The 72089-nt window shown below is 35.3% G+C and overlaps 2 protein-coding genes and 3 pseudogenes across 2 annotated transcripts; 4 read left to right on the top strand and 1 right to left on the bottom strand.

Annotated features, from left to right (window-relative positions):
* LOC141489353 (matrix metalloproteinase-26-like) overlaps positions 1 to 734 on the bottom strand; it is a 4810-nt pseudogene extending 4076 nt beyond the window's left edge.
* A 10801-nt stretch (positions 735 to 11535) lies between these two features.
* LOC141489344 (mpv17-like protein pseudogene) lies at positions 11536 to 12127 on the top strand (annotated as a pseudogene).
* Positions 12128 to 32115: 19988 nt separating this feature from the next.
* LOC141489333 (olfactory receptor 51A7-like) lies at positions 32116 to 33057 on the top strand. The gene has a single exon (XM_074190028.1). It carries the CDS (start codon positions 32116 to 32118, stop codon positions 33055 to 33057), a length of 942 nt encoding a protein of 313 aa, XP_074046129.1.
* Positions 33058 to 48768: 15711 nt separating this feature from the next.
* On the top strand, positions 48769 to 49113 carry LOC141489325 (small nuclear ribonucleoprotein Sm D2 pseudogene; annotated as a pseudogene).
* An 11470-nt stretch (positions 49114 to 60583) lies between these two features.
* Positions 60584 to 61525, top strand: LOC141489314 (olfactory receptor 51A7-like). The gene has a single exon (XM_074190025.1). It carries the CDS (start codon positions 60584 to 60586, stop codon positions 61523 to 61525), a length of 942 nt encoding a protein of 313 aa, XP_074046126.1.
* Positions 61526 to 72089: the final 10564 nt, after the last annotated feature.

Raw genomic sequence — 72089 nt, 5'->3', positions numbered from 1 at the left:
TTTCACTGCTTTGGATGTTGGTTTTTACTAATTTGAGAAGATCAATTCTTTAAGGAATTTCTTAGTTTTGTATGTACTCCATCTTGCCAGGAAAGGAAAATGACAGGAGTTCAAGTTCTAACTCAGATAAAACTTAATTTTGCGACCCTGACACAAAGTCATTGGAATTCTGTGAGAATCAACTGGAAAAATATGTAAAATATTTTCAAACCATAGCATACCATATAAATCTTAGAGCTTAGATCCCACAGCTAGGAGGTACAGTGAATAGGATGTTGGACCTGGAGTCAGAAAACTTCTTCCTGTGTTCAAATGTGGCCTCAGACACCTATCAGCTATGTGATACTTATTAGTTGCCTATCTCAGTCATTCATCTGTAAAATAAATTGGAGATAGAAATGGTAAACCTTTACAGTATGTCTGTCAAAAAAGCACCAGAAGGATCATGAAGAGTCTGACAACTGCAAAATGACTAAACAATGATTGCATATGGCTCAAAGTTGGGGGAGAGGGAAATTTAAATCTTTTTCCCTGAGGACACAGATATTTATCTTAAATAGAAGTGCTTAGAACTCAAGAGTCTTGGCCATGCTGCCTAAGATCTCTACAGCACCAAGGAAGAGCATTAAAAAAAAACTTACCTTAAAGAAGTTAAAATCATCAAGGACATCTCTAGGGACAACTGGAATGGACAAACAACAGGGCAGGAAAAAGGCAAAGAGGAGAAAAGTAGACAAAATGATTAGTTATAGATCTCCTGTAGGCTGTGATCCCTTCTGGCTCCTTGGGAGAATTTATAAGGAGACTCAGGTTCTAGTGACTCATATCAGATGGGGCTTCTTTTCCTGGGTCAGTGGATGCTAACTTCCTAGGAGGAGAGTAACAGTAATGTCAAAGTGATAAGATTAGTTATTAGATATTAATCTCCTCTATTATTCATTCATTGCCTCCTCCATACCCCTTATACTCCACTCAGGCCCTAGGGCTATTGTTATAAAATAGAGGTAATTCTAAGTCTCTGAGTTCTCCATATATTTTTAATCTTACATCCCTATCAGTAGTTCCGTTTTCCTCAATCCTATCCCAAGCTTGTAGGGGAGAATTTTCCCAATGCCATTTGAACTGTTCTTTGTATGAATTCTTCAGGTAGCAATAGGTCCTTAACTACTTGAAGGCTTAACCATTATGAGTATCTTTCCTTCATGGCCACCAAAGGTCAGGACCTTGTAGAGGGAACAAAATTGGAGAAATGACAAGCTGGAATCAGAGAAGGCAAGATAAGATTGTGTTAGACACAAACCTGTAGATGGACATTGGGTGAGTAGGGGAGAGGGTGCAATATTTCTCATCCTTTGTTAGTTTATCACATTCTTTGGGTTAATGCCCCAACATCCCAGGTGACCCTCAGTCCCACTATCAAGATCTCAAGGTCACTCGTTTATTCTGGAATATAACATGAACAATGATGAACATAACCAAGAGTATTCTTGTTTGTTTCTATATTGAGCAAACCCTTTCCCCTAGAGTCATAGGAAAAGCAAAAGCAAGGAACAAATAGAGAGACAGAAAGAGAGGCAGAGAGAAAAAGGAGAAAAAAAGGGGAAAGGAAGATGATAAGGCAGGGGCAGTAACAAGGGCAGCCCAAGAGAGAAAAGGAGAGACAGATAGAGATAGAGACAAAAAGACAAAGACAGATAGAAATATACACATGGGCAAAGGGGTTCAAAGAAACAGAATATGATAACTAAACTTTATTTGATCTTGAGACTTGAAAAAAATTACACTGTATAACACAAAATATGTATATGTATATATTTATATATATGTATGTATAAGATATGTCTCTGTATATTCTCACATACTGCATATATTTGTTTATATATCATATATATATATATATATATATATATTTACATATTATAAATAGGAGTAAATGTGAGTTGGCCTCTTGTAGAAGATGAGATTTGAATTGATCCTTGAAGAAAGACAAGAAAGCCATGAGACATAGTTGAGGATGAAGTTAAGCATAGGTACAGCCTGTGAAACAGGAGCATAGAGATGATGAGTGATAGGTGAGGAACAAAAAGAGGGACAGTGTTACTAGATCATAGGACACATGAAAAGGGAATAAACTTTTGTTTCTGAGGTAATATTTGTGCCCAAGTTTTATTGCATCTAAGTCTAAAATTCTATCCACTTCTATACATCCAGTTTCAGAATCTTTTTGCATATCATTAAAGCAGCATAACAAACATAAATGGAAGGGAGAAATCATTATTCTTGAAAGTAAGAATGAATGGTCTCAAATAAGGATGGAAAAACAAACACAAAATAAGATGTATTTGATATGAATGAGGCCTTACAATCTAGTTCTATAGGCATTCAAAAATAAATTGGATGTGTTCTCCCTGAATATAAGTCCACCATCTTAATCAGGACTAGACCCTATTGTACAGAGGGCTTGATAAGCCTCATTCTTTTTTTTTTTAGAAAAAAATTACTTATTTTGAGTTTTAAAATTTCCCCCATTATTGCTTCCCTCCCCCCATCCCTGAAATTTCGTCTTTGCATTGTTTCCATGGTATATATTGATCTCAGTTGAATGTGATGAGAGAGAAATCAGATCCTTAAGGAAGAAAAATAAAATATAAGAGATAGCAAAATTACATAATAAGATAACTTTTTTTTTCTAAATTGAAGGTAATAGTCTTTGGTCTTTGTTCAAACTCCACAATTCTTTCTCTGGATACAGATGATATTCTCCATTGCAGATAGTCTAAAATTGTCCTTGGTTGTTGCACTGATGGAATGATCAAGTCCATCAAGGTTGATAATCACCCCCATGTTGCTGTTAGGGTGTACAATTGCAATGTTTTTCTGGTTCTGCTCATTGTCCTTCTTGAGAAATCTGTGACATCAGGGAGTTGATGCTATGACAAACACATTGTATTTGAATGAGGGGGTTGCTATGTTAGGTCACCAACCTCCAGAGCCATCTGGGTTTAATAGCCAGATATGAATAAGGTTGATTGGGGATGGCTCTGGATGCAAGACAATCAGGGTTAAGTGACTTGCCCAGGGACACTTAGTATCAGTTGTCTGAGTTTAGATTTGAATTCTGATCCTCCTGAGTCCAAGACCTGGGCTCTATCCAATGAATCACTTAGCTGCCCTAGTGAGCGTTTTTAGCAACAGAAGGGTAGGCGATGGAATAAGTCAGAAGATGGTTCAATCCCAGAATTGCTCCTTCGGCCCCTATGATGATCCAGCCACATATCTTGTTCACTGACTGTGGATGGGGGAAAGAGGTTCTGGAGAGGGGAATAAAGAGGAACGAAGTGAAAAAAAGGTGATGCACATTGATCTGAAGTTTGAAAATTAATTGTTTTCCTTTCCTTCTAAATATAGATATCCATTTCTTTGACCATGTAATTCTTCCCATTCCATCAGTCTCTGACTTCTCTCCTCACCTATAAGAGAATGAATACCTTCTTGTCTTCATTTCTTTTTCTTTTTTCTTTTTTTAATTTATTTTTCTATTCTCATTTTTTACAAATATTTTTTTACATTAATAAAATATTCTTGTTTACAAGTAAACAAAATACCCCTCCCCCCATGAATATAGATAGACTTGCTTGGGCGAAAAAAGTAAAGGGGAGAGAAAAAAAATTAAAATTAAAAAAATAATAGTAATAATTATAGGTATGGTCAGGTGGTGTAATGGATGAAGCACCAGCCCTGGAGTCATGAGCATCCGAGTCCATATCCAGCCTCGTAAACCCAATAATCACCCAGCCATGTGACATGCAAGCCACCTGATCCCCACTGCCCTGCAAAAACCAAAAAGAAGAAAAAAAAAGACCCAAAATAAAATAAAATAGTAATAATAGTTGGGGTGGCTGGGTGGCCGACAGAGCATTGGCCCTTGAGCCAGGAGCACCTGGGTCCAAATCTGGCCCCAGATACCCAAAGATCACCCTGCTATGTGGCCCCAGGCAGGCCACCCAGCTCCACTTACCCTGCACCCTCCCCCAAATAATAATAACAAGAACTGTGCTTCAGTCTTTGTTCCAACATCACCAACTCTGTTATGGGTGGATCACATTCTTTATGCTAAGTCCATCACAAATGTTACTTCCATATTTTTCCAACCTTGCCATGGCTGATCGCAACTCCCTCCTTTCTTATTTCTCCACTAACATGTACTTTATTTTCTCTCTCCTTTCACTCTGATTCTGCTGTAGGGTCACTGAGTGGTGCAGCAGATGGATCCCTGCTTCTGGGGCCAAGAAACCCTGAGCCCCCATACCACCCCTTAGGCCCAGCATCCACCTGGCCCTATGGTCCTGGACAGGCATTCCAATCCCAGCCCCTTGCAAGAAATAAAAAAGAAAATGTGTTATATCTGACCACTGTCCCCCCATGGTCCATCTTCTCCTCCTTTATTCACATCCCCACCCCTTCCCCCTGCTCCCCCCTCCTTCTTACTCCAGATGTCTATACCCCATTGATTATATTTGCTGTTTCCTCTCATAGCCATCTCTGATGAGAGCAAAGGTTCCCTCATTCCCCCTTGCCTCACCCCTTCCATATCATTGCAATAGCTCATTGTAATAAAAAAAAATCTTATTATGTGAAACATCTTGGACTATTCCCCCTCTCCTTTTTCTTTCTCACATTGCATTTCCCTTTTTTCTATTGACTCCATTTTTACACGATATTTTATCTTCGAATTCAGCTTTTTCCTGTGCTTCAACTATAAAAGCTCCCTCTACCTGCTCTATTAACTGAGAAGGTTCATATGAGTATTATCAGTGTCATTTTTCTGTGCAGGAATACATGCAGTTCATCCTCATCAAGTCTCTCATATTTCCCCCCTCTCCTCCCATCTCCATGCTTCACCTGAGTCCTGTATCTAAAGATCAAACCTTCTGTTCAGCTCTGGCCATTCCAAAAGGAACATTTGAAATTCCCCTGGTTCATTGAAAGTCCATCTTTTTCCCCTGGAAGAGGACATTCAGCCTTGCTGGGTAGTTCATTCTTAGCTGCATTCTAAACTCTTTTGCCTTCTGGTATATTGTATTCCAAGCCCTACGAGCTTCCAATGTAGTTGCCGCTAAGTCCTGTGTGATCCTGACTGTAGCTCCACGGTATTTGAACTGTGTCTTTCTGGCTGCTTGTAATATTTTCTCTTTGACTTGGGAGTTCTGGAACTTGGCTATAATATTCCTAGGGGTTGGTTTTTTGGGATTTCTTTCTCGGGGGGATCGGTGGATTCTCTCCATTTCTATTTTGCCCTCTGGTTCTAGAATATCAGGGCAATTTTCCTGTAGTAATTCTTTGAAAATGATGTCAAGGATCTTTTCCTGATCATGACTTGCAGGTATTCCAATAATTTTTAAATTATCTTTCCTAAGTCTGTTTTCAATATCAGTTGTTTTTTCAATGAGATATTTCACATTTTCTTCTAATTTTTCAATTTTGGTTTTGAAGTATTGATTCTTGATTTCTGGTAAATTCATCAATCTCCCTGAATTCTATTCTTTGTCTGAAGGATTTGTTCTCCTCAGAGAGTTTTCTTATCTCTTTTTCCATCTGGCCAATTTTGCTTTTTAAAGCATTCTTCTCCTCAATAACTTTTTGAATTGTTTTATCCATTTGATCTAAGCTGGGTTTTAGCCTGCTATTTTCTTCAGCATTTTTTTGGATTTCCTTGACTAAGCTGCTGACTTCATTTTCATGTTTTCCCCTGCATCTTTCTCCTTTCTTTTCCCAGTTTTTCTTCCAACTCCCTCATTTGATTTTCAAAGTCTTTTTTGAGCTCTGTCATACCTGAGCCCAATTTCTGTTTTTTCTTGGAGTTTTTAGATGCAGGAGATTGTGCTTCCTCATCTTCAGACAGAGAGTTTTGATCCTTCTTGGGCTCATTTGCAAAATATTTCTCAGTAGTCTTCCTCTTTTTTCTCTGCTTGCTCATTTTCCCAGCCTGGGCCTGGTTTTGGGGTGTTTCCTGAGCTTTTGGGACACTCCAACAAGGGTCTCAGTGTGTGAGGCTCTGTCCTCCCTCCTGGTCTTTGAATGGCCATAAGCTCCCCCCTCTGTCACGGGGCTGGGGTGGAGGGGGTCCTGCTGTTCTATGGTGGGGCCTAGACTGCCATCAGGATCTGAATGTGGTCAGAGGCCCAGAGTCCTGTTCCAGGGGCAGAGGACAGAGCTCAGCAGTCTCTCTTCACTCCCCTCCCCCAGCTCAATGGGCTCATGCCCTGGGGGCTCCTGCTTACTGGCTCCACCTGCTTCTGTTTCTGGGTCTGGGCTGCTGAAAGACCATGCTGCTAGCTGTGTGCCCTGAGGGCTGGGCTCCAAGTGCTCGCTCTGGCAGAGGTCCCCCACTGTTCCCCAACTTTGTGCCTGGTGCTCCCCGGGGTGCAGCTCAGGAGAGTCCCGCTGCTGTTAGCCCCAGCTCCCAGCACCCTGGGGCTACCTCCGGGAGGCTGAAGTTCTTTTGCTCTGGCACACCACCCCTCCAGCGGGCTGCCCCTCTGACCCCGGAGAGCAGAGCCTTTCTGCTCTTTTCTGGGTTACCTTGAGTAGGAGAACTGCCTCACTGGGTCTCTTTGTGGGTTCTGTCTCTAAAGTCTAATTAGAGTCCTTAGCTGATGAGTTTTATCAGAGAGCTCCTAAGACTAGATCCCTTCTTGTTGCCATCTTGGCTCCGCCCCCTGTTTTCATTTCTTTAAGTGGAAGCTAGGTGAAATAACCATGAGGGATTCTAGGCAGAATAGAGTAATGGCTCTGATATCAAGAAGACCTAGGTTCAAACCTGGCCTTAGACTCTTCCTCACTATGATGCTGTTGCTGAGTAATTTCATTTTTAGTAATACTGAGCTCTTCATGATCTCATTTTAAGGTTTTGGTTTTTTTTTTTGGCAAAGATACTGGAGTGTTTTGCCATTTTTTTCTCCAACTCATTTAATAGATGAGGAAAGTGAGGCAAACAGGGTAAAGTGACATACTCAGAATCACATAGCTGTTAAGTATGTGAGGCCTTGAAGTCATAAAGATTATTTTCCTTCATGCTATATATTGCTCCTTACCCTAAGGAATGTTTTGTTTACATCTTGGAATTCCCAGCACTTTATACAATGTATGATATTAATTAATTAATTAATGCTTGTTGAATTGATTTTATACTCTATTCAAAAACCTACTAAAAGCCTGCCTAAAAAATGCTTTTCTTCTCCTGAATATAAATCCCAAATTTTCCAGAGTATTAGGGACTAAGGAAAGTCTATTGTCTGGTCTGACAGTGGAAACTGTGTGAAACTGATAAACTAGAAAGAGGTGACAAAGGGAGCCTTTGAGGACCACCCTTAGGGACTTAAAAAGACAATGCATAGGGGGGAATGTGGGACTACTGGGACACTAATTCATTGTTGGTGGAGTTGGGAACTGATCTAACCTTTCTGGAGAGCAATTTACAGTTATGTCCAAAGGCTAATAAAATTACATAATCTTTGATCCAGTGATACCACCACTAGGTCTGCATCACAAAGAAATCACAAAATAGGGTAAAAAAAATCTACCTGTACAAAAATATTTATGGCAACTCTTTTCATAATGGCAAAGAATTGAAAATTGAGGCAATGCCCACCAGTTGGGGAATGGCTGAGCAAATTGTGGAATATAAAGGTGCTGGAACACTATTGTATTATAAGAACTCATGATGAATGGTACTTCAGAGTAGCCTGAAAGCCTTGTATGAATTGATGCAGAGTGAGTGAGCAGAACCAGAAGAACATTATACATATTAGCAACAACATTGGGGAATGATCAACTCTGATGGACTTGTACAATTCAGCATATAATATATATATATGCAAAGTCAGGTCTAAAAGACTTGTGATGTAAAATACCACTCATTTCCAGAGAAGGAATATGGAATTAAAATGTAGATCAAATCCTACTTCAATTTTTAAAAGTTTTCTTACATATCATGTCTTTTTTTCTAATGTTTTTTTATTTGGATTTGACTTGTCTTTCATAGCATGATTAATATATATCAAGTTTGTATGGTTATACATGTATAGCTTATATTACATTGCTTTCTGTCAGTGGGAGGCAAAAGGGGAGGGAGGGAGAAAAATGTAAAATTCAAAACCTTTCAAAAATTTATTTTTGAAAATTACCTTGAATGTAGTTGGAAAATAAATAAATAAAAATTTTTTAAAAAGATAATTCAAGACTAAACCCAATTGAGTTCAGCTGGAGGTCATTCAACTTGGAATTTAAGACCAGTTTAAAAGATTACACAATTTCACCAAATCTCAAAGCTAGAAAGGAATCCTAGAAGTCATCTAGATCATACCCTGCCCCAGGCTCTAATCCTTTCAACCTTATCATCTATCCTTTCCTTGAAAACCTCCAAGAAATGAAAGAAAAAACATAAACTGCAACACAACCTGCCATCAATAAAAGCTATATCAAAATCAAATGTGTGCTATCTTAGAAAGTAGTGAATTCTCAATTATTGGAATTCTTCATATAAGAAAGCAACACAATGTCTTTGAAGGAAATTTTGTAAAATAGATGTATCTTTCAGATAAGAGTTTGGCCTAGATGACCTTTACTCCCAACCCTAGCATCAATGAAGTGGGTTATTAATGACAAGCCACACTGCCTCTCAGAAATCTGTGTAACAGCAGAGGGAAGGAGTAAAATAGTGATATAAAAAATGTTAATTGACTGAACAATAGCACAAGTAACTTCTAAGCAACAAAAATTGTACCAGAATGGAATGTGCTATCTCAGAAAGTAGTGAGCTCCCCATTATTGGAATTCTTTAAATAGGAAAGTAGCACAGTCTCTTTGAGGGGAATTTTGTAGAGCAGATATATCTTTCAGATAGAATTTGGCCTAGATGAACTTTACTCCCAATCCTAGAATCAGTGAAGAAGGTTTTGAGTGACATGCCACATAGTCTTTCAGAATTCTGTGTAATAGAAGAAAAGGAAAGAGGAAAAATAGTGATATTAAAAAGTTAATTGACTGATCAAACTATTGACTGAAGGGAAATAAGAAACAAATGGCTGAATACAACAAAGCCTAAATTGCACACAGATGAATCAATAAGATTTTTTTTTTTAATTATAAGAGAAAAGAACATTATTCAGAAATCATTCAACAAAAAGACAAAAGACGATCTGGCATATAGGGGAAAAATGAAGGAGTGAAGAACCACAATTATTTGACTCTTGCTCCATCCCACTTATTATTAAATGTTTATTAGCTGTGACACCTTGAGCAAATCACCTAGTATCTATAAGTCTGTAAAATGGGAATAAGCATACTAACATGAAATCCAGACTCAAAAGGAAGTAATGAAGATCAAATAAAATCATATTTTGCCAACCTTAAAGCTAGTCATTATTCTTATTACCAAAAAATAAAGAGGAGAAAGAGTATATTTTAAGCACTGGAGAATATGTACATACAACTCTATAAAACTGAAATATTTAGAATGCCTATAAACATTACTAAAATCTAATTTTTTCCTAAATAAAGGATTTGATATATGTATATCTATCAATTGTATATCTATCTATCTATCTATCTATCTATCTATCTATCTATCTATCTATCTATCTGTTTATCCATCTATCACATCTATAAAGGCCTACTTTGGTGACATGCCACTCTCCCAGCCCCCCAAAATAATAAACACAAACTCTCCCTTGACAATAACATGGTTAAGTTGATCAGCAAATTCGTACTGATACTGTGTAAATATATGTTTTTAAAAACCACACTAGTCACATGTGTTGTGGTCAAAAGTGACTTTTTTTCTCCAATTCCCTAGAGGTGGTGAGGTATACCCCAGTTCCATTTACCTGACAACCTCATAGTATCCAATGGAATAAAATAGCAGGCACATCTTGACCGAATTCCTGTTTAGGTCAGCCAATGCACAGTCCCAATTCCCTAATTCCCCCAAAGTATCCCTTAGAATAGAATAGCAAGCACACTAACTCCCATATAGGACAGTCAATAAGGAAACAGTAATGCAGGGATGTAGAGCCAGAACCATGAACCTTAAATCACAGAGAGCAGCTCTTACACTGTACTTTCTTTGCTGTCCTTTGGATGCAGCTATGATGATTCAAATAAATTATAATATTATTATCATGTATTATTATAATTATATATCTATAATATATAATTAGTATCTCCCCAAAGCTACTTTGCCTCCTCTTTGAAATGACCCCCCCCACTACCTTTTGAAAACAATGCCTTCTGATTCTTTAAAAACCTTTTCCTTGCTTCACTAAGTTCCCATGTGAGGAGTCTAGTCCACTTATCATTAATACATGACGTTGCTTGGTGCCAGAAAAGACCTGAATTATCTAACCCTCATCAAAACCAAAGACAGTCCATTCTCCCAAATAGGAGTTTCTATCTTCTGAACACACCTTCCCTCTTGTATTGCTAGTAAATCATTTGTAGTTACTATCTCAAAGACTAGATTTTTATCCTCCTTACATTATCTAGACACAGTCACCTATTTCTTCCCTCCCATAATACACCTTATAATTGTTTGCTCTTTTTAAATTTTAAGTTAAAATAATTATTCTACTCTGTGTTTTTTAAAAACAGTGGAAGTCTCTCTCTCCCACAAGACTTTGCTGGATGTACAAACATGACTAAATGGAAGCAGTGGTTATGTTTCCTTCAACCCCTTCCCAATTCATATACTTTGTCTCAATAACATGTCAATTGTGGGGAAAAAATAAGTATTCCTCACTCTACTCCAATCCCTCACAGATAAAACACAGAGCTAGCTGTGGACCCATAAAGGTGGTATTTTGTATGCTCTGAGCTATATTTAGTGGGGAAATTTAGAAGAATGTTGAAGTATAGTAAGATAAGAGCATTAGAGAAGCATTTAGGGGTAGGGGATTCAGTAGATGAATGGAGGTCTAATTCTCTTACGTTTTGAAATACAAAGGTGCCTCTCCTGTCTCACTGAAAAAACACATGGATGAGCCTCTTTATTATTATTACATAAGGTTGGCACTTACTGGAGGAACACTAATCTTCAAAGCCGTCTTTCTTCTCCCAGCCATACATTCTGGGAACGTGGATGCTGATTCTATCATTGACCACGTCAATGAGAACTTGTTCAGACGACTTATGCAAAATAAATAGACAAAGGATATTTTCCTAACTCCCTTTGGAGGCAGAAGCTCCCAATACCCTCTTTGACTTAATTTTCTTGATGACCTTTACAATGACTTTTCACCGTTTTCTTCATGGCCTCAATTGAGACCAAAATTAGTATAATAATCATCTACGTTCCAGTTCTCAGAATTGATCAAATGTTACAATTAATTCTTAAATCATCCACAGGCGCCGGCGCGGGGGCTCCGGAGCGGCCGCAGCTGCGCCCGCGGTCCGGCCCCGCGGCCCGGCCCCCGGCCCCGCGGCCCGGCTCCGGCAGGGGCGCGCTGAGCCTCCGCCGGCCGGCCGGGGCGGGCCGCGATGTGGCGCTGGTGGCGGCTGGTGCCGCGGGCCCCCCGGCGCTACCCGTGGCCCAGCAACGTGCCGCTCCGCGCGGCTCTCTACTCCCCCGGGGACGCCGCGCAGCAGCTGCTCCGGGGCCGCGAGCCCGGCGGGCAGCAGACGGGCGCGTGGCCACCGTGGCCGTCGGCTTCCACGCCAACTTGAACTACGTGTGGATGCGGCCGCTGGAGCGCGCGCTGCCGGGCCGCTCGCCGCGTGCCGAGCTGGGCAAGGTGCTGTGTGACCAGCTGGTGGGCGGCCCGGCCCCATCGTGCTGAGCGCCTTCTACACGGGCTTGAGTGTACTTCGGGGGAAAGAAGACAGGTTTTTGGACCTGAGACAGGAATTCTGGAATACTTATAAGACTGGTCTCATGTACTGGTCTTTTGTGCAGCTTACCAGCTTCAGCTTTGTTCCCATTTACTTGAGAACAGCGTATGCGGGACTCTATGGCTTTCTCTGGGCTACCTTCCTTTGCTACTCAACAAAGTGGTGATGTGGTACAGTGTGAGCGGTTTTTGCTTGGCTTAAAGAAAAGACCAGTGAAGTAGAAGGGTCCCCAGAGAAATGACTGCTTTTAAACAAATTGTTCTCATGAAGGGGTCAAAATTTATTTCCTATAAGGCAGTGAGTTAAACCAAGGAAATATTATATTATTTAATAATTCTTATGTCTAAATTTAGCATGTTTAATTATGAACTATTACTGTACTATAGAGAAAATTTTGGGGGAATTAATAGTTTTGTATAATTTATTATCAAAATGTCTTTCATTTTTGTTTTAAAGGACAAAAGGGATAGTCTATTGACAATTTCATTTATCTAATAGTTAATATTATTTAAAAAATTATTGCTTAATATAGCAATTGCTATTGTCACTTTTTACTTTTATAATTTGATTAAAAACTACTTTGAAAATATAAGCATTAGATTTCAAAAACCATTGTTATAAGAAAAACAATAGTGGGGACCTAATTAGAAGACCTTGTATTTATATATACATATATATATATATATATATGTATATATATATACATATATATATATATATATGTATACACACACACACACATATGTATGTATGAAAACTCAGTATACTGAATTCTCACCCTACTCTTTTGGGTTCATTGCTCTCTGTGACAAGCTAAGAACTGTGCAAGCAGAAACCAAATAGCCAGAAAGATCAAATAACTGACATTTCCCCCCCAGAGTACCATAGATAATTGATAATTATGAGGAACCAAGGTACTATAAGATCTTAACTATCAAAAAAAAAGATTATAAAGTAACTTTATCAAATATAAAAAAAAATTCTTAAATCTTTGTGTTTTACTTAACATTTGTTTCTTCTCCTCTCTCTCTCTCTCCATTCTGCTTCTGGCATACAGGTAAACATAGTGGTGAGATTCTTTTATATCCCTTTTATAGACTTTATTGTATCCTATACCACAGTGATTCAAATCTTGTACATGAAGGATGCATTTAGAAGGCTAAAAAAAAATGTTCATTTGTTTTCATCAGAATATATTACTACTTTCTATTAAGCCTAGAATTTCTGGTTGTACACTTATTTATTTTCCTATTACATGTACATCTCAAATTGGTTTATTTAGGCATGAATTTGCACTTGAAAATCACATGGACAACCATTTTCAGGAGGACTTCATAGAAGTGGGTTTCAAAAGAGCAACATGGATAAGACCTATATTTCTGTTAGAGCTTTCAGAATGAAAAGGACAAGAGTCATAAAAATCCCATTCAGTTATCCTCAAATTCACTGTATTGGGTTTATCAATGTTCTTGGATTCACAGTATTAGGTCCAGGTTTTCTTGGTATATTCCCCCACCAAAATGTTTAATCAAGAAGTAAATAGTAGGGGGGGGGGTAAATCCAAGTTGACAGAGTGAAAGCAGGAAATCCCAGGAGTTCTCCCCATGACCATTACTAACACTTAAAATTTTTTTTTCAATTTTATTTATTTAAGGCAATGGGGTTAATGACTTGTCCAAGGTCACACAGCTAGGCAATTATTAAGTGTCTGAGTTCAGATTTCCTGACTCCAGGGCTGGTACTCTATCTACTGCACCACCTAGCTGCTCTTCCAAATACTTTTAAATAATGACTCTAATCAAATTCTAGAGTGGCAATATCCACAGAAAGACCAAATGAAACAATTTTTCAGCCCAAGACAACTTGAGGAAGATCTTTGGGAAAGGTCTATTAAACCAGGATTAGAAAGGGCCATAACAATCCTGGACCATTAGGCTTTGGAACACACAGACTCCAATCATCCAGCCCATGGGCTGAGTCTGTCAGTAGGGGTGGTTTCTAGATCTCTCAGCCCAGGGATTATCAAGGACAGCTTGGAAGGTCAGCTAGGAAAGTTCTGTTGCACCAGAATGAGCAGAACCTAGGTCAGCACGGGTTTCAGTGCAGACCCACCCCAGGAACCAGAAGTAAGTCTGTGGAGCCACCCTGTAGGAAGTCACTTGGCAGCTGCTTCTAGAGTGCTCAGTCCACATAAGGTAAGGGGTCCGGGAAGATTGCAGAGGTTTCTTTGTTATTTATCCCTGAGGCAAGACTTTGTGATTTTGTCCATTCTCAGATCCAGGTTGCAGTCTGGTGCCCCACATTGCCAAATTGGAGCAGGTAACCTCCTCACAGTTCCAGGGCAGAGGGGAGTGTTTGTGTTCATCTACAGATTAGAACACAGGCAGGAGGGCAGTCAGAGCCACTCATAAGACCTTGGGGGAATTGAGGTTCTGAGGGAATATCCCTCAAAAATCCTCAAAACTTGGAAAAATGGATCCTACATGCTGGAAGCAGAGCCCCACCTTACCAAAGGGTTAAAATAAAATCATAGGCAGGGGAAATGAGCAAGCAACAGAAGGAAAAAAATCTGACCATAGATAGTTATTTTGGTCCTATGGAAGATCAAAATACAGTCTCAGAAAGTGGACATTCAATTAAATAGGATATCTAGAACCTCAAGAAAAATACGAATTGGACTCAGACTGTGGAAGAGTTCAAAAAAGATTTTGAAAAACAAGTAAAGGAGGTAGAGGAAAAATTGGGAAGAGAAATGAATACAATGCAGGGAAAATCATGAAAACTAAGTCTGCAACTTGATGAAGGAATTGCCAAAAATACTGAAGAAAATAGCATCTTAAAAATCAGCTTGGGCCAAATGGAAAAAGCAATCCAAAAGGCCAATGAGGAGAAGAATGATTTAAAAGGCAGAATTGACCAGATGGAAAAGGAGATGCAAAAGCTCTCTGATGACAATATTTCCTTCAGATTTAGAATGGAGTTAAGGGAAGCTTATGACTTTGTGAGAAATCAAGAAACAATAAAACAAAACCAAAATAATGAAAAACTAACAGAAAATATGAAATATCTCATCGGAAAAAAAATAAGTACCTGGAAAACAGAACCAGAAGAGATAATTTAAAAATTATTGGGGTACCTGAATGTCATGCACAGGAAAAGATCCCAGATTTCATTTTTCAAGAAATTCTCTAGGAAAATTGCCTAAGTAACTTAGAAGCAGAAGGTATAATAGGGAATTCACCTATCACCTCCTGAAAGAGATTCCAAAATAAAAACTCCCAGGAATATTATAGCCAAATACCAAGTCAAGGAGAAAATATTAAAAGTAGTCAGAAAGAAATAATTCAAATATCATGGAGCTACAGTCAGGATAACACAAGATTTAACAGCTTCTACATTAAGGACTCATAGGGCTTGGAATATGATATTCTGGAAGGCAAAAGAATGTGAATTGCAAAACTGAACATCCTCTTTCAGGGGAAAAGATGGACATTCAATTAAATAGGGGACTTTCACATTTTCCTATTTAAATGATTTTCAAGTACAGGATTCAGATGAAGTATAGAGTGATTGGACCAGAAGGGCAAATTATGAGGGATTTAAGGATGTGGAACTGTTGGATTCCTGCATGGGAAGATGATACTGATAACTCATATGAATCTTCTCATTTATTAGGGCACTTTGAAGGAGCATATATAAACAAGGCATAGGAGGGAACTGAATATGAAGATATAATATATTAAAGATGGAGACAATAGGCAAGAAAGGAATGTATGGGGCAAAAGGAAAGGAGATGTAGAATGGGCTAAGTTATTTCAAATAAAAGAGGCAAGAAAAAGCTTTTGAAAAGGAGTAGAAGATGGGAAAGCAAGGGGGGAGGGATGAGTGAGTCTTTATTCTCATCAGAAATGTCTCAGTGAAGAAATAACATACACACTCAACTGGGTAGAGAAATCTACCTTACTCCAAAGGAAAAGAGGAGAGAAAAGGGCTGGGAAAAAGAGAACAAGGGAGGGGAAGGGGGTGTAAGTGAGAGTTAAGAGGGTAGTCAGATTCAATATACTTTTGAAGAGGAACAGGGAGAAAGAAGAGAGAGAGAGTATAATAAATGTGAGTAGGGAAGAATAGGATGGAGGGAAATACAGCTAACAACTGTGGGAAAAATATTGAAACAATTTCTCTGATGTATAAAGAATGCTTTCTATCTCAAAGACAGAGCTAATCATATCTGAATAAAGACTGAAGCACACTGTTTTTTCCCTCTCACTTTATTTTTCTTAAGATTTCTCTTTCTTTGTGGGGGGGGAGTTTGTTTACTTTTACTTTTTACAACATGACTATTATAGTAATGTGAAAAATAAAATGAAAATGCTTTAACAAAAAATGGTAAAGAATATTTTTTTTCTTTAAGTTCAAAGACATCTACTTTATATTCTTGTTTGTGAGAAATGACTGAGATGCCATGCTAGAAGCTTTCCATGGTCTAGAAGTATGTATGGACAAGAAGGAGAGCGTCAAGATGCTCAAAAAGATGCTGGATGACTTCTTTAGTTGGTAATAACTGGCACAGAAGATAGAACATTAAACCTGAATGAGAAAGCCCTGAGTTTAAATCCTACCTGGTACACTTAAAAGCTGAATGACCCTGAGCAAGTCACTTGATCTCTGTTTGTCTCAGTTTCCTCATCTGTAAAATGAGGATAATGATATAACTTTGCTCCAAGAGTTTTTGGGAGGATCAAATGAAATAACAATTGTCTGGGATATAATAAAAAAGAAAGAGAATCAGAGAACAGAAATAGAGAGATAGAGACTGAGAAAGAGAGAATTCTTTTTTTGTTGTTGTTGAGATCAGGATACAATGACTAAGCATTTCAAAAATTCAAAAAATTAAAAATGTTAAAAGAAAAACAGGAATTAGGTATTAATTTGGGTTGTAAATTAGATCTTTCAATGTGCAAAAATAGTAACACAAATAGTAGAACAGGAAAAAATAAAGAAACAATAGAGTAGGGATTCTTACTCCAAGGTCTGTGTACTTGGTAGCTTTATTAAAATTTTGATAAATATATTTCAATATATTTTTAACCCTATGATTTTGATTTTATTCATTTAAAAACAGACCTCCCTTTTTAAACTTACTATTACAATTTCTCCAGCAGCCCTTACAAATCTTTTTATTCTTCTTCATCTCTTATTTCTCAGGAGTTCTGTCACTTTATCTTCTTTCATCTATTTGACCTGGTGGAGAGATTTTACTCCTTACTAAGATTACCTCTGCTTATTCAAACCATCTCTTTCCATCTTTTTCCTTTCAAAAGCTTGACACTGGTGGCTAGGTGTTACAGTGGATATAGCACTGACACTGGGGTCAGGAGTACATGAGTTCAAATCCAGCCTCAGACACTTAATAATTCTTAGCTATGTGGCCTTGGGCAAACCACTTAACTCCATTTGCCTTGCAAAAACCTAAAAAAAAAAGATCCACACTTCTATAATCTCCATTCTTTCCCTTATTTTCAATCTCTTCCTGTTTTCTGGTTCATTCCCAGATGATTACAAACATTCTAATAAAACATTCCCTAAAAATCCTTCATGCAATTCTTCAATCCTTCTATAGTCCTATATCTTTTCTGACCTTGATGAATAAAATTCTGCTTCTTCCTTTTTTTTTTTAACAAGGCAATGAGGTTAAGTGACTTGCCCAAGGTTACACAGGTAGGTAATTATTAAGTGTCTGAGGGCGAATTTGAACTCAGCTCCTCCTGACTCCAGGGCATAACTAAATTTCATTTTGATGTCATCTACACTAGATGGTTCCACATTCTCTCTTCTCACTCTCTTCTTAACCCCTACCAATTAGGATTCTAATTTTATCATTCTACTATTTTTTTCCTACAAAGATATTATTTTCTTAGGATCTTTTTAGTTGCCAAATCCAATGATCTTTGCTCAGTCCTTATGCTTTACATCTTCCTTTTTCTTTACAGCTTCTTTTGTCTTTGATACTTTTGATTAGTTGTTATCCTTCATCCTTAAAGAGGATGGTAACACTGTGTTGGTGTCAAGTTATGATATTATTGACTGTAGTTGATCAGACAAATGCAGTCTCAGAAGGCTCTATCACAGATCTGGCACAAATAGTTCATATGAACATTTAGAGTGGAGATGTTTCTAAATTTGCAAATCTTACCTTTTTTTGAGATATAATTCTACTTTGTTCACAGAGCACAGCATCTTGCTTATTGCAGGCACATTGTGTTGGTCCTATGCTACTGTCTCTTCTGTCTCACAAATGATTAGTTTTATGACCCTGGGCAAGTTACTTAACCCTGTTTTCTTCAGTTCTGCTCATGTAAAAACGAGCTGGAGAAGTAAATGATGAATCATATCTAATATCTTTGCTAAACAAACCCAAAACAGTGTCATGAAGAATTAGAAATGATTAAACAATAGTTTTAATTAAAATGATGCTGTTTTAAAGCATTTTTAGTAAGGTCAAATAAACTTGAACATTGTTTGATTCTACATCAACATCTACAATATCTCTGGAGTCATTCAAATCAATTTTGTTTTGAAATCTTTCACTTAAATGATGTGATTTTTTTCAACAGCTTTACATATAAAGTTAGTTGTTTATTTGATCAAATAGATAATTCTAATAAATCAAAATACTTAGCAGTGCTTACATTACTTTTTCTAAGAAATGTCATGAGTTCACATGTTGAAGCAAATTTCATCAAAGTATTTCTAGGAAGAGATATTTATTCTTATAATATGTAGAATATCTTAAAATATATCTTCCATAATCAAAACGTCAACATAAGAGTCATACTTGCTGCTCATAATCTTAACGTTTTTCATGCTTTGATATCAGGGTCAATGTTATTTATGAGTTTTTCTTTAATCTTCTAGGCTTGCTAGATTTATCAATCATTTCTGTGTTCTCATACTGATCCTGAAGAGAGTTTTGTGCATTGCATCTTATCAAGAATGATTAAACACCCTCAGTACTTGCATTTTCCTATATCTGAGCTGTGCTCATTTTCTGTGTGTCTATGGTCACTCTGTCTACTATTCACTATTTTGCCAAACATAGCTCCCCATTTATAGGATACTTATTACTGATTTTTTTTTTAATTCCTCCACTGATGAACCTTATGGTGTACTATGTGAAGACTCATTCAATCTGGGAGAAGATAATGAGGAAACTGTGTCTGAAGAAGACCATGAGAAGTAAAAGCAGCAATTTTTTGTTTGTAGTTTTTTTTTTTTTTATTAACTTGTTCAAATAACTTAAAGAAAATGAGTTTGCCTTCCCCCAAGAGGTCCAGGAAGGACAAGCATTTGAATAAATCTAAGGTCTAGAATGAAATGTAGAATATATTCTAGTGGACCATGAATTTTCCTCAGAATTTTGAATTATTTGTTGGCACACAATGTTTTTACTCTCTCCTAACTTTCTTCTATTTTTCAGTTGTTGTGGATTCTCCCTGTCCCTTTTCCTGGAATTTCTGATGTCTTTGTTTATTTCTCTTGCTATAACTATGATCCTTGCTTTAGGATTCCTTTCCATTTCTAACTCACTGCTTTCAATATCTCCACATATACACATATTTGCATATGTGTGTGTCATATATCATATACATGCATTTAAATTTGCAAGTATTTATTTTTCCTTTCCCCATGATACCATACTAAAAATATAAATAAAAGCAAAACTTTTGTAAAAAATATGCAGGGCAGCTAGGTTGCACAGTGGATAGAACACACTGGCCCTGGAGCCAGTAGTACCTGAGTTCCAATCCAGTCTCAGACACTTAATAATTACCTATGTGGCCTTGGGCAAGTCACTTAATCCCATTTGCCTTGCAAAAACCTAAAAAAAATGCATTGACAATTGAAACAAATTGCTATATTGATCGCAAACAAAATATGTATTTCTGCATTTTGTATTTAAGAAGATGAGTACATGCCTCATCATTGCCACTCTGAAGTTAGGACTGTCACTACATAGTTCAGTTTTTTTTCAAAATTGTCATTATAATAGTGTTATAACGTAAATTGATCTTCTGCTTTACTTTTTATTTTTATTTTATTTTTGTTTTTTTTTTTATGAGGCAATGGGATTTAGTGACTTGCCCAAGGTCACACAGCTCAGTAATTATTAAATGTCTGAAATCAAATTTAAACTGCTGCTACCTATCCATTGTGACACCTAGCTGCCCCTATTGTTTTACTTTTTTGCTTTTTGCTATCAGTTTACAAAAATCTCATTTTTCTTTGAAACAATTCCTTGTCATTTTTTATTTATGTAGTCTATGTTTTGTCCTTCCTTAATTGACAATCCTACATTTTTCATTTGTTTGTGGCTACAAATGACCCTTTTTCTCTTTGGTATCTTTTGGATTTAGGTCTATTAATGACACTGCATCAAACATATTCAAAATTTAGTAACTTTGAGGGTATATTTCCTATGTTATTTATAGATTGTCTGAACTTATCCACATTTCCATCAAAAGTACATAAATAAATGGTTTATAGTAATCTTTCTGACATTTTTTATGTCTAATTTTTGCTGTCTTTGACAATTTGATGGGAATGAAGTTGGTCCTTAAGAGTTACTTCAATTTAAATTCTCTAGATTTTAGTCATTTGGTATAGTTTTAATGGTTACTGATAGAATAGATTTCTTCCATATATACCCGCCTCTTCATACATATAAGACTTTTATCAATTGGGCATTGCTCCAATTATTATAAATCTAAATAATTTTTATGTATATTTGAAATGTGATCTTTATCTGTGTAAATTGCTACACATCTTCTCTACTCCCACAATTAACTGTATCCACTCTGATTTTTATCTCCATTGATTTTTTTTGGTTAAAGTTCTATAATTGTTTTAACAATAAATGCTGTCCATTCTATGTTCTATGATTGTTGCTATTACTTTTGTGGTCATAGATCTTTCCCTCTAAACAGATATATCAAAGAAAATATTTTCCTTATCCTCTAATTTGTTTATGATATGACCATTTATATGTAAGGAATGAAGCCTTAGCATGGGATAACTTTTCATTCTTTTTCTTTTACTTTTTTTTATTTAAGGCAATGGGATTAAGCGATTTACCCAAAGTCACACAGCTAGGCAATTATTTAATGTTTGAGGCCGCATTTGAACTCAGGTACTCCTAACTCCTGGGCTGGTGCTCTATCTACTGAGCCACCTAGCCAACCCCTGCATAGTATACTTTTTAACCTAAATATATCTGCCATACTAATTCCTCAATTTCCCAACAATTTTTGCTGAATTTTGAATCCTTTAGAGATGGGTCCTTTTAATTAGTTCATATGAACATTTATAGTCACAATGTTTCTAAATTTGTGTATCTCATTTTACTTTCTAGATAATGCAATTCTACCTTGCTCACACAGCATGGTACATTCTTTAATGGAGGCACATTATATTGATCCTGTGCAACTGTCTTTTCTTTCTCACAACTGATTCTGAAGTTCTTCAGGGAAACCTTGAGAGCATCCTTGAATTACTTCTTTTGACCTCCACATAGTATTTGCTTTTTGTAAGTTCCCTTTAAAATAATTTGTTTGGGCAAACATACATCTGACATTTGAACAACAGTAGCTAGGTGGCATAGTGAAGAAAGCCTTGGGTTTAAAATATGGAAGACTCATATTCCTGAATTCAAATTCATCATAAGACACTTACTAGTTGTATGACCCTGGACAAGTCACTTAACCTGGTTGGCTTCAATTCCTCATCTGTAAAATTGAACTGGAAAAGAAAATGGACAATCACGCCTAATATCTTTCCCAGGAAAATTCCAAAGAGGGTCATGAAGAATTGGACTTGATTAAACAACAACAAAAGCTTTGATTACAATGGTGATAATTTTAAAGCTTTTTTAAAAAGGACTTTTTGTAAAGTTTTTAAAAATTAAAACATTATTTGATTCTACAACCATCTATAAGATTTCTAGAATTATTTAAATCAAATTAATTTTGATAACATTCACTTAAATGATACAATTTTTCACCAACTTTGAATGGGACAGTTAATTTTTTCAAAATGCCAATAGAGAAGTCTAATAATCAAAATATTTATAATTGTTTTTTATATTTTTGTCTGATAAATAGTATGAATTCACATGTTAAATTATATTTCCTAGTAACATGTCTATGAAGATTATTCCATTTTTATTACATAGACTATCTTAAAATGTAACTTCCATAATCAAAATTTCAACTTGAGATTCATGTTTTCCTATAGTAATCTTTACATTTTTGAAAGTTCCTAAGATACATTTGATTATTTTTTGTGCTTTCTAAATGTTAGTTGATCTAAACTATAATTTGAAAGTTTAAAATATTGAACAATTCTTCAAAATTGTCAGTAGTGTATCAAAAATATACTCTACTGGGATTAAAATAATTCTTTTAAAGAAATAAGATTACCAGTAAAGAAGCTGAATGAACTCTGTTCTAGTCATTTATCCACTGACTTGCAAAATTCCTGAAAAATAATAATCAGTTCTCAAATTTGTACGAGCTAGGCTCAACAAAAATCTGTTCCTAAGCTACCACATTCAGGCATTCTAAAATTCACTTTTCTTTCCCTAAAAATTCACTACTTACTATCAAGTATATTGGCACATTTCCAAATTGTTCATTATCAAATATGTATAATTATTCTTCAATCCTTGGCAATCTGACTTTTTGAATCTAATAGAAATGACCTCTCTGGTATCAGCAAGGATGACTTTTTAACAAATTTGATGACATTTATTGATTCATTATTAATGCATAATTTTGTAAAGTTCAAAAAGAGATATAAGTCCTCAGAAATAAGCTAACTCATGATGTTCATTTTTTGGACATAAGGAAAGTGGAGAAAGGTTAGTGACTTTTAAAAATGTAATTCAAAATGTTTTGTACAAATAAAACAAATGTAGCTAAGATTAGAAAGAAAGCTGAAAATTTGGGGGAATTTGTAGACATTTTCTCAGATAAAGGTATTATATCTAAAATATACAAAGACCTTTCCAACAACTCCAAAATCATATGAGTTCATGGAGGTCCAGATTTTTTCTATCACTCCAAATTGTCTTGCTTTTACAACATAAGCAAATAAGAATATATTAGGTATTTGGTATCTATGAATAATAATTATTTTAAAAGTGTGCACCACATTTAAATTCTGGAGATACAAGGAACTTAAAAAATAACTCAAATCATTTCTATAACATTCCCATAATGACACTTTTGAAACTTGTTACAAAATTTCCACAAACAAATTTCCTTTGGCACCCCATCTCCCACTCAACCCCTAGAGATTTAATTGAGAATTCCTATGTTTATTAGAGAAAAGATAATCTGACTGGCATTCCCAGGAGCTTCTGTATACCAGGAGAGGATGAATAAGAAGAGACAGGCAGTGTCTATGAGAAGATTACAATCCCAAATGCTGGGATCGATGTTTTTGCTTTTCCTGTTTCTGCTCTTCAGTCTCATGAGCTTACCTAGTGGCCTTCAACCAGGTAAGTACTTGGATTTCTACTGCTGCCTCCTAAATAACTTGAATTCTCTTTTTAGAGAATTAGAGGTTTTCAGGTCAAACTTGCCTGTGCTCACTATCCAAGGGGGACATGTTACATGTAAAGGGGGAGATTACACTATTGGTCAAACTTTAAGACTATATGCTTTCTTTCATTGAAGCAAGGGTAAAACATTGGGAATATAATTTAGTCTCTTAAGGATAAGAAATAGTAAGAGTTATAACCAAAATATTGGATTGATCAGGTTTCAAATTATGAGCAGGAGAACAAATGAGTAATTTGATGCTCATTGATGTCAAACTCTAACTTCAGTCTAGTCACTGTTTTCAGTTAACCGTAAAGGGTAGATATTTAATTTAGCTAAGACCCTGTCCCTGACTTCTTTGAGCTTAGAAATAAATAAGCTTGTAGAGTTTAAAGGTCAGGCATTTATAAATCACACACTTAAATATCTCAAAGTTGTAAAGGGGTATCTAATCCAAACTATACTGGATAAACAGTTCTTTATACTGTATCCATTTCTTCATCAGTTAATGATGGTATTGGAATGGACCTCGAAGTTTTCTTGCTTGGGTATAAAATCTTATGATATAATCTTTCCCATTGTTGTATCTCTGGATTGAACAATGCCTTCAACTAGAGTCCATGGGACCTTGCAATTTCTAAGGATATATTCTAGGTGATCTGTTTACTTGAACTGGGGAAAACATTTTTCTTCAGTAATTTCTAACATGAATACAGCATTTCCTACATTTAAGAATGTAGGTAACAAAACAGTATTCTGATAGGGGTTCATAAGTATCCTATATATATATATATATTCAAAAGTTTCTATGATAGAACAAAAAAAGACTAATAAACCCTGATCTAGTTTCTTCAGAGACTTAAAATGAGGTGAGACCAAATTCTTCCTGAGACAAATATTACACTAAGGAATATGTAGCTGCTTGCTTTATATTTTTACTTTCTTTTTTTTTAATGAGGCAATGAGATTAAGTTACTTGTCCAAGATAACACAGTTAGGAAGTATCAGGTGTCTGCATTCCCTCCTGATTCCAGGACCAGTGCTTTATTCACTGTGCCATCTAGCTGCCTCTTTCTATTTTTTCTTACTGAAACCTGATGTGTGGTAGAGGTAATTCCTCATCTCACATCTACCCCTGACAAAACACCCAAATACACACATACTTAAGTACAAGAACAGGGAGTAAGATTAGATAACATTTTGTCTGAAAAATATATGTGGGAGTTTGGTAGACTGCAACCCCTAAACGATCCCATAGGAAAATAGTAGTTGAAAAAGTGAATGAAACCTATTACTGAATTAAGAGATCCATAGTTTCCAGAAGCAAGATTATAGTCCTAATATATGCTACCCTGATCAGATCAAAACTTCAGTACTATGTTAAAATGTGAGTACCACATATTAAGAAACACATTCGTGAGCCAAGATCATCTTTATGAGTACCACAAGGATAAAATGTCTGTAATTCATGATATTTCAAATAACAATTATAGCTAGAATGATTATAACCATCATTATCATCTGTATATCAGCCACTTCTGTGTGTGTATGTGTGTGATCAGCTCCAGGGCACAATGGATAGAGCAGGATGTAGATCAGGAAGACTTTTCTTTATGCGTTCAAATCAGGACTCAGAAACTTAGTATCTAGATGACTCTGGTCAAATCACTTAAAACTTTACCTTTTTTTCTCATTTGTAAAATGAGCTAGAGAAGGAAAATGACAAAACGTTCCAGTATCTTTGCCAAAAAGACTCCAAATGAGCTCATGGAGGAAGACAAGATTGAACAAAAATGTACATACTATATATATATGTACATATATATGTACTCATATATATGTACATATATATGTACTTATATACATATATAAATGTACTTTAGACAGCTAGATGGTATAGTAGATAAGAATCCCAGCCCTGGGGTCAGGAGGATTCCTATTCACATCTAAACTCAGACACCTAACACTTATTAGCTGTGACTTTGGACAAGTCAATTAAATCCTATTGCCTAGCATGCAGTGTCATCTTCAGTCTTCCTGATACATATAGGACCAGTGGACTCAGATGACTCAGAGGAGAAAGTGAGATTGATGATTTGGCATAGCTCCCTCACTCAAAATTCAATTCACTTGTTTTTCATTGCATCACCTCCCTGATGTCATGGTCTTCTTTGAGACTAAAATCATCATCATCATCATCATCAGATGTTGTGGCTTGCTTCCTTGGGGCCCACAGCAGCAACCTCCCTCCCGGAGGGGAGCTGAGAATAAGGAGTCAAGCCACTACTGCCTTATGCCTCCAGATCAATTTTATTACTGCTTAGCTTTTACATATATACTGTTAGGTCTACCGGGATAGAACAAAGACTAATGAGGGACTGGGGGTGCAAGCATTGTGTACGTTCAATGTCTTGCATTACAGGATAGTGGGGTACGTTAGGGAGGAGGTAATAAGGCACAGCTGTGTTTAGTGCCCTTGGTCAGTGGGGCAGAGTGTCCAGCTCCCAAGGACTCTGGAACACCTTTATCTCTAAGGGTGGCTTGCCAGCTCCTGAGATTGTCCAGGTGGCAGTTTACTTGGAGATGATTTGTGTCATGGCTGTTAGAATAGCCTGTGTACCCGCAATCATCATCATCATCATCATCAAATATACTTCAAACTAAAAGGTTGAATATTAATATTTAATATTTTATCATGTAATATAATATAATCATTATGTAATATACCATGCAACACTGTTATATAATTATATAAAATACATTAATATAATATATAAAATTTATATAGATAAAGCTATATATAACTATGACTATATCTAAACTTTATTTAGAACTATGTAAAAGCTATATATAACTATCTATATCATCTATATCCATATTTCTGTGTTTTATATAGCCTTATATAAAAGTATATCTATATACCAACAACTATATTTAACTCTATGTAACTATATCTAAAATTATATAATCTATATTTATCTATAGCTATTCTTTCTATCTATAAAATTCATATATCTTTATATGTAGCTATATTTATAACTATATATTAAATCACACACACAAACACACACACACACACACACACACACACACACATATATATATAAAACTATATTTTGCTGGGTGTGTAAATACGTGTGTGTGTGTGTGTGTGTGTGTGTGTGTGTGTGTGTGTGTATAAAATTTTAATTTGAGGCACATTTTTCCCAAGAGAGACATAAGTTCTCAGAAGCATAATCTTTCCCAGTGATATTTCAAGACTTCAACATTACCAATGTCTCTTAAAGTTTTTTAAGAAGTTCTTCTGTGTTATAGTTACTTACATCTCACTTCTCCAACTGACACTGGGTGCAGACATAAACAGAAGCATCTATTATATAATGTGGGACACATACTATGGACAGTGAATTCCTTTGGGTAACTGTAATTTCTAAAATTACCTTCCCACTTTGGAAGGAAAATAGAACTTTTTATCTACCAACTGGAAATGATGATACTTAGTGGCTAGAAGCCTGGAGATTGATTCATAAAAAAATTATAAAACTCAACTTGTCACAAGTGGGACAGTGGATAAGACTCTAGACTTGCACTTGGAAAGACCTGGGTTTAACATCCAACCTAGATATTTGCCAACTAAATGGCTTTGAAGAAATAATTTGACTCTTTTGGTGCTTCAGTTTTCTCATCTGTAATAAGAGGAATTTTGGTGGCCTCTGTGATCTCTGCTATTTTAGATCTATATTCCCAAGAGGAGACCATTGACATTGTATAGAAAAGAACTAATTTCGTTCTCTGAGAAACTGTGAGACCTTAGGTAGGACCATAGAATATAAGAAACAGATTTTTTTTTTTAATCTTGTTACCTTTTAAACTTTGCACTGCTTGTGGGAAGGAGAAATGGAGACTTGATCATGCAGAATAAGTGGTTGATATAACAGAAGATGGGGTAAAACAATAGTGTGGACCCCACTTAACTTCAGGAAATACTATAACATAATTGATAAGATAAGAGTGCAATAAGAATATAAGATAAGAATAAGTTAGGTGATATTGTGGATAGATAATTGGCCTTAAATCAGGAAGAGCTGAGTTCTAATCCAGTCTCAGACACTTACTGTGTGACTTCAGTCAAGACATTTCAACTCTGTTTTCCTTAGCTTCCTTTCTGTCAAATGAAGATAATAATATGACCTCCTTCCCTGGGTTGTAGTGAGACTCAATGCATAAAAATTTTAAAACCCTAGTTCAATGCCTGTAATTAGCTAATTTTAGTTCATTGAGCAATGACTTCAAGAAAAGGAACTTAAAAGAAAATAAAAAGAAAGTCTGGAAAAAATTTAGGGAAATTCCATGGACAGAATTAAACTTAGATCTGATAGAGGCATTGGTAAACAACAATAATAGTACTGGCAGAAAGCATCTTGGGAATACTGGCATATCAGGAGTAATTACAATACTAACTGGATTATAGGGTTTTAGACTTGGCAACTATGTTAAATTTTTATCTAAATTTCCCAATAACACCCTAGCTTATAGATGAGAAAACTGCCAAGTATTCAAGTTCTACTACAGAGAACCCAACTCTGTTGGGTTGGTCAAGTGTCTGACTGCCAAACATAAGTTTGGCAAAAAGATCATTTTATGAACACCTCATACAGGGCAAGCACTCATAAGTGGTCAAAAAAAAATGATATGAAGATACTCTCAACGTTTCTCTTAAGACCTCTGGAATTGATAGCATAACATGGGAGACACTAGTACAGGACTGCCCAGCATGGTGTGCCCTCATCAGAGAAGGTGTTGTACTCTTTTGAGCAAAGCAAAATTGTAGTAATTGAAAAGGAGCATAATATGAATAAACTTAAAGAATTCACCCCAAAGGTTCACATGTCCTATTTGAACCCAACTTCTGTTAGAGCATTCCAAGCCCACCTTGGTCTGATCAGTCACAATCAACCACACTGCACCTTGACTCCACATAGTGAAGAAAGACAACAATCAACCAATCATAAATGAGGAAAACTAGGTACAGAAAGGACAATTGACAGGTAGGAAATGAAAAGACTGAGATTCAAACTCAGTCCTCGAGGTTCTTCCAATATCAAATTGTGATTTCCACTGTCCCTTATATGTATTGCTTTTAGAACATTTATACTAACCACCTCATTAGGTAGCAATAGAATATTACCATCTACATTTTACAAAAGAGGAAACTGATTTTAAATATAACTTTTCTTCTAAATAGAAGTGTTTTAAAATATTGTCGGAACAACTCAATATTTTTCCACTTTGACTACCAGCATTTTATTTGAAAATTTGACTATGTATACAACTGTCTAGAGATACAATACACAGTTTTAGAAGGGTAGAAAAACAGAGAGTATGCTACAGTAGAAAGGGTACCGCACTGAGATTGAGAACCTGTATTTTAATCTTGTTTCACTTGATGTTATCATCCAGTAATTCTGAGATTTTTGGAGAAGTATTAATTCTCTGAAAAAATAATGTAGCTCAGGATCACTTGATCTCCAAGACATCTTTATAGCTTTCCTATTTTAGAACTTCAAGGGAATAGAGATGGCAGCCAGGGTGGTTTTCTCCTAGGAATTTCTCCACAGATATGGTATAGACTGGATGAGTTTTAGTCTCTTAACTTTTAAGCTACATGATTTTCCTCATAGCAGGAAGGCATCTTTATATTGTCTGATATGGATATGTATATACATATATATATATATATATATATATATATATATATATATGAATGTCTGGAAAAGATTAAACTGATTCACAAGAGCTTTTTATCAAACATATGTAGCAATTTAGAAATTAACAAACATATCGTTTAGTCATTTTTGAATTGTGTTGATGAAGAAGACTTTTGAGCACCCTTTGAGCAAGGATGTCAAATCAATTAATACTTAAATGAATTAATTGAAGTTGTTCACTGAAAGATCAAACATTGAAGTAGAAACTTAGATACTTTGGTCATGTAATGAGGGGATAGGACACATTGAAAAAGATCCTGATGTTGAGGTTTACCTTTAGGTAAAAAACAACAGAGACAGTAGAGAATGCAATGGATGGATACCATCATGGAAACAACACACCTGAGCCTGAATAGACTTCAAGAGTTTGTGAAAGACAGAAAAGCCTAGTCTTCTATGGTTCATGGTGTCACTAAGAGTGAGACATAACTGAACAAAAACATTTTTCTAACTTAAAATTTAAATAGAAAATGAGAAAAGGAAAAAAAAATACATTGCCACATGCATAGTAGATCAATAGAGGATTTAAAGTAAAGCAATAAATTTCCATTTCAGTAAACAATAAGTATTATATATTACTTTCAAAATTTCCCTAGTTTTTCTTTGTTTCCTTGTTGGTTTTTCTTTTGTTTTCTATTGTGTACTTCATTTATCCCCCTTCCCTCCCCAAGAAGGCTGTAATTTACTGTGTGTGTGTGTGTGTATGTGTGTAGACACACATACATATATATCTGTGTACATATCTTTATATATAATTATATATTAATTCTCATACATGTAAAACTACTATCCTTATTTTCGCCTATCCTCTGTTGCTCTGAAGGTGGATATCATCTTCCTTCATAAGTCCTAGTCTTTTCATATTTTTCTAAAACAATTAGATCATTTCCTATCCCACAGTAATATTGCTAATGAATTTTATCCTGAGAGCTTGTTTTTGAAAATTCCCCCCCCCCTCAATTTTCTCAATTCCTTATTATTGGATACTTAAGTTTACTTGTGCAGGAAAATAATAATTTAAAATGATCAAAATTATCCTTTTCATATTTCCATAATGATCTTACCCTATAATATAGTTTAAGGTCTTATATCTCTAAATCTACTTCTTTTAGATCACCACTAGTTTCTTTAAGGTTCCTGGTCTTTTATTCTACCAAATCATCATTGTTATTATTTTTTCAAACTCAATAATACAATTTTTTACTAATTTAATTGGCATGCTATTGAATAAATACATTAGCTAGATAAAATTTCATTTCAATTATTTATATCTTAGTTTCTTTGTATAGAAAGTGTTTTATGTTTATGTTCATATAGTTCTAGTGTCTGCTTTGTCAGGTATGCTCTCAGGAAACATATACTGTCTAGTTTTATTTTAAATGATCTATTTTAAATGGTCTAAAATAATATTGTATAATATTAATGACATATAGTATAATTTCATTATTTTTTAAAATTTTTGTTAAATCTATTTCAATTTTAACTTTGAGATCATGATTATAATCCCTGCTTTTAGAAAATCTTTATAATGTAGATTAAATTTCTAAGTATGCTATTTGTATTTAGTATATAATACCATTACATTTATGCTGTACAGTAGTATCTAGTCAGACTCAGGGTCTCATTTAGGGTTTACTTGGTAGAGATACTGGAGTAATTTTCCATTTCCTTCTTCAATACATTTTACAACTGAGGAAACTGAGGCAAACAGCATTGTTATATGTCCAGGATCCCATAGTTCTGGAGTTTCTTACTAAAGATTTGAACTTGCAAATCTGAGTCTAGGCCCAGAATCCATCTCACCATCTACCAGTCCTAAATATGTATTTATCTATCTATATATCTAAATACCCCTTTTAGAGAACTAGAGATGCCATTTATTACTGCCAGTGTCAAAAAAAAAACCCTTTTCCATTTCCATTTCATAAATATTCTCATAAAGCCACTAACATAGAAGTCATTATACCACAGATTGTTATTTATTTTCCCATGTCCAACTCCTTAACTAATATAGAATTTTCTTTGCAAATATATTAGAGTGGTTTGATACTTCCTTCTACACTATATTTTACAGATGGGGAAACTGAGACAAACAGGGTTGAATGACTTGGTCATTCTCACATAGCTAGTAAACATCAGAGACCAGACTGAACTAAGGAAAATGAGTCTTTCTGGCTCTAAGCTCAGCACTCTATTCGCTTCACCACCTAGCTATTGTCCTTTTAACAACTTTCCAATAAAATTTGAAGGATAGCATTTGTTGAATGATCCCCACTTTGTGTCCCTATTTCTACCATTGGCATGGAAGATCTAACACATACTTGCTCTCCACATGCACTTTTATCTGATTAAGGCTCTGAGTAAATCTGTTTTCTTGTTTTCTGAATTTACCTTTAGGTTGGTCCTACTAACTTCTTCCTTGTGTTTTCAGATACAAAAGTACTCAACTATTCCAATTATTTCTAACAAGAAACAGAAGGAAGGAAACATAGACTCAAGGTTGAGACAAAAGGAATCTCAATTATTTCTTCTTCTGCCTACTACTCCATAAAGAAAAACCTTTCAACACAATAGCTGAAAATGTCTTCAAGGCAAATCCTGAATATTTTCACTGATGGGGACCACACAACCTCACCCTCACAACACAGGTGCTTCCATTGGTGAGCTGAACTAGTTTTAAAAATATTCCTATTTATTTTTATGTAAACAACAATATTCTTCATTTCAACTTAAATTTACAGAAAATTTACAATACAGTTCTCAAGTTTGTATACTGTGAACAAATTAAACCTCTGCTCTCTCAATTGATGAAAGAACATCTTCCATACTGACTCTGGTTGCCTGCCTAACTTCTGATTGCTATGTCAGCTCTTAACATATCTGTGATCCAGATATCCACCTTTCAACTAATTGGGATCCCAGGGATGGAACGAATCTACATCTGGATATCCATCCCCCTCTGCCTTATATACATCATTTCCATTATAGGCAATTGTACAATACTTATATTAATCAAGACAGAGTCTTCACTTCATGAACCTATGTACTATTTCCTCTCCATGCTGGCTTTTTCTGACCTTGGGGTTTCCCTCTCTTCTTCACCTACCATGTTGAAAATTTTTTTATTCAATGTTACAGGAATCTCCATTGATGCTTGTATTGCCCAGGAATTCTTCATTCATATCTTCACAGCCATGGAATCTTCCGTGCTTCTTGTAATGTCATTTGACCGTTTCATAGCCATCCGCAACCCCCTAAGATATAATTCTATTCTCACCACTGATAGAATCATCAAAATTGGTTTAATTGTGTTCTTTAGATGTTTTATATTAATATTACCATTTCCTATCACACTGAAGAGGCTGACATATTGTAATAGAAGCTTTCTCTCCCATTCCTATTGTCTCCACCAGGATATTATGAAATTGTCTTGCTCTGATAACAGGGTCAATGTTATCTATGGGTTTGTTGTTGCTGTTATAAGCATGTCGGACATAGCAATGATTTCAATATCCTATATACTTGTCCTGAAGACAGTTTTGTGCATTGCATCTTATCAAGAGCGATTAAGGGCCCTTAACACTTGTATTTCCCATATCTGTGCTGTGCTCATTTTCTATGTGCCTTTGTTTGCCCTATCTATTATTCACCGTTTTGCAAAACATAGCTCTGAATTATTTAGGATAATGGTTGCTAATATCTTTGTTTTGTTTCCTCCACTGATGAACCCTATTGTGTATTGTGTCAAGACCGGTGCAATACGGGAGAAGATTGTGAGAAAACTGTATTTTAAAAAGGTCTGATGAATGAAGTCAGCAATTTTTTTGTTTGGAGATTTTTCTAAATTTGTTGTTTTTACTTTCACACATAACTTAAAGGAACTTACCTGCTTCCCCCAAGAGATCCAGGATGTACAAATTTGAATTAATCTCAGGTCTAGAATGAAATGTAGTCCTTAGCTATTCCAATGAGACAGTAGTTTTTCTCAGAATTTTGAATTGCTTGTTCATACACAATATTTTTACTCTTTCCTGACTTTCTTCTATTTTTCAAATTCTGTGTATCCATTTTTCCAATTTCTTTTCCTAGAATTTTAGATTTCTTTGTTCACTTTCTTTTTCTATGACCCATTTCTTCAGATTCTTTTTTCATTTCTAAGTCACTGCTTGTAACATCTTCTCATAAAATACATATGTGCATATCTCTATTTACATATATATAGAAATAATTAAATTCAGAGCTATGTCTTTTCCGCTGTTGTCAAACCATCATAGGAAAAAAAAGGAAAACAAAATATAAGTAAAAATATGTATTGTCAAATGAAGCAAATTGTTGCACTAATCATTTACAAAATATGTCATTATGCATTATGTATTTAAAGATATGAGTTATATTGCTTTTCTGTAATCATGACTAGCCACTGAACTGATCAGTTTTCCCAAAGTTATTTGTCTTTATAATAGTGTTACAATATAAATAGATCTGCTGTTTCATTTTCTTGCATTCAATATCAGTTCTCCAAAACTATTACTCTTTTCATTTCTTATGGAAGTAAAGTATTCAGTTACATTTATGTTGTCTATTTTGTTCAGCAACTCCCTTAGTTTCCACTTGTTTGTAGCTACAAATGAAAATAATTCTAAATATTTTTTGTATATTGGTACTCAGCCCCTTCCTTTGATATCTTTGGGTTTTAGGTATGGTAATGACACTTCAACTAAAATGTGCACAATTTAGAGACTTTGGAGCTATAGTTATTAATTTATAGGATAACTGAACTGCCAACAGTATATTTATGTTTCTGTTTTCTAATACTCCTTGCAATATTTTTCAATTTTCAAATTTTGTAATTTTTGTTCATTTGATGGGAAGGAGGTTGATCCTCCAGAGTTTATTCACTTTAAATTCTCTAGTTATTAGTCATTTGAGATAATTTTAATGGCTATTGATAGATTTTATTTCTTCTGTATACCCTTGCCTCTCTCTCTATATAAACCATTTATCAATTTGCAATGGTTCTAATTCTTATAAATCCAAATATATTTTAATGTATTTAAGAAATGAGATCCTTATCAGAGTAAATTGCTTCTTGAATCTTTCCTAATCCCCAAATTAACTGTGTCCTCTCTAATTTTTATCTGTACTGTTTTGGTTGTGTTAAGGTTCTATAGATTTTTATATTAAAAAAATATCCATTCTATTTTCAATTATTATCTCTGATGACCACCTTATGTGGTCAAAAATATTTCTTTCAATGTAGTATCTCAAATATTATGTCTTCATTGTATCTCTAAATTGTTCATGATATTGTATTTTATACTCAAACAATGAGGTCTTGTAATATGATGCAAGGTATTAATCTAAACATAATGTCTGCCATTTTACTTCCTAAATTTCTGTATTGTTTTTGTAGAATAGTAAAATCTTTAAGAGTAGGGTTCTTAAGTTTGTCCAACATTTGGTGACTAGGTTTATTTGCTTAAAATCTGTTCCACTGGTCAGTTTTCTTTATTTTGGAGATATATAAATTTTTATTCTTTTCTCCTCTCATCTTCTTTCTTTCTTTTGTAATTCATTAATTTATTTCCTCTAACTAAATGTAAAAATAGTTTTCAACAAACATTTTCTGTAAAGTTTTCAGTTTCACATTTTCCCCTCCCTACCTTCCTTATTTCCTCCCCCTATCAGAGAGCTATTTTAGTACAGGTTATATACATTTATAACTATGTTAAACATAGTTTCATATTAATCATGTTGTGAAAAAAGTCAGAACAAAAAAGGGGGAAAAAGCATGAGGGAAAAACATAAAACATAAAACTTATTTTAAAAATTGAAAATAGTATGCTTTGGTCTGCATTCAGACTCCATAATTCTTCCTTTAGATGAAGATGGTATTTTCCATCACAAGTCCTTTAGAATTGCCTTTGATTATTATACTGCTTAGATGAGCAATGGTCAACCTCTTTACTTTTAACCAGTAATCATCTTGATGACTACTATTTTGTAGTTTTCCATCTGACTTTGCTTGTCCTCCTTCCTTCCCACTTAATAAAATCTCTCTCTCTCTCTCTCTCTCTCTCTCTCTCTCTCTCTCTCTCTCTCTCTCTCTGTATGTATAAAATCTTGAAAATTTTTAACTTTTATTTTTCCAAAGAAATTTATTGTTTTTTATGGATAGGATCAGTATTATATAAGGAAAATTCTTTGGTAGTTTGATTTCTTAGCAATGAATAATTTAATGCAGGTAAGGCAGTTAATTCTTTTTTTAATTTTATTTTTTATTCTCATTTTGTACAAATGTTTTTTTTTACACTAATAAAATATTATTGTTTAAGAGTAAATGAAATACCCCTTTCCCCCCATGAATATAGACTTGCTTGAGTGATAAAGTAAAGGGGAGAGAAAACAAATTAAAATAAAAAAATAGTAATAATTGTAGGTATGGCCAGGTGGCGCAATGGACGAAGCACCAACCCTGGAGCCACGAGCACCCGAACCCACATTCAGCCCCTTAGACCCAACAATCACCCAGCCGTGTGACATGCAAGCCACCCGATCCCCACTACCCTGCAAAAACCTAAAAGAAGAAAAAAAAAGACCCAAAATAAAATAGTAATAATATTAGGGGTGGCTGGGTGGCGGACAGAGCATTGGCCCTTGAGCCAGGAGCACCCAGGTCCAAATCTGGTCTCAGACATCCAAAGACCACCCTTCTATGTGGCCCCCGGCAGGCCACTCAGCCCCATTTGCCCTGCACCCTCCCCCAAATAATAATAATAATAATAAAAAAATGAGCTTCGGTCTTTGTTCCAATACCAACAACTCTGTCATGGGTGGGTCACATTCTTTATGGTAAATCCATCGCAAAAGTCACTTCCATATTTTTCCAACGTTGCCATTGCTGATCGCAACTCCCTCCTTTCTTATTTCTCCACTACCATGTACAATATTTTCTCTGTCCTTTCACTCTGACTCTTCTGTAGGGTAGCTGAGTTGCGCAGCAGACAGATCCCTGGTCCTGGAGCCAAGAGGCCCTGAGCCCCCATACCACCCCTTAGGCCCAGCATCCACCTGGCCCTATGGTCCTGGGCAGGCCTTCCAATCCCAGCCCCTTGCAAGAAGTAAAAAAGAAAATGTGTTATATCTGACCACTGTCCCCCCATGGTCCATCCTCTCCTCCTTTATTCACATTCCCACTCCTTCCCCCTGCTCCCCCCCCCTCCTTCTTACTCCAGATGTCTATACCCCATTGAGTATATTTGCTGTTTCCTCTCCTAGCCATCTCTGATGAGAGCAAAGGTTCCCTCATTCCCCCTTGCCTCTCCCCTTCCATATCATTGCAATAGATCATTGTAATAAAGAAAAATCTGATTATATGAAATATCTTGGCCTATTTCCCCTCTCCTTTTTCTTTCTCCAATTACATTTCCCTTTTTTTCTATTGACTCCATTTTTACACCATATTTTATCTTCAAATTCAGCTTTCTCCTGTGCTTCAACTATAAAACCTCCCTCTACCTGTTCTATTAACTGAGAAGGTTCATATGAGTATTATCAGTGCCATTTTTCTATGCAGGAATACATGCAGGTCATCCTCATTAAGTCTCTCATATTTTCCCCCTCTCCTCCAATCTCCATGCTTCACCTGAGTCCTGTATCTGAAGATCAAACCTTCTGTTCAGCTCTGGCCATTCTAACAGGAACATTTGAAATTCCCCTGGTTCATTGAAAGTCCATCTTTTTCCCCTGGAAGAGGACATTCAGCCTTGCTGGGTAGTTCATTCTTGGCTGCATTCTAAGCTCTTTTGCCTTCCGGTATATTATATTCCAAGCCCTACAATCTTCCAATGTAATTGCCGCTAAGTCCTGTGTGATCCTGACGGCAGCTCCACGATATTTGAACTGTGTCCTTCTGGCTGCTTGTAATATTTTCTCTTTGACTTGGGAGTTTTGGAACTTGGCTATAATATGCCTAGGGGTTGGTTTTTTGGGATCTCTTTCTCGGGGGGATTGGTGGATTCGCTCCATTTCTATTTTGCCCTCTGCTTCTAGAATATCAGGGCAATTTTCCTGTAGTAATTCTCTGAAAATGATGTCAAGGCTCTTTTCCTGATCTTGACTTTCAGGTATTCCAATAATTTTTACATTATCTTTCCTAATTCTGTTTTCCATATCAGTTGTTTTTTCAATAAGATATTTCACATTTTCTTTTAATTTCTCATTTTTTTTTGGTTTTGAAGTATTGATCCCTGATTTCTTGTAATAAGGCAGTTAATTCTATCCATTCAACATCTATCCTTTAGTAATAGAGGATATGAGGTATACTTGTAAGATATTATTACATTTATACAGGATAGAGGAAAAAATCACCATTTTGTTATAATTATGTTTGTTTTGTTGCTGTTATTGCTGTTTTGTTTATTTTAGAAATGATGTAGTGTTAGGTAAATATTAAAGAAGAATAAAGAAGTATTCCCTCTTCTGTCTGTCCTCTCTCATGTTACAAATCACCTTCAGAAATGCCAAAATCATTTTCTTAAACCAGAGATCTGACTGAATAAAGTACAAAATCCTTGTGAAAAACTACAAAGCACCTCACACATTTATTTTTTGTCTTTATAGTATTATTTTCTGAAAGAGGGGGAATCATCCAAACAATGTTACTTTATAGTAAAGAAAAACCAGTTAATTAAACAAAAGCACACAAACTCACATAAAGGCAGGCAAAGACATTTATAATATTTTTTCACTAGAAATCTTCCAAGACTCAGCTATTGGAGGATTTGATAGTTATTTATCTCACTCAAATGGTTAGCATTTTTCCCCATAATTCCAAATTGATAGCCAACTAATTAGACCATATCAGAGTTCCATTACCACTGCCTGCTTTTTGATGTACCTCATCCAACAAAGAACGTTTCTGTTTTGTGTCAAATTTGTAAATGTGTATGAAATGAAGCTCAGCATTATTTGAATTTGCAATTATTTTGCTTATAGTGATTTAGAGCAAAATAGTCATTTATAATTTCCAAATCTTTCTTTGGGAATTTACTGATAAATTTTGACTATTAATATATTGCATATATCTGACATTTTTCTTCGACTTCTAATGCTGCATATAGCTGACATTTTTCTTTTCATATACTACATAACAGATCTTTATATATAATATTTGAGATAAGTATTTTTTCCCGCTGTAGTGTTCTCCTAATTTGTTTTCATTGATTCCTTTCTTACAAAAATTGATCTTGCATGATAAAATTTGTCTATTTTTATCTTTTATGACCTTCCCAAATTCTTTTTTGGATAAGAATTTTCACCCTTTTTAAGAACTGCATTTTATCTTTTTAATATTTTTTAATATTGTTAACAAGTGTTAAATGTTGCAATCTATTATATATCCATTTTGATCTTATCACAATTCTTCAAGGATCAAATATGAAATTTGACATTTGGCATTTAAAGCCTGTCACAAGCTGCCAATAATCTTTCCACCTAATTTCTTTCCATTTACTCTATGTTATTGCTCTTCATTCATGTAGTGGGTAGCTAGGTGGCACAGTGGATAGAGTTGTAGGGTCAAGAGTCAGAAAGACTCATCTTCCTGAATTCTAATCTGGCCTCAAACTCTTACTAGTTATGTAACCCTGGGCAAGTCATTTACCACTGTTTGCCTCAATTTTTTATCTATAAAATGAGCTGCTGAAAGAAATAGAAAACCATTTTAGCATCTTTACCCCCCAAACCCCAAACTGGGTCACAAAAGTGAAAAAAGTCTGAAAAGACTGAACAACCACATATGGTGCTCCACTTCTCACTGGTATGCCTTTGCCTTGATGACCATATACCCCAACCTCCATTCCCATACCTGAATATACTTCCTACCAAACCTTTGCCTCCTCATCTAAAATATTCTTCTAATTTAATTCATTATGAGCATGTTATATATAATTTATAATTTATGAATAATATAATTTATAATTGAGCATAAATTTAACTTTTTTAGATAAACTCCTTATTCTTCCTATTCCCTATGACCTTTTCTGAAAAAAAAATCTTTTGGCAAGTGTAATCATTTATATAACATTTCCCTTAATAAATAATAACTTTTTGAGGGAAAATTTTGATGGTTAAATTTTGTCTTTGTTTAGTACCTAACAAAGTTTTTGACATATAATAGGTATCAGCAAAACTGTAACAACTGAACAATAGCAACAGCAACAGTAAGAGCAACAACAACAATAAAAACAACAAATGTTTGTCAAATTATTGCTTGCCTGCTTGACTGTTACGGTGTGTATGGACAGAGTTTATTTTAATGAAAAATCTACTTATGCTCCAAGGGACCATTACTAATAGTTATAATATCTACTAATAGTTATAATATCTATTTGTTAATAATTGTTGAACAATTCTCTCCCTCCCCTCCAAAAATAAAATAAAAAAAACAGATGTGGTATTTGGGTATATATGTCATGTGCTATTGGGTTCTTTTCCTCCTTTACTGAAGAGGATAAAAATGACATCACTATCTTAGAGATAAGTTACAGACCAGTCACAGATTGTCCATGTGAACCTGGGGTGAGTTCTCTGAATTTATGCATCTCACACTTCCTTTGGCTTGCTTCAATTGTGTCTTCCTCATAGATCATAGCACCTCTATGATAAAGGCATGCCATGCTGGGTGGTCCTGTAGTAGTGTCTCCCATGCTCTGCAATCAATTCCAAAGTTCTTAAGAGAGACTGTGAGAATGTTCCTGCATCACTTCTTCTGATCCTGCTGTGAACACTTGTCCTGTGTGAGTCCTCCACAAAATGGGTTTTCTGGCAAACGTATCTTGAATATTCAAGCAGGAAGCCTAGACCATCATAGTTGCATTTTTCATAGTAATGTTGGAATGCTTGCCAGTTTAGTCCAAGAAAAGACCTCGGTATCTGATATCTTCTCCTGTCAAGTAATCTTCAGAATTTTCCGAAAACAATTTAAACGGAAGTGATTCAGTTTCCTGACACAGCCAGGCTTCACAGGCATACAACGAGGTCAGCACTCTCTCACACTTTCTTTTGGAGACTTCCAAATACTGAACTTGGGAAGGACACTGTAATTGTAAGTGAAATTTATCCACAATAGTGAAATCTTCTCCATTTGCTGTAACTAAAGTTTCCATATGTAAATGGTGTGGCATTGGCTAATAGAACACCTGTGTTTTCTTGGTGTTAATTGTTAGGTCAAAATTAGCACAAGCAGAGAATGAATCCATATTTTGTTGTGTTTCAGCTTCAGAGGTTGCATTGAGGGCACAATCATCTGCAAACACAAAGTCATGCACCAGCATTCCCTTCACTTTGGTCTTGGCTTATAGTCTTTTTATGTTGAAGAATTTACCATCAGTGTGGTAGCTGACCTTGATGTCATGCTTATCCTCAATGAAGCCATTTGATAACATGGCTGAAAACATTATGCTAAATAGCATGGGAGCAAGGACACAAACTTATTTCACTCTATTGGTCACTGGGAAATCACAAGAGCATAGTCCACTGTCTAGAAGCCAGGCAAGCTTGCTGTCATGGAATTGATATACAAAGATAGAACTCTGCAAAACCAAATTTTGACATAACTTTCCAGAAACCTTCAAGACTGACAGCATCAAATGCCTTGATCAGATTGACAAGATCTCTGTTCTGCTCCTGGCATTTCTCCTTGAGTTATTGGGCAATAACCCCATATCAACTACTCTTCAACCCTTTCTGAAACCAGGTAGCTCTCAGGTAAGTGACCATATTCTAGGTAAAGGATCAGCCTATTAAGGAGGACTCTAGGAAAAATTTTGCCATCAGTCAACAAGAGTGAAACATCACAGTGACCGTCATAGGACAATCTATTGCTTTTATCTTTATAGAGATGGACAACTGAAGCACCCTTGCATTTCTGGGGGATAACCTATTTATGCCATTTAACCTAGAAAATTTCAATGTTTTTGTATGAGCAATGGAACCCCACCTTGTAAATCTCATCTGAAATAGAATCAGCGCCAGGTTCTTTCCCTCATTAAAGGAGCTAAGGATGTATTGACTTCAGCTTGAGGTAAACAGTCAATATCTTCCCATTTTTAGATTATGATCTGTTAAGAACACTATAGAAGTGTTTGGTTCATTTCTCTAGGATCATGTCACTAATCAATGTGGTTCAATCATTACTGAGCATTTGAGATGTACCTTATGTCCTTCCTCCATAAATAGTTTGTGGGGCATCATAAAAGCACTTTGATTGTTACTATCCACCTAAAACTAAATTTTATCTTCTTTCTTACTGAGTCAAGAATCCTTCACCGAAGATTCACTTGTATTATACTTTTTTGTTTTTTTAAAGGCAATGGAGCTAAGTGACTTGCCCAAGGCCACACAGCTAGGTAATTATTAAGTGTCTGAGGGATTTGAACTCAGGTACTCCTGACTCCAGGGCCGGTGCTCTATCCACTGTGCCATCCAGCTGACCCTTGTACTATACTTTTGATGGAATTAAATCCTCCTTTCTTAGAAATGGATGAACTGTCCTCCTGGTAAATCCTGTGTTCTCAGTTTTCATTTAGCAGCGTCTTTATTTCCTCATCATTTTCATCACACTATTTTGTTATTTGAAAGTGTTCTGACCCAGATGAGCAAATCCAGTGCTGTAGACCCTGAAAACTGCCCACTCCTTTACTGTCTCACTGTTGGCAATGATGTATTGGCTCAACTTTCCCTTCAAGTTAGCAACAAAATGTTCCTGCTCAGACAGTTACTTTAATCTCTTGACATTAATTCTTCCCGTAGTCATTTTTTCCTTAGGGTTGCTACTTTATTTGGATGTGAATATTTAGTTTGGATAGGATGAGTCTGTGATCAGTCCAGCACTCTGCACCACATATTGTCTTTGTCACTCTCACATCTTGTCTGTCTCTTCTCCTTACAATCACACAGTTAATTAGATATCAATGTTTGCTGCAAGTGTACATCAGGGGAGTTTAATTGAGTTAAGGTAAATGGAAGTCAGTGTTTGTAATGAGGTAACAAGATGCACAAATCTTCAGTAAATGATCAATGCTGTTGTTTCCAACTCCACTCCTCCCAAGGACTCCCTGCCTTGTCTGGTGGGCTAAGTCTACTCTACTATTAAAGTTTCCCAGAATTGTAAATTTATCCTCTTTTGGGTCATTGATGATAAGGCTCTCCAAGTCTTCATAAATTTTTTCTTTGACATCATGACAGTCTGTCAAGATGGGAGTATAAGGAATGATGGTAATTGCTTCATCATGAGCCTGTCATTCACTCCTTTAGATAGGCATAGAAGCCTGCTAATAGATTAGTTTTGATCACAGAAACCTACCCCGGCTTCACAGGGCTCCGCTTTCACTGAAGCCACTCCAGAAAATTTTGTATCCAATTCCAACTTTAGCAAGGGGATTTCTTTGGCCAATCTTGTGTCACTCAGGGCTGCTATTTGGATATGATACTTGCTGAGTTTTCTTGCAACAAATGCTATTTATCTTTCAAGACTACTGGATCTTGTGTTAGCTATGAGTGTGAGCACATTCCATGTACTGCTGTAGTAATCAGACCAGGGTTAGGTAAGCAGACAATTTTTAGGGCAACTTTTCAAGTCCCTTCCTCATATCAGAAGGTTGCCAGTGTGATCTTTAAAAGGGCTACTCATATACCCAGGGACCAAATATCACTGTTGCTTTCAGGGAGATGACCCTATGATCTGGCCTGCCTGTTTGTGTGGTTTGCATCTATTCCTCATGTTCTAGGAGGTGAGACTGGTCACCTTGTAATCTGGTTCCTGAGGAACACTTGCAGCAAAGACATTGACTATCTTTCTTCTTACGTTTCTCACAGCAATCTCCACAGCAATGTGGTAGCTGTGAGAATTGATACTTCATTAATGATCTTTGTGGCTGCATCACTGGTGATATCATTGTGATTGAACAAATGGTTTTCTTTTCCCTTTGCAAAACTCCATAAGTTCATTTACAATATTGCTTGGGGAAAATGCAAAATCTCAGTCTTTAAAGTCATGGTAAAATTTCTCCAGGAAAGAAATGTATACTTTGCAGTCCCCTGGTTTAGAACTCCTTCTCTCTCCTGGCAGCACCATCAGTCTGTGAGTGCCCTACATCCTCTTTTTTTTTCTTACTTAATTTTAAAATTTCTTTTATTTTTAACTTAGACACCAAAAAAAAGCAGTATCACATATACAGAAGATCACAAAGACTTTATGAAACCATGCATCTCTATTTCAAAGCATTTTTTAAAGTAAATGATAATTTCCACATGGTACTTTCAAAACTATCCTTGTCTGGGTTTCTTTTTTAACTGCATTTTGATGTCTTCTAAGCATTTTAAAACAGATTTTGATGGTCCTCATTTGAGGGGACATCAGTATTATTAATCATCTTCTATCTCTCCACCACAAATTTAAAAACTGAAAGAAAAAAGTCTTGTAATGAATAAGCATTGTTAATAAAAATGAATACACAAAGACACCATGATCAAAAATGTGTGTATCATTCTGAGCCTTGAATCCATCACTTTTCTTTTAGGAGGTAGATTGCAAGCTTCCTATGTCCTCTGGAGATAGGGTTGGTCAATGTTTGGATCAGTTTGTTAGTTTTTCAAAGTCATTTTCTTAAGCAATGTTGTTCTTATTAAAACTATTCTCTTGGTTCTGCTTACTGGATTCTATAGCATTCCCTATAATTCTGCTGTCATTTCTTATAGAACAGTAAAATTCTTCTATATTCACATACCACAGTTTTTCAGCCATTCTCAAATTGATAGGCACTGCTTAGGTTACTTTTCCTTTTAATTCATTCTTCTTCAGGGTCAGGAAGTTTGTTCTGCTTATCACTGTCTCTGCCCCCACTCACCCCCTTCTTAATGTCTGTCATCCTCATTTGTTTTCCTGCTAAGATTAATGTATTTCTACACCAAATTGTGAGTGTCCAGTCTTTCATCTATTTCAGTTAAAAGTGAGGTTTATCTGGTGTCTTTTCCCTCTATCCCTTTCTCCATGTTGAAGACTCAATTATGAGAAAAGTATGTTCTACTCTTTTCTTTTTCTTTTCTATAAATCAATTTATTTTCCTCTCCCTCACCCCCCACCCCTAAAATCCTCTGATCACAACTAATCCACCCCTAGGAGATCTGTTTTTGCTTTCTTTTTTTTTAAGGTTCTGAAAAAATGCTTCTTTTCCTCCTTTGGAATATTAGCACTACCGCATTAAATACAGCCCCTTCCATATGCTAAAAAGAAATGTAATTGCTCTAGCTTTCCTCTTCACTCTCATGTTTGCAATTAAAAGTTCCTACTCAGCAATGAGCTTTTTATCAGAAATATTTGAAAGTCTATTTCATTAAACATCCATTTTCACCTCAAAGTAATGAAACTATTGGCTGTAAGCTTATATATTTTACCTTTTGGAATACCACAAGATCTCTAGTTTTCCTAAAATCTTCCAGGTTTTATGTGATCCCAACTCCAGGCTACCTGAAGTCTTTCTGGATACTTGGAACATTTTTTGTTATCTGGGATGGATTTGGGAGGTATCTGGATGTTGATATAGCACTCATTCCTGGGACTTTGGAGAATGAGTCAGGAGATGACCAGTGAATTCTTTATATTTTCATTTTGCCCTCTTGTTCTAATAGGTCTGAGCAATTTTCACATGTCCAGGCTTTTCTCCCCATTTCAAAAACATGGTTTTTAGATAATTCAATAGTTCTTAAATTATCTCTCCTTTATTCGTCTTCCAAGTGCAGTTGTTCTTTTATATTAGATATATATTCTATGAAAGAAATTTTTATTTTATTCTTATTTTTTTTTGCTATGTCATTTTTGTCAATGTTTTCTATTTGGTACATTCCATTTTTACAAAGAATCTATTATTCAAGTAAAATTTATATTTTATTCCATTCTAAACTATTTATTCTTCTTTCAATTCTTTTCTCCAGAGCTTTTATTCCATTTTTTAATGTCTTGCTTCATTTCTTCTAGATATTCATGTAATTCTTATGAAAAATCCATTTTTTAAAAACTTTATTCTGTGCTTGAAGTTGTTTTGGAGCCTTTTTGCTCCTTCTTTTTGGATATCTAGATTCACAATAATTTTTGATTCAGATTAGTGTCTTCTTTGATTTACTCATTTTTCATCTGTAGTTTCTGATCAGAGCATTGGGTCAGGCTTACCTCTTGCTGTATTTTTAAGTGGGGTGGTTGTTCCTACTTGTTCTCTTCCCTAGATTCCCTAAATTCCTGGGCTGACTTAATCTTCTGAGGGCTAAGATGCCCACCCTCAACCCAGGTTCTGTGAGATTCTGAATACCGGCTCTTCAGGACCCTCTCTGGCTCTCAGGACTAGGTGTTAGAGACCACTCTGGTTGCTGCTATCCCCCAGATCTAATAAGGACTTCTGGAGTTTACAAATACCCTGGTACTTGCTGTCTCCAGACACAAAGTCTTATAAGCTAAACAAATTTCTAGTCCTCCCCTGCTTTGTTGCTATGGGCCACCAATGTCTGGCAACCCTTTTTTCCAATTGTCTAAGGGTAGCTCACTGACTTTTGGTGCAGTTTCTAAGGTAGAAGAAATCATTTGTATAGTTTTTCATTGAATTTCCTGATTCTTTTTGGTATGAATTTCAGTTTTTTTTGCTGGAGTGGATGTGAGGTGATGTGCAGCTTGCTTCTTTGTTCAGATAGCTATTTTAGCCAAAAGTCTATCTACCTACTTTCCTGAGAAAATTGAGGCTAATTATTGTAAGCTCTATCTTCTCTGCTTCTCATCTTAAAATCTCTTGCTATTATCCCCTGGATTCTCCTTTTCTTCTGCAGTTTCTGACAAAGAGGTGACTCTTCTCCTTGCCAACACCAATCCTTCTACAACCAACCTTGATCCCATTCCCTCTCATCTTTTCCAGTATACTGTAACCTCAGTCATCCCCCTCCATACATCGTTACTCATTTTTCATCTGTAGTTTCTGATTAGAGCATTGAATCAGGCTTTACCTCTTGCTATATTTTTAAGTGGGGTGGTTGTTCCTACTTGTTCTCTTCCCTAGATTCCCTAAATTCCTGGGCTTGACTTAATCTTCTGAGGGTTAAGCCTAATTACTATTTCCTTTCCTACTTTTGAACATATCCAACTCCTTAAAAATATCCTTTTAAAAAACCTTCACTAGAACCCACCATCCATCTGAGATACTGTCCTATGTTTCTCTTCCTTTCTCAGTCATATTCCTAAGAAATAAAACAAAATAAAATTATCTCCCCCTTTTGTAGGGGTTGGTAGGTGGCACAGTCGATAGAGAAAATCCTCTGGAGTTTCATGAGATTACTGTCTCCAGGTTCTCTTTTTTACCTAGCTACATATCTCTATATCTCTCTCTACTTTTGGACTTCTTCTCAATCTCTTTTTCTAGATGGTCATACATATCAAGTCCCCAACTACAAGTGATCTTCAAGGCTTGTCTCTCTCTCTCTCTCTCTCTCTCTCTCTCTCTCTCTCTCTCTCTATATATATATATATATATATATATATATATATATATATATATATATTCTTTCTCTTGGTGATCTCACCAATTCTCAGAGTTCAATTATTATCACCAACAGATGACTCCCAGATCTATATATCCAGCTCCAGTTTCTGAACTTCAGGCCCAAATCAGCAATTACCTATTGGATATTTCAAACTGGATGCCTTGGAGATACTTCAAACTCAACCTATCCAAAAATGAATTAATTATCTACCCCTACCCCACCCCAAACACTCCCTTCCTCCAAACTTCTACCCTATAGAATTCTTCCTTCAAGACATTGCTTAGGCACCATCTTCTACATGAAAACCTTTCCTGAACCCCCTCCTGCTGGCATCCCCCCTCCCCAAATAGCTTGTATTTAACTGCTTTGCATTTAATCTATATGTCTATAAAGCATTATAGACATAACCTTCCTCATTGTCTCCTCTATTAGAATGTTAAGCTCCCTAACAATACATAGTATTTCAATCTTTATAATTTTATCTTTAGGACCTAGAAGAAGAGTACCTGGTATATATCAGGCATTTAACAATGATGTTTGATTGACTGATACTATGAATAGGACTGAAAGAGGCAAGAAGAAGAAGATTGACTTGGTAAAGGGGGTTTCAATGATGAATGCCCAAGGGCAGGCAGGAGCAGAGTTAATCCCTTACCACAGAGGGATCAGGGGCTGCTTCCACAGCAGAGGGAGCAATAGTTCCAGCATCCTCAGAAGGGACTTTTTCTTGAGATTCCACTGCTCTGGGCTCTTGTGGACCCCGAGACTGTAGAGAAAGGTCTCTGAGGTCCAAGTCTTCTATAACTCGTAGCTGCCGCTGCCTCTCTAACTCCTGCTGGCTAAGCTGGGTAGGGTGAGCAGATAGGAGGTAGAGGTAAGCCTTGTCGACATCTTGCCTCAGCCCATAGGAATGCAGAGTATCCTGGTCACGAAGCCAGGTTTGGGTGAAAGCCATAGTCCAGAAAGACCATATCTTTCAGAGAAGCCACTGTCATGTTGGGCCGAACCATCAGCCAGATGTGAAGAGTGTGTGCATCTGGGCATCCTCCACACCCAACCCACAACTTGATCTCCTGCTTGGGATAGACTTCTGATTTAAGCTGCAATGTTAGTAGAGGCTTCTGCCTTGCCAGCCAGGTGGCACAGCTCACTGCCATCTTCTCATCCCCACCGGCCACAGCCCGAGTTAGCTTCAGGGCCATCTCCTCCACTTTCTTGGTCTTCTCTTCCATCAGGCTGAACTTTGCCCATACCACTCAGATAGAATCAGCAGGCTTAGTCTGTGGAGAGATCATCTAGAACTCCTCTTTACCCTGAGGAGGGGGTGCTGCGGCCCCGCCTGGGGCCAGGTCGCGAAGCGGGGCGCAGGCTGCAGGGCCGTCCCCGGCGGGGGTCGCGGGGGCCCCGGGGCAGAGCTGGTCGCTTGCTCCCGGTCCCCGGTGGGCCGCGGCGACCCTCGTAGGCTCCACTCACCGCCCAATGCGGCCTCAGCCGGGCTGCGGCCCGAGGGAGGAAGGAGCCCTACATCCTCTTACTGCTGCCCCTGCCTCTTGTACTCAATTTTAAATTCTTTAGTTCCACCTTTTAAGCCAGTGTGATTGTTATTAAATCGGTAAATGAATTTTATCATGTAATTTTATCACGTGCCTAAACTGGCACATCTCTGATAGCTAGCTAATTTTCATTTAAACTTTAATAAAAATCTCATACATATCGTGAAGTCCTAAATGAAGAAAAGAACAAATTGAAGAAACAATACGGGGAGGGGGAGGGAGGGGGAGAGAGAGAGAGAAAGCGAGTGTAATGGAGCTATAGAACCATCATCTTTTTTTTAAAGAAAAAAATTATTTAGCAGTGAAAAAGGAGCCAGAGCACTGAAGTAGCCACTGCGCAAGGAAGGCAGGAGTGCAAAAGATCAAGGGACCACTGCCACCATGAATCTCTTAAATAAGCCCAAGAGTGAGATGACCCCTAAGGAGCTGCCAAAGCGAAGCAAGAATAGTTCAATACAGGGCCCTTGTCGGTGCTCACACAATCAGTGAAGAACAACACCCAGGTGTTTATCAATTGCTACAACAAGAAATTTCTGGGCCAAGTGAAGGCCTTTGACAGGCACTGCAATGGAAAATGTGAAGGAGATGTGGATAGAGGTGCCAAAAAGTGGCAAAGGCAAGAAAAAGTTGAAACCAGTGAACAAAGATTGTTATATTTCCAAGATGTTTCTGAGGAGTGATTCAGTCATTGCGATCCTCAGGAAACCACTCATTGCTGGCAAGTAGTGGAGTCAGAACCTCCCTTCCCACCCTAATACTCAGCCCTACTGGTAAGACTGTGGAGTCCCCTTGTTTTACCTTTTGTGAATAAAACCTTGCTGTTTTTTCTTCCCTAAAAAAGAAAAAAAAATTTAAGGTAATGGAGTTTTTGAGAATGACTTGCCCAAGTTCACACAGCTAGGTAATTATTAAGTATCAGAGGTCATGTTTGAACTCAGGTCTTCCTGACTCCAGGGCTGTATCCACTGAGCTATTTAGCTGCCCCAGAACCATCATCTTCAATCAAGATCCAGGTTTCAGATTTTACACTGTCAGGAACCCTCTTACAAATAAATTACAAAAAGGTTGTTTGGAAACAGATATTAAAATGTGATTTCTTCTCAGATGTCTACCCAGTACTATGAAAATTAAAGCTATGTCCATGAACTAGCTGAATATGCTGGGGGAATATTTGGGCATCAGTTCATTAATTTTTGCAGATGTATTATGATTTTTCACGATAATCTTTACACATTTCAACCCAATTATCTAGAATCTTCAACTTCATTAACTCAGAATTTCTTCAAATCAACTATGTTCAAGTGATTCTATCATATTTGAGCTCCCAGAATTGACTTTCTTTCTTCTTTCATTTCTCACAGATCTCCACAGCAAATGTGGTAGCTGTGAGAATGGATACTTCAATAATGATCTTTGTGGCTGAATCACTGGTGATATCATTGTGATTGCACAAATGTTTTTCTTTTCCCATTTGTAAAACTCCATAAGTTCATTTACAATATTGCTTGGGGAAAATGCAAAATCTCAGTCTTTAAAGTCATGGTAAAATTTCTCCAGGAAAGAAATGTATACTTTGCAGTCCCCTGGTTTAGAACTCCTTCTCTCTCCTGGCAGCACCATCAGCCTGTGAGTGCCTTACATCCTCTTGCTGCTGCCCCAGCCTCTTGTACTCAATTTTAAATTCTTTAGTTCCACCTTTTAAGCCAGTTTGATTTTTATTAAATTAGTAAATGAATTTTATCATGTAATATTTTTAGATAATTGATTTATTTTTCTCTTAATATTGAATTTTCAATATTACAATTGGATATTCAATATTACAATTATGGATAATTACAAACAATCATTTAAATGGAGTTTAAATGATGATTTCAGGAAAATTTTCAAATCGTTTCATACCTGATCCAGAATATCTTGATAGTATTATATTAACACTATCACAATGAAATGCAATTACACTCACTTTAAAATATTCATTATTAAATTTGGCATCATTTCAAGGAGAAAATATGGCACTAATGTGCTTGACACAATTCCTTGAAGCTAAACAATAGATAAGATTACCAGTAAAGGAGATGAATGAACATATTTCTGGCTATTTAGCAACTGACTTGCAAAATTCCTGAAAATAAAACCATCAATTATCAAATATGTACAAAGCAGCTACAGAACAAAAACTGCCTGTAAGTTACCATAGCTGGGTGCTCTAAAATTTAGTCTTATGAGTCCCTACTATCATCTCAACACTATTTATACATTTCCTATTAGTTCATTACCACATATGCACATTTATTCTTTCACTCTTGACAAGTTGATTTCTGGAATCTCCTGGAAAATACTTTTTTCCTAAGGTGAGCAAGGATGACTTTTTAACAAATATAATGAGATTTACTGATTTATTCCTAATGTACAATTTTGTAGAGTTCAGAAAAGGAGACTCCTAAGTTCTCAGAGATGAACTAGCTCATAAGTGAAGTGAAGTAATTTTAGTGACTTTTAAAAATTAAATTTAAAGGTTTTGTACAAAGAAAACAAATGTAGCCAAGATCAGAAGGAGAGCAGAAAACTCAGGGAAATTTTTAGAAAGTTTCTTAGATAAAGGTGTTATATCTTAAATGTATAAAAAGTCCCCCTCCACCTCACCAAAGTCATAGAATCAGTTCATGGAGAAGTTGGATCTAGAACAGTTATCCCCTTACTTTTAATTCAGCTTTCTTTCTATCATGCTATATTGGCTCACTTTTACACTAAGTCAATGGGCATATATCAAGTACTTAATATCAAATAATATTAAGTACTTAAAATATGTGTACCACATTTAAATATTGAAGACACAAAGTAAGACACAGAGAAATATCTTAAAAGTATTTCTAGAACAGTCAAATGATTTGGAGCTCAAAACTTAATACAAAATTTCTTCAAACAAATTTCCTTTGTTACCCCCTTCTTCCACTCAACCTCAACCCCCAGAGATTTAATTTTGACTTCTAAAATTTATTCTTAGAAAAGAGATAGTTTGACTGGCATTCTCAGGGGCTTCTGTATCCCAGTGGAGGATAAATAAGAAGAGAAAAACAGAGTCCGTTATAAGCCCAAAGGACTTGTGTCCTTACAAGTGTCCTTGTAAACCCAAACTCAAGGTGTGATGTTTTTGCCCTTCAGTCTCATGAGCCTACCTGGTGATTTTCATCCAGGTAAGTATTCTGATTTCTGCTGTTGCCTTCCAAATGTCTTGAATTTTTCCTTTAGTGAATTAAAGGTTCTTACCTTTGCTCAGCCTTTGCTCACTATCTAAGGGAGACATGTTAAATGTAGAGAGGGAGATTCCACTACTGGCCATACTCTAAAGGCTTATATGGATTCTTTTATTGGGACAACAGTAAAGTTTTGTGAATATAATCTAGACTATTAAGAATCAAAAAGAGGAAGAGAGCTAATAAAAAGAATGAATTGATCAGTGTTCAAATGATAAATAGAAAAGCAAATGAGCACCTAAGTACTCATTGATGTTAAACTTTATCATGTCTAGCCACTTTGTTTCCAGTTTGTCCTCAATCCTGGCTTCTCCCTCCTAATTAATGATTGCATTTCACATGATGTAAAAAGTAAAAAAAGAAAAAACTTGAGGTCTAGATTTTTTTAGGAATGGTTTGGAGAGGGCTTAGAAATCAACTGGTGGATGAATAAATTCAGAACAAATTAACCTATCACTGATCTATTTTTTAAAACCATTTTCACTGTGGAAAGAACCAATTAGTAGATAGGATATATATTAGATAAATGAACGCATCTTCCTGAATTGAAAAAAAACTCCAGACACTTATTATCTGAGTGATACTGGCAAATCATTTAATCCTGTTTACCTCGGTTCCTCATCTCTACAGTGACCAAAAGAGCTAGAGAAGGAAATGGCAAGCCACTCCAGTATCTTTGCCAAGAGAACTCCAGATTAGGTTTTGAAAAGGGACTCAACACCAAAACAACTCAGCACAACTACCACCACTATAACAACAACAGCAGCAGCAGCAGCAGCAGCAACAACAACAGATATTTAGTTTAATGAAGACCCTGCTCCTGGACTTCATTGAGCTTAGTAATGAATAGACTAGTTTAGAGGTTAGGCATTCATATTAATACAGAGTCAAAAAATTTCTGTTTTGTGAAATAAGGTCACAAAGTGGCAGAATAATTTTATACAACCTATGCAAAATTATACATTTCCTCTTTACTAAAGCAGTTTCTGTACTAGTTAAAAAATGACAGTATTGAAAATGATCTCTAAGCTATCTTCCTTAGCTCTAAAATCTTATGATATATTCTTTTCTTTCCAATTGTTTAATTTCTACCCTGAGACCCTTTACCAGCCTGCATGGAACTCTGAGATTTCTAAGGATAGATTGCAGGTGGGTGGGGAACTTGGATTGAGGACAAGATATTTTTTATACACTAATTTCCAACATAAATATATCATTTCTCTTACTTATGAATCTTGCAAACAAAATATTATTTTGAGAAAGGTTATAAGCATCTTTTAGATTGCCAAAATGTTACATAGTAGAATAAAAGTTTAATAATTTCTTATCTAGCCTCTTCTTAGAGACTTAAAATGAGATAAGAACTACTTCTTCCTGAGACAACTCATTCTGCCAACTGGGTTATTCCACATTTTTGTGTTCCATTTTTACTTGTTGAAACATGATGTATAATACAGGTAATTCCTTCTCTCACATTGATCTCTCACTAAAACACACACACACACACACACACACACACACACACACAGTAATGCATAAATACAAGACTTGGAGTTAATATCAGAGAGCATTGTGTGTGGAAAAAAAATGTGGGAGTTTGGCAGACTACAAGCCCCAAAAGAAGGAACAGTGAGATAGTAGTCAAAAAAGTGAATGGTAACTTCTGGCTAAATTAAGAGCTGTATAACTTCCCAAAACAAGGAGATTATAGTCCTACTATACTCTGCTGTGATCAGATCATATAATTAGTAATCCATTCAATTTTAATTATTTTTATTCATTTTAAGTAAGTCAAATACATTATTATGAGTGCAAGAAGAATAAAATATCTACCAGAGGGATAAAATATTGAAAATAACAACAATAATAGCAATGATGATAATAGCCATCATCATCATATCATATATATATACATATATATATATAATATATGTTTATATGTCTGTATGTGTGTATATGTATGTATATAAATTAACTGTTCCAATGTAGAACACAGGACCTAGGGTCAGGAATACACATCTTCCTGAATCTTCAAATCAGGATGAGTTGCTTTCTTTATCATAAGTCCATCAGGGAAGTTACTTCAATATTTTTTCCCACTGTTGCTATTGTTAACTGTCTTTCCCTCCATTCTATTCCTCCCAACTCCCATTTATTCTATTCTTTCTCTACTTTTACCTTGTCCCTCCTCAGAAGTGTGTTGTATTTGACTCCCCCATTCCATGATCTTTCCTTTCTTCTATCATCTGTACCCTTCCTTCCCTCACCTGTCCCCCTTCTCCCCTCCCTTTCTTCTCTTTTTTTTCCCTCTAGGATAAGACAGATTTCTATACCCTATTGACTCTGTATGTGTGTGTGTGTGTGTGCGTGTGTGTGTTATTTCTTCTCTGAGTCATTTCTGATGAGAATGAGGGTTCACTCATTCCCCCTCACCTTCCCCCACTTCCACTCCATTGCAAAAACTTTTTCTTGACTCTTTTATGTAAAATATCTTAACCCCGTCTTCCTCTTCTTTCCTTTTCTCCTAGTACATTCCTTTTCAACTCAATGACTCTATTATTATCCCATTATATTACGCTCCCTCCTGTGCCTTGTGCATTTATGCTCCTTCTAACTGCTCTTATGAGAAAGTTCATGTTACTAATATCTTCTTTCCATGTAGGAATATAAGCAGTTCAAAATTATTAAACCCCTTATGAGTTGCCCTTCTTGTCAATCCTCTCTATGCTTCACCTGAATCCTGTACTTGAAGATCAAATTTTCTGTTCAACTATGATCATTTGAAAGGCCTCTATTTCATTGACTATACAAATTTTCTCCTGAAAGAAGATACTAAATTTTGCTGGGTGGTTGATTTTCAGTTGTAATGACTTCTGAGATATCATATTCCAAGTCCCTAGTCCTTAATGTAGATGCTACTAAGTCCTGTGTAATCCTGACTATATTGACATGGTAATTGAATGGTTTCTTTCTGACTGGTTGTAGTATTTTATCTTTTACTTGGGAGTTCTGGAATTTGGCTTTAATATTCCTGGGAGGTTGTTTTTTTTTTTTTATCTCCTTCAGGAAGTGATCAGTGGATTCCCTGAATTTCTATTTTACCCTCTACTTCTAGGATATCAGGGCAATTTTGCTGGATTATTTCTTGAAAAATGGTCATGACTTTCAGATGGCCCAATAATATTTAAATTATCTTTCCTGAATCTATTTTTCAAATCAGTTGTTTTTACAATGAGTTATTTCTCATTTTCTTCTAGTTTTTCATTCCTATGGCTTTGCTTAATTATTTCTTGATTTCTCACAAAATCTTCAGTTTCCATTGGCTCCATTTGAAGGAGTTTTTTCCTTCAGAGAGATTTTTTTTAAATCTCCTTTTCCAACTGGTTGATTCTGATTTTTAAGGAATTCTTCTCCTCAATGGCTTTCTTAACTGTTTTGTCCATTTCCCCTAAACTGTTTTTCAACATGTTATTTTCTTGGGATTTCTTTTGTGTCACCTTCACCAAGCTGTTTACTTGGTTATAATGATTTCCCTGCATCAATCTCATTTTTCTTCCCAGTTTTACTCTACGTCCCTCATTTGCTTTTCAGTCTTTTTTTTAGCTTTTCCACAATCTGAAACCAATTCCTATTTTTCTTGGAGGCTTTGGAAACAGAAATTTTGACTTTGTCTTCTTCTGACTGTATATTTTGATCCTCCTTGGGACCAAAATAATTTTCTATGGTCAGATTCTTTTTTCCCCCTCTTGTTTGCTCATTTCCTCAATCTAGGATCTGATTTACTGGCCTTGCAATTGTTTTTTTGGGGGGGACTTTTGGTACACTCCCTCTCTCCATATTTTAATTCCTGTAATGTCTTCTGAGAGACTCTGAATGATCTCCTGGCCTGTGCTCTGGTCTGTGGAGCACTCCCCTCTGCCCTGGAGCTATGAGGAGGGGCCCTGCTCCTCTATGGCAGGATGGGGGTCCAGACTGAGAAATGGGTATGAGTATAGGAAAACAGCAAAAGGCTGCCCAAGGGAGGCAGAGAGACATCTACAGTCACTTCCCACTCCCTTACCATCTATGTACTGAGTTCTCTGGAAACAGATGGTGATTCTGTAGGTTCCTGGGGTAGCGCTGTCCTGAGGCCTATTCTGGCCTGGACTCCATGATCACTTTGGTGCAACAGAGTTCTTCCATTGACCCTCCAAGCTTTCCCAGCAATCCTTGGGCCAAAAGGTCTGGAAACCCCCTCCCATTGTCACAGACCCAGGTGCCCCCAGGGAAAAGGTTGTACCTGGAAGGCTGGAGCTAATTTTCACCAGCATGGGCGTAGCTCTGATCTGGATTGTTCTGTGGCTCTTTCCAACCCCCAGTCCTAGATCTACCAAGTTACCTTAGGTTGGGAAATCATTTTACTTGGTCTTTCTGTGGGTTTTGCCCCATAGAATTCGGTTAGAGTCATAATTTTATGGCATATGGAATTTGGGGGGGGAGAGCTTCTGGGAATTCCTTCCTCCATACTGCCATCTTGGCTCTGCCTGACTGATGGTTAATTCAAAGAAAATTTTATCAAATTCATCTTATTGTCAAAAGCAGAGACAATGTAGAACAGTGGATAAGCCCCTTGACTTGCATACAGAAAGACATGGATTCAAAATCCCACCTGGATATTTGTTAACTAAGTGACTTTGAAGAAGTCATTTAACTTTTTGATACCTCAGTTTCTTCATTTGTAAAAGGAGAAATTTGATGCCTTCTGAGTTCCCTGCTAACTCTAGAGCCATGATCCTGAGAAGCTCCCATGGGCATCATATATCAACAAACTCAATTCTCTTATTAATTTTGAGATCTTAGGTAGAATTTCAGAATCAGAAACAATAATTCTGCTGTTCTGTCACTTTTTAAACTTTGGACTACTTGAGGGAATGGGGAATGGAAGCTCATCAGATCACACAGAATTAAGTGCCTGAAATTTCAAAAGGTGAAGGAAAAACAGATTTATTTCCAAAACCAAAACAAAGTAGCTCTGACCCCACTTAACTTCAGATATCTTGAGTTAGTATAGAACTAGGTGATTCAGTAGATAGGTAACAGGCCTTAAGTCAGGAGGACTTGACTTCAAATCCAGCCTCAGATATTGGCAAACCATGTGACTCTACTAGGCAAGTCATTTAAACTGTTTGCCTATATGTCAAATGGGGATAATATTAAAACATCGCTCCTAGTGTTTCTAAGAGACTTTGATGATAATAATTTTAAAGCATTTCTCAATTACGTGGTAACTAGTAAGTGCACTACACATATTAATTATTGTTAATCAACTGAACAGTGACTTAAAAAAAGGAAAAAATAATAGAAAAATTAAAAACTGAAAAAGATTTAAAGAAATCCTATGGACAAAATCAAACTTAGAACTGAATGAAGAGTTGATAAACAAAGAATATTATGAACATCATGGTAACATTGACAGAAACTATCTTGGGAATATTGTCGTATCAAGAGACATTCCAATAATGACTGGATTATAGGGTTTTAACTGGCAAGCTGCCTCCTTAGAAATGAACCAAAATTTCCCCTAACTCCTTAGTTTATAGGTGAGAAAACTAAGACGCAGAAAGAACAATTGACAGGTAGGAAATGGAAGGACTTAAATTTGAACTCAGTTGTCTAGGTTCTTCTGATAAGCTAATTGTGATCTCCACTGTCCTATGTACTCATTGATTTTAGAACATTTATATGAACTACCCCATTAGGTAGTTCTATAGTTTATCACTATCCATATTTTTCAAAGGAGGAAACAGTGTAATTATAACTTGTCAATACAAAATGTACAAAATATATAGAAGTATTTAAAAATACTGTACTAACCCTTACAGGATATTTTTTTCTATTTTGGCTATTAGCTTTTCATTTGAAAACTTTATGGTTTATCTGATTTATCTGTCCTATAAAAATTCATATTTTTACTTGCATACAAAAGAAGATAGTATGGTTTACAAAAAGGGCACTAAACTGAGATTAAGGGAATCTGTATTTTAATTTTGTCTCATTTGGTGTTGTGATCCAGTAATTCTAAGATTTAGAGAAAAGCCATGTCCTTTCTCTGGTGCTCAGATTCTTACTCTGAAAAAAATGAAGCATAGGATTAATTTATCTCCATTTCAGCTTCCCTATCTTTGCGACTTCAAGGAAACTGAGAAATAAGTCAGAATGGCTTCTAGGAATTTCTCCCCTAAAACAGAGTTTAGATTAGATGAGTTCTAATTTTTTTACATTTTAAGTTATATTATTTTCTTGTGGCTTCTCCATTATAATATATAGGAGTGTCTGGAGCCAATTTGCATTGGCTCATAAGAGCTCCTATCAAATTTATTTGCATCTTAGAAATCAAAAAAACATTATAGATTAGGACCTGAGTTATTGCTTGTTTTTTTTTAATTGTGCTACTAGAGAAGACTTTTGAGAACCCTTAGAATATCAAGGAGCTCAAATTACTCATTATTAAGAAGAATTAATTAAAACTCTTCACTATAAGGTCAAATACTGAAGCTAAAATTTAAAAACATTGACTACATACAGAGGAGATGGGACACATGGGAAAACACAGATATTGAATAAAAGATTTAAGGTAAAGATACATTGTGCCTGCAGAGAATGAGATGAAAGGATAGAACCATGAAAACAACATATAATTCTAACCAGACTTCCAAAGATAGAGGATGATAGATGGGTCTGGCAAGCTATGGAACATTTGTTGACTAAGAGTCAGACAAGACTGACCAAGTGAAGAACAATGACTTTAAAAATGATGGAGAAAATTCTTTCCTTCTATTTTCCTTAATTTTTATACTAAATTCAAATGCAAAATAAAAAAGGGGAAAAATGAGAAAGGAGTTGACATAAAACAATAAGGTACTATTTCAAGAAAACATATAATAAATACTACCCATTGATTTTAAAGCTACCCAGTTTTTCTTAACTTATTTTCTGGTTTTCTTTCATTTTCTGTTTTTCACTTTTTACTCCCCCACTTCCTACTCTCCCAAATTAGACTATAATTATTCGACACATATATAAGGACATACACATAAATATAGACATACATATATACATAAACTCATACATGCAGATGTAAATTACTACTATTTTTATCTCCTCCTATAATCTGTTTCTCTGAAGGTAAAGTGCATCTTCTTTTTTTATGACCAAGTCTTTTCATGTTTTCCTAAATCAACCAACTCCTTACTTCCTATACCACAGCAATATTCCCATCCAATCACATCAATCTATGAAAGCAGTTTTTTTTCTGTTTTCTGCATTCCTTTTATTCTTGGCTAAATAGATTTTATTTATACAAAAATTTCAATTAAAAAATTAAAATTATCTTTTTTTAATACTTCTACAAAGATCTCACCTCATAAGATAGTTTGCCTGATAATTCAGAATCTATTTCCTTTAAATCTTTTTTACCCGTCTTTGGTTTCTTTGGAGTTACTGGCCTTTTGTTCTTCCAAATGAACTTTATTATTTTTTCCAACACAATAAATAGTTTTAAGTAATTGAATGGGAATGACATTAAACAAATAGATTAGGTTAAATTGTCATTAAAAATTACTGGCTCTGTCTACTAATGAACAATAAATGTTATTTCACTTATTTAGATCAGACTATCTTGTTAGAAAAAGTGTTTTTTGGCTTATATTTATATAGTTCTTATGTCTGATACTTTCTAGGTCATTTTAAATAGTCTAAAATGTTGAATAATATTGCAGACACATTTTATATTTTCTCTATTTTTCATTTTAACTTTATCAGGGCAGCTAGGTGGCACAGTGGATACAGCACTGGCCCTGGAATCAGGAGTACTTGAGTTCAAATCTGACCTCAGACACTTAATAACTGCCTAGCTCTGTGACCTTGGGCAAGTAACTTAACCCTATTGCCCTGCAAAAAGCAAAAACTAATTTTATCTGAGATGATGGCAATCATTGCTGCTTTTAGAAAATATTAATATTGTATATTAGATTTCTAAGGATGCTGTTCATATACATTATATACAAATATTGCAATACAATACCATACATGCATATATAGTTATTATTCATTTATGTCTGATTATTTTTTATCTCACTTGGAGTTTTCTTGGCAATGATACTGGAGTATTTTGACATTTCTATTTCTAGCACATTTTACAGATGAGGAAATGAGGGAAATATATTTAAGTGCCTTGACCAGTGTTACATAGTTTCCAAATATCAGAGGTCAGATTCAGGAAAATGAGTCTTTTTGATTCTAGGTCACTTTATTCACTGCACAACCTAGTTGCTGTGTTTCTATCAATTTTCAATAATATATGAAGGACCTCATTTGTTGCCTTGATCCCCACCTTCTCTTCCTATTTCTACCATTGGTATGGAAGACCTAGCACCATATCTGATCCCCACATGTACCTATATCTGATTAAGACTCTTGAGTAACTATTTTATTTCTTGAATTTTCTTTTTAGGTAGAAGTTGGTGACTTCTTCCTTATGTTTTGAGGCACAGAAGTGCAAGCTGGTCCAATTATCTCAAAACAGAAGGAAGGAAATATAAACTCAAGTAAGAGGTCAAAAGTTTCTCAGCTGCCTTTCATTGTGCCTATACTCCATGAAAGAATCCCTTCAACACAATAACTGACATTGTCATCAAGGCAAATTTTGAATATTTTCACTAAAAGGAAGTATATAACCTCACAGGACAGGTGCTTCCATTGTTGAACTGAAGTAGTTTTAAAAGTGTTTTTATGTATGTTTTATATGACTAATAATATTCTTCATTTAATTTAAATTTGCAAAAATGTTTGTGCCAATAAAGTCCTCAAGATTAGATTGGGAACAAATTAAGTCTCTGTTTTCCCATCTGATTGAATAATATATGCCATACTGACTCTGGTTGTCTTTCTAAACCCTCATTGCTATGTCATCTATTAACATATCTTTGGGCCAGATATCCACCTTCCAACTTATAGGGATCCCAGGTATGGAGAAAGTGCACATCTGGATATCCATCCCCATCTGTCTCATATACATTATTGCTGCTGTGGGTAATTGTACAATCCTTATTCTAATCAAGACAGAACCTTCACTCCATGAACCTATGTATTATTTTCTCTTCATGTTGGCTCTTTCTGATCTTGGGCTGTCCCTCTCTTCTTTACCTACCATGTTGAGCATTTTTTTATTCAATGCAACAGAAATCTCCATTGATGCCTGTATTGCCCAGGAATTTTTCATCCATACCTTCACTGCCATGGAATCTTCAGTGCTTCTTGTAATGTCCTTTGACCGTTTCATAGCCATCCATTGGCCCCTAAGATATAGCTCTATCCTCACCACCAATAGGATCATCAAAATTGGTTTGATCTTGGCCATTAGATGTCTTCTACTCATACTTCCATTTCCTATCACACTAAAGAGACTAATATATTGTAATAGAAACCTCCTCTCCCACTCCTATTGTCTTCACCAGGATGTGATGAGACTGGCTTGCTCTGATAACAGGATCAATGTAATTTATGGATTTTTTGCTGCTCTTGTAGGCATGTTGGACTTAGCAATCATTTCAGTGTCATACATACTGATCCTGAAGACAGTTTTGTGCATTGCATCTCATCAAGAGCGATTAAAGGCACTCAATACCTGCATTTCCCATATCTGTGCTGTGCTCATTTTCTATGTGCCCATTGTCACCCTGGCTATTGTCCACCGCTTTGCCAAACAAGGTTCCCCATTTATTAGGATATTGATTGCTGATGTCTTTGTTTTGATTCCTCCAATGATGAATCCTATTGTGTACTGTGTGAAGACTCGTCAAATCCGGGAGAAGATCGTGGGAAAACTGTGTCAGAAGATAGTCTGATGAGTGACCATAGCAATACTTAATTTTTTTTGTTTAGAGGTTTTTTTGTTTCTTTGTTTTTTCCTTGTATAACTTAAAGGATAAAATTTTATCTACTTTCCCCCAAGAAGTCCAGAATAGACAAACTTTCAAATTAATCTCAGGTTGAGAATAAAATATAAGGAGATATTCCAGTAGAACATGGATTTTCCACAGAATTTTTAATTACTTGTTGGCACATAATATTTTTACTATTTCTTTCCTTTCTTCTATTTTTCATTTTCTACAGGTCCATTCCTTATATTTTCCCCTAGAATTTTAGATGTCTCTGTTCATTTTCCTTAATACATTATTATCCATTGCTTCAGGATTCCTTTTTTTTCTATCTCACTGCTTGTAATATCACACATATATTTACACATGCACATATATATTTCAATTAGCAAGCATTTATTTTCCCTTCCCTCCTCTTATGATACTGGATAAAAAAGAAAAAAAAGAATATACTTGAAAAAATATGCATTCTTAAATGAAAAAATTGCTGCATTGTTGACATATAAAATTTATCATCTATATTTTATATTTAACCAAATGAGTACATCTTTCATTATGAATTCTCTATAATTGTGACTGACTACTGAACTGTTAAAAAGTTTTTCAGAGATCTTTGTCTCTATAATAGTTTTACAACATGAATTGATTTCCATCTTCTCTTTTTTACAATCTGTATCAGCTCATATGCATCTTCTCAGATTTCTCTGAAGCCATTCCTCTCTGTCATTTCTTATGGCAATATAATGTTCCATTAGATTCATATGGTCTATGTTGTTCAGTAATTCCCTAATAGTTGTTTGCTATTGTAAATGAAAATAACATTTTTGAGCATAATGATCATTTTCCACTTTCTTTGATATTTTTGCACTTACTAGTAATGACATTTCATCAAAGATATTCATAATTCAGTGACTTCTGAGGTGTATTTCTTGTTATTTATAGAATTAAATAATTTACATTTTCATAATAATACATCAATGTGCTTTGTTCCAATAGTTCTTGCAACATTTTACAGTTTCCAGTTTCTGTCATCTTTTCCTATTTGATGAGAATAAGATTGAACCATAAGAATTTGTTCAATTTCAATTCTCTATTACTAGTCATGTGGGATAGTTTTAATAGCTATTGATAGACTGATTTTTGCCTTATGTCTTTACCAATTGGGAATGCTTCTAATTCTTATAAATGCAAATACATTTTTATGTATTTTGGAAATGAGATCTTAATCAGAGTATATTATTGTATTTTCCTTCTTCCACAATCAACTGTTTTCAATAAAAATGTCAAGTATTGATTTTGCTTGTGCTAAAACTCTATAATTTTTGCAATAAAAACTGTCCATTCTACCTTCAATAGTTATTCCTTTTCCTTGTGTTATCATAAATCTTTTCTTCTATACAGAGATCTTACAGGAGATTTCTTCTTTGCTCTCTAATTTGTTTATGATATGACTAAGGTAATGATACCTTGGCATAAGATACCAGATGTTAGTCTAACTGGAGTAACTGCTATATCACTTCCCTAAATTTCCTACAGTTTTTATTGAATAGTGAATCTCTCTAGCTGCATTCTTTCCGTTTATCCAATATCTGGTTAGTAGGTACAGCTGGCTCAGTATATGTGCACCTAACCTGTTTCAGTGGTTAACCTCCTTATTCTTAACCAGCAGCAAATCATTTTACTGATTACTGTTTTGTAGGTTGCCATCTGACTGGCTCCATTTGACTTCCTTCCTTTCCAATTTAAAATGTGTGTTTGTGTGTGTGTAAAATTTCAAACCTTGAACTTTTGTTTCTTCATTTGTATTTAGATGTTTTTTTGTTTGTTTTTATTTTTTTTAAAGAAAACAAGACGATATATTAAGGATCATCATTTGTGGTTTGGTTCAGTTGGCACTGAATAAATTAATGTAGATGATTTAAGTAACTCCATTCAGTTAGCTTCTATACATTAGGAAAAGAAGGAGTGGGTAAACCTGTAATATATCATTCCTTTAATGCAGAAAAACAGAGAGGAAAGAGCTCCTTTTGGGGGGGGCAGAAGAAGATTAGGTTGGTCCATGAAATCTGAACTCTGTCTCTCATTCTATAATCTAACTCTACAAATTTCAAATTAATTTTTCTAAACTACAGAGTTGACCAAATTCTTGTCCTAGTTAAATATATAGTTTAGGATGAAATACAAAACTCTGAGGAACTCTTCACACATTCCCTTTTTGTCTTCATGTAATATTAATTTCTGAAAGTGGGACATTAACTCAGATTGAATGCTACTTTGTGGCATGCACACACATACACACACATATACACACACATACACACATTCACAAACACATATACACATGTGCACTTACAGAGTAAAGGCAACCAGAGACAATAGCAACATTCATCATTAGATATCCTCTGTGTGCCAGTCATTGTAGGGAGAAATAGTTGGTTATCTCACTCAAAGATGTCGCCTTTTTTTTTCTTCATAATTCTAAATTGATAACCAGACTAATTAGAATATTTCAGAGCTTCATTAAAATTTCATGTTTTGTGATATATGCAATCCAATATTGAATATTTCTTTTTGTTTTAAATTTTAAAATATTTTAATGAAGTGAAACTTAAGCATTATTTAAATTTGCTTCTTTCTTGCTAATAGTGATTTAGAATAAAATTTCCAATAGTCATTTATAATTTTTCAATTTTTTCTTTGGAAAGTGTTTACTAATATCCTTTTATCTATTTGTGGATTTGGAGAATGACTTCTAGTGTTGGCTAAATTTGACATTTCTCTTTTTGCACATTGCATTAAAGGTTTTAATAGGTGATATTTGAGGTAAACATTTTTTCCAATATATTTTTCTTAATTTGTCTTCATTGACTTCATTCTTATAAAAGTTAATTTTGCATTAAAAATTGTCTGGTTTTAGCTTTTATGATCTCCCCTAATACTGTTTTTGGTAAGAGCTTTTGTCTTAACATAAGACCTCTTTTTAATGTATCTATTTTATTCCTATATTCTTTTTTTGAGGTTATTAAATTTCATGTAGCATCAAATATAAAATCTTGCATTTGACAAATGAAACCTTTCAAACTGACATTAATATTTCTAGCCAAATTATATTCAATTACCCTATCATCTAGGCCAAGTATTGTTCCTCATAGATGGTACACACAGTGGATAGAGTGTCAGAACTTGGAGTCAAAACACATCTTCCTGAATTCAAATCTGACTTCAGACATTGATTTACTGTGTGACCCTGAGCAAGTCACTTTACTTAATTTGCTCAGTTTCTCATCTATAAAGTAATCTGGAGAAGGAAATGACAAATCACTCTAGTATCTTTGCCAAGAAAATCCCAGAGTCCTAAAAAGTCAGATGAAAAGACTGAACAACTTATGATGCTCCATATGTCACAGGCACAGGACCTGATTCTATTATGGATTTCATTGTGTTTGTCATTCTGAATAGATGCCCTTTCCCTAACATTCTGCTAGGCTCCAGTTTTACACTAAACGAATATTTAATCCAAAAATTATTATATCTTATACTAGAAAGACAACTAACATAGTAGTTGATGAGCTTTTAGAGCTTTAAAAAACTTCTCCTAATGACTAGTCTTGGGTTATTGAGGTGGACAAGAGACTCCCTGTCTCTTTTAATTTTAATTTTAATTTATTTTTAATTTCCCCCCAACTACTAGCAAAAAACAACATTCACTTCCAAAACCTTGAGTCCCAAATTCTCTCCCTTCCTCCCACCCCATTCCTCCTTGGTGTTTCTTGGTGTCCTTGGCAGGTTCCTTGGTGTAAGTTAACCATGAAAAACATTACTACAAAAGACATGCTATAAAAGTAAACATAAACCTGCCTCCCCCACAAAAAAAGAGAAACCTCAAGAAAAATGAATTGGAAAAAAAAAAGTATGTTTCAATTTGTATTCATACCCCATTAGTTCTGTCTTTGTGATGGATAGCATTCTTTATCATAAGTCCTTCAGAGTTCTCTAGGGTCACAGCAAGGCTGAGGGAAGGTAAATGATTCACAGATGATTGTCCAGCAGTATTGCTGTTATTTTGTATAAAGTGCATTTCCCTTTGCATCTGCTAATGAAAATGTTTTACTGAGAGCATCCTAATCATCATTTCCCAAGTATCCCTATTACATATCGATTCTTTTCTTCCCATATTTCATCTCTTCTGGAATATAGACTGGCAACGGCACTGCAAGGTCAAAGACTAAGTTTGGTTTTATAGACCTTAGGGCATAGTTCCACATTGCTCTACAGAATTGTTGAATCATTTCACAACTCCTACAATAGTGCAGCAGTGTCTCAATTTCGTCCCTACATCCCTTCCATCATTTGTCATTTTCTCCTTCTATCCTACTATACAATCCAATAGGTATAAGAGTACCTCAGAATTGTTCCAGTTCACATTTCTTCTGTCAATAGTGAGGTAGAACTTTTTAAAAATCAATTACATTGAAAATCTCATTTGAAAACTGTTCATATCCCTTAATGACTTATCAACTGAGGAATGTCTCATTTTTTAAAATAAATTTGACTCAGTTTTCTATGTTTGAGAAATGAGGTCTTTATTAGAGAAATTTATCTCAATATTTTTCCCATAGTTGCTAGCTGTATTTCCTTCCATCCTCTCCCACATGCATTTAATCTATTCATTCTCTTCTTGCCCCCGTCCCTCCTCAAAAGTATTTTGTGGGGCGGCTAGGTGGTGCAGTGTAAAGAGCACTGGCCCTGGAGTCAGTAGGATCTGATTTCAAATATGACTTCAGACACTTAATAATTGCCTAGTTGTGTGACCTTGGGCAGGTCACTTAACCCTGCTGCCTTAAATAAAATTTTAACAAAATAAAAATAAAGAAAAAAAGTTTTGTGTCGTCAGACACAATCTACCTCTCTTCTATCACCTACACTTCTCTTTCCCCTCTGCTTTCTCCCATCCCTGTCCTCTCTTATTTTCCTCCAAGGTAAAATAGATATCTATACTCAATTGAATGTTTATAGTATTTCCTCTTTGAGTCACTTCCAATTAGAGTAACGGCTCACTCATTCCCCCTCACCTTACCCCTCTTTCACTTCCCTACAAAAGCTTTTGCTTGCCTCTTTTAAGTAAATTAATTTACCCCATTCTACCTCTCCTTTCCATTTTCCCCAGTTCATTCCTTTCTTTCCTAAAAATTCCATCTTTTTAAAGAAATATATTACATATTCAAATTCATCTTCCTCTTGTACTATTCCAAATCCTATGAGCCCTTAATGTAGACATTGCTAAATATTGTGTTATCCCGACTGGTACCTCCATGATATTTGAATTGTTTCTTTCTGGCTGTTTGCAGTATTATCTCCTTGAATGGGAATTGCAAAATTTGGCTATAATATTCCTAACAGTTTTCATTTTGGAATCTCCTTTAGGATGTGATTGGTGGATTCTTTTATTTTTCTACTTCACACCCTGATTCTAGGCAGTTTTCCTGGATTATTTCCTGAAAAAATTATGATTTTTTTTTGGTCAGGTAGTCCAATACTTTTAAAAATATGTTAAGTGCTCATATAGCTAAAAGACAAACACTAAGTAAAAAGGTTTAGAGATGTATGGAGGAAGTGGCCCAGTCAACCCTGCCTGCTCAGCCAAACTACCCATAGATTGTCAAAACACAAAAATGCCATGCAGATAATTAGACCATTGAGAGATAGATTAGTTATGACATATTTTCACAAAACTGTTGCCAAAAAATCACCATGCTAGTGTCATGCCCAGAATTATCAGGTCACTGAGATGTCTCCCTGCAGGAGTAAAACACATCCATAAAGACAGGGATTCCCACAGTATCAAGATCTTTACCTGCAATCCTTTTTCCTATCAAATCAGATCATGTGAAATGATTCTGAAAAAGACAGTGAGCAGGATGCCTTTACACAGCAATACTCTCACTAAAATAAACTTAATGAGCATATCATGTATATATATATATATATATATATATATATATATATATATATATATATCTCACAGTCCTCTTCGATTATGAAGGATAACTAGACTGCTAAATGAGGTCATTATTACAGCATGTGCCCTATTTCCTGGACACTATATATTACAGCTTTCTTGTAGAATCATAAACTTTTCATGCTGTATTAAAAAATACTTAAAAAAAAGAAAAAATCATTAATTAAAAAGTGATTCACTTTTTCAAGTGTATATAAGAACAAGAAATTGCATATAGAATTTAGGAATTAGCTGTTCATCAGAAGCAATTTAAAACTAGATGCTGTCCATGTCAGTCCCAGTACTTGAAAAATTTTAATAATTTCCATTTCAAATTCCTTAGTTGCAATTTGTAACCCAGTTTGGTTTTTATTAATTTGGTAAAATAGTTTTTTCCACAAATGTTTTAAAATGATTAACTTGCATTATTCCCAGTATTGTATTTTCAAATTAATTCCAAATGCTGTCAAGTTATGATTTTAGGAAAATTTTCTAGTAATTTCTTACCTGTTCTGGACTGTCTTTTTAGTATTGCATCATCACTTAGAGTGAAATGGATTTAAGCTCACTCTCAAATACTCATTATTAAAGCTGAAATCTTTTTTCCGAGGAACAATAAGGTATTAAAAATATACTGTGCTATGGCTGATACAATTCTTTCAAAGGGAATAAATAATATCACTGGTTTAGAAGCTGAATGATCTTTGTTCTGATTGTTTACCAACTGCCTGAAAAATTCCTGATTATATAATGGTCACTTCTCATATGTGTACTGATGAGCACAAAACTATGGTTAAACTGCCATGTTCAAGTACTTTAAAATTCAATCTTAAAGGACATCTAGGCTGCTCAGTGGATAGAAACTGACCCTGGAGTCAGGAGGAGCCAAGTTGAAATCTGGTCTCAGATACTTAATAATTGCCTAGATGTGTAACCCTGGGCAAGTCATTCAATCTCACTGCCTTGTAAAAACCAAAAAAAAAAAAAAAAATTCAATCGTTTGATGCCTACTTTCATCTCAACTGTATTGACAAATTTCTGAATTGTTTATTATTATATACACATGTTTAGTCTTTTTAAAAACATTTTTTTATCTTTATCCATATGTTCATGTATATTTTTAAGTTAGAAAATTTCCTTCCACCCTCCCTTCTCCCCCCTTTCCTTAGTAGTGAACAGCAAGATTAGCATTGTACATACATATTATGATTAAAACTTTCTTTGTTTTTTTAAATTTATTTAAGGCAAATGACTAAAGTGACTTGCCCAAGGTCACATAGCTAGGCAATTATTAAATGTATGAGGCCAGATTTCAACTTAGGTGGTCTTGACTCCAGGGCTGGTGCTCTATCCACTGAGCCACCTAGCTGCCCCCTCTATATACATATTTTGATAAATATGTTTACAGATTAGTTATTTTTGGAATGAGGAATTAGAGGATTAATGGAAAGAGATACATAAAAGATAATTTATACAAAGGGTTCATCAGATGCTAAAAGGTTGTTTGTTTTCTTGTATTTTGTTTTGTTTTGTTTTTTTCTTCCTCTGTATCAGGATAATATAGTCCATAACTCAGTCTAATACAGTTGTCCTAGCTTTCTGAATTGCTGAGAAGAGTTGCTTCCATCAAGGTTGCTCATTTCACAATGTTATTGTTAATGTATAGATTGTTCTCTTGGTTCTACACCCTTGGCTCAGCATCAGATCCCATAAATCATTAGTTACTTCACTACAGTCTGATCATTTATGGTTTCTTATAGAACAATAATATTCCATAGTATTCATATACCATAATGAGTTTAGCTATGCCCCAATTGATAGGCATTCCCTCAATTTCCAAATCTGTGCCAGTACAAAAAAAGCTGCTATGAATATTTTGGAAAATATAGGACGTTTCCTTTTTTTATAATTTCTTTTGGATATAAACCTAGAATTGGCAATTTTGGGCCAAAGGGTATGAACAGTTTTATTGCTCTTTGGGCATAGTTCCATATTGTTCTCTAGAAAGGTTGGATCAGTTCACAACTCTACCAGCAATGCATCATTGTCCTAATCCTCCCACAATCTCTCCAACATTGATTATCTTCCCTTTTTTCTCATCTTGGCCAATCTGATAGGTATGAGGTAATACCTCATTGTTATTTTAATTTGCATTTCTCTAGTCAATAATGATTTGGAACATTTTTTCATATGATTATATATAGCTTTAATTTCTTCATTTGAAAACATTTATCAATTGAGGAAAAACTTGTGACCTTTCAAATTTGATACAATTCTCTATATAGTTTAGAAACAAGACCTTTATCAGAACTCCTAGTTGTCAATATCATTTCCCACCTTTCTGCTTTCCTTCTAATTTTGGCAGCATTGATTTTATTAGTGCAAAATCTTTTTAATTTAATATGGTCAAAAATCATTGATTTTGCAGTTTATGATGGGCTCTAATTCATGTTTGGTCATAAATTTATCCTCTCTCTATTGATCTGACAGAGTATTTTTTTTTTTTGGTCTATTAATCTATCTAGGGTGTCACTCTTTATGTCTAAATCCTGTACCCATTTTGACCTTATTTTGTATAGGGCATGAGATGTGGACCTAAGCCTCATTTTTGCCATAAAATTTATTTTTCAGTTTTCCCAACAATTTTTGTCAAATAGTGAGTTCAGGTCCCAGAAGTTGATGTCTTTAGGTTTGTCAAATAGTAAATTGAAGTAGTCGTTTACTATTGTTTCTTATGAACCTATCCTAATCTACTCATCCATTACTTTATTTCTGAACCAGTACTGGATAGTTTTGATGACTGCTACTTTATAGTATAGTTTTATATCTGATAGAGCTAAGCTACCTTCCTTTATATTTGTTTTTCATCATCAGTTCCTTTGCTATTCTTGCGCTTTTTTTGCTCCAGATGAATTTTGTTACTATTTTTTTCTAGCTCAGTAAAAATAAAATGGTAGTTTGATTGGTATGGCACTGAATAAGTAATTCAATTTAGGTAGAATTGTCATTTTAATTATATTAGATCAACCTAACCATGAACATTTGAAATTTTTCAAATTATTTAGACCTGAATTTATTTGGGTGAGGAATAATTTACAATTGTGTTCAAAAAGTTTTGGTGTTTTTTGGGGAGGTAGATTCCAAAGTTTTTAATATTATCTACAGTTATTTTAAATGGAATTTCTTTCTCTCTCTTGCCCTGGGGCTTTGTTGTTCATGTGTAGAAATGCTGATGATTTATGTGGGTTTATTTTATATCTTGTTACTTTGCTCAATTTGTTAATTGTTTCAAGAATTTTTCAAATAATTTTTTTTGGTTTCTCTAAGTATACCATCACATCATCTGCAAAGAGTGAAAGTTTTGCTTCCTCATAGCCAATTCTGATTCCTTCAATTTATTTTTCTTCTCTTATTGCTACAGCTAGAATTTCTAATACTATATATTGAATAGTGATGGCGATAATGGGCATCCTTGTTTCACTCCTGATTTTATTAGAAATGCTCCGAGTTTATTCCCATTACTATAATATTTGTTGATTTTTTAGACAGATACAATTTATTATTTTAAGGAAATTCCATTTATTCCTAAACTTTCTAGCATTTTTAATAGGAATGGCTGTTGTATTTTATCAGAGGTTTTTTCAGCATTTATTGAAATAATCATATGATTTTTGTTGGTTCTGCTATTGATATGTTTAATTATGTTGAATGTTTTCCTTATGTTGAACCATCCCTTCCTACCTGGTATAAATCCTACCTGACCATAGAGTATTATACTAGTAATAACTTGCTATAGTCTCACTACTAAATTTTTTATTTAAGATTTTTGCATCAATATTCAATAGGGAGATTGGCCAATAATTTCCTTTTTTCTGTTTTGTTTCTTTGTTTAGGTATCAGCACCATATTGGGATCATAAAAGGAGTTTGGCAGAACTCCTTCCTCTCCTATTTTTTATAATATTTTATGTAGGATAGGATTGAATTGTTCCTTAAATGTTTGGTAGAATTCATCTGGACTTGGAAACTTTTTCTTAGCGAGTTTATAAGATTTCTTCAATTTCTTTTCCTGAAATGGGGTTATTTAAGTGATTTATTTCCTCTTCTGTTAATCTGGACAGCTTGAAATTTTTGTATTTTCATACATTTTCATTCATTCATTTCATCATTCATCCATCAAATTTTCATCTATTTCACTCACATCATCCAATTTATTGGCATACAGTTTGGTAAAGTAGCTCTGAATTAACTCTTTAATTTCCTACTCAGTGGGGGTTAGTTCACCTTTTTCATTTTTGATACTGGTAACCTGCTTATCTTCTTTCATTTTTTAAATCAGATTAACCAAAAGTTTGTCTATTTTATTGACTTTTTCATAAATAAATTCTGTTTTATTTGAGATCAAGTTTTCTTGTTTTCCATTTTATTCATCTCTCCCTTGATTTTCAGAATTTCTAATTTCATATTTAATTGGTTATCTTTAATTTGGTCTTTTTCTCGCTTTTTTAGTTGTATACCCAATTCATTGATCTCC

Source organism: Macrotis lagotis, chromosome 1 (assembly GCF_037893015.1).
Source record: "Macrotis lagotis isolate mMagLag1 chromosome 1, bilby.v1.9.chrom.fasta, whole genome shotgun sequence".
Lineage (NCBI taxonomy): Eukaryota > Metazoa > Chordata > Mammalia > Peramelemorphia > Peramelidae > Macrotis > Macrotis lagotis.
This window is presented reverse-complemented; position numbering and strand designations above follow the sequence as displayed.

Excerpts from the sequence above, each read along its gene's own strand:
- LOC141489333 (XM_074190028.1), top strand. The coding sequence starts at position 32,116 with ATGTCAGCTCTTAACATATCTGTGATCCAGATATCCACCTTTCAACTA.
- LOC141489314 (XM_074190025.1), top strand. The coding sequence starts at position 60,584 with ATGTCATCTATTAACATATCTTTGGGCCAGATATCCACCTTCCAACTT.